The 60,948-nt window shown below is 45.5% G+C and overlaps 4 protein-coding genes and 3 long non-coding RNA genes across 13 annotated transcripts in view; 5 read left to right on the plus strand and 2 right to left on the minus strand.

Annotated features, from left to right (window-relative positions):
• nicn1 (nicolin 1) overlaps positions 1-3,155 on the plus strand; it is a 5,020-nt gene extending 1,865 nt beyond the window's left edge. For 2 of the 7 annotated variants that reach the window (XM_088388530.1, XM_088388534.1), the window contains exons 2-8: positions 1,063-1,212; positions 1,889-2,065; positions 2,166-2,279; positions 2,397-2,465; positions 2,616-2,759; positions 2,848-2,958; positions 3,029-3,155. In XM_088388530.1, coding sequence (XP_088244656.1) covers positions 1,063-1,212; positions 1,889-2,065; positions 2,166-2,279; positions 2,397-2,465; positions 2,616-2,759; positions 2,848-2,958; positions 3,029-3,070 — 807 coding nt within the window. In that variant the 3' untranslated portion in view covers positions 3,071-3,155. Of the gene's footprint in view, positions 1-1,059; positions 1,213-1,888; positions 2,066-2,165; positions 2,280-2,396; positions 2,537-2,615; positions 2,760-2,847; positions 2,959-3,028 lie in introns of all 7 variants that reach the window. The other 5 variants (XM_088388529.1, XM_088388532.1, XM_088388535.1 and 2 more) reach the window with 3 other exon arrangements.
• An 11,054-nt stretch (positions 3,156-14,209) lies between these two features.
• LOC148390286 (uncharacterized) lies at positions 14,210-18,058 on the plus strand. The gene is made up of 5 exons (XR_015861378.1): positions 14,210-14,974; positions 16,074-16,305; positions 16,572-16,713; positions 17,085-17,126; positions 17,741-18,058. It is a non-coding gene; the product is annotated as an uncharacterized LOC148390286 (long non-coding RNA).
• A 7,869-nt stretch (positions 18,059-25,927) lies between these two features.
• dynlrb1 (dynein, light chain, roadblock-type 1) lies at positions 25,928-27,486 on the plus strand. Its single transcript, XM_088390464.1, has 4 exons — positions 25,928-26,078; positions 26,879-26,954; positions 27,082-27,249; positions 27,315-27,486. The coding sequence occupies exons 1-4, from the start codon at positions 26,076-26,078 to the stop codon at positions 27,356-27,358; spliced, it is 291 nt and encodes a 96-aa protein (XP_088246590.1). The 5' UTR covers positions 25,928-26,075; the 3' UTR covers positions 27,359-27,486.
• Positions 27,487-27,982: 496 nt separating this feature from the next.
• Positions 27,983-30,064, minus strand: eif6 (eukaryotic translation initiation factor 6). The gene is made up of 7 exons (XM_088390463.1): positions 29,800-30,064; positions 29,449-29,574; positions 29,271-29,356; positions 29,018-29,193; positions 28,775-28,951; positions 28,525-28,709; positions 27,983-28,389 (listed from the first exon to the last, which is right to left on the minus strand). Exons 2-7 carry the CDS (start codon positions 29,553-29,555, stop codon positions 28,380-28,382), a joined length of 741 nt encoding a protein of 246 aa, XP_088246589.1. The 5' UTR covers positions 29,556-29,574; positions 29,800-30,064; the 3' UTR covers positions 27,983-28,379.
• Positions 30,065-38,853: 8,789 nt separating this feature from the next.
• On the plus strand, positions 38,854-42,756 carry LOC148390289 (uncharacterized). Its single transcript, XR_015861384.1, has 2 exons — positions 38,854-38,928; positions 40,533-42,756. It is a non-coding gene; the product is annotated as an uncharacterized LOC148390289 (long non-coding RNA).
• Positions 41,674-43,371, minus strand: LOC148390290 (uncharacterized). Its single transcript, XR_015861385.1, has 4 exons — positions 43,328-43,371; positions 42,518-42,708; positions 42,234-42,302; positions 41,674-42,121 (listed from the first exon to the last, which is right to left on the minus strand). It is a non-coding gene; the product is annotated as an uncharacterized LOC148390290 (long non-coding RNA).
• Positions 43,372-54,781: 11,410 nt separating this feature from the next.
• On the plus strand, positions 54,782-57,938 carry LOC148390291 (uncharacterized). Its single transcript, XM_088390723.1, has one exon. It carries the CDS (start codon positions 55,201-55,203, stop codon positions 57,334-57,336), a length of 2,136 nt encoding a protein of 711 aa, XP_088246849.1. The 5' UTR covers positions 54,782-55,200; the 3' UTR covers positions 57,337-57,938.
• The last annotated feature ends 3,010 nt before the right edge of the window (positions 57,939-60,948 follow it).

Consider the following 60,948-nt stretch of genomic DNA (forward strand, 5'->3'; position numbering starts at 1 on the left):
CTGATGCACAATGGAAAAGTGTTTAGTGGTCTGATGAGTCCACTTTTCAAATTGTTTTTGGAAACACTGGACGTCGTGTCCTCCAGACAAAAGAGGAAGCGGGCCATTCGGACTGTTATCAACGCAAAGTTCAGAAGCCAGCATCTGTGATGGTATGGGGGTGCATTAGTTCCCATGGCATAGGTGACTTACATTTCTGTGAAGGCAACATAAATGCTGAAAAGTACATACAGATTTTGGAGCAACATATGCTGCCATCCAAGCAACGTCTTTTTCACGGACGCCGCTGCTTATTTCAGCAAGATAATGCCAAGCCACATTCTGCACATGTTACAACAGCGTGGCTTCGAAGTAAAAGAGTCCAGGTTCTCCCCTGGCCCGCTTGCAGTACAGACCTGTCTACCATTGAAAATGTGTGGCGCATTATGAAGCGTAAAATAGGACAGCGAAGACCTCGTACTGTTGAACAAGTGAAGCGATTCATCAAGCAAAAATGGGAAGGAATTCCACATGAGAAGCTAAGAGAATTAGTCTCCTCTCTTCCAAAACGTTTGAGTGTTATTAAAAGGAAAGGCGATGTAACGAAGTGGTAAACATGCCCTTTCCCAACTTCTACTGCACGTGTTGCAGCCATGAAATTCTAAGTTAATTATTATTTGAAAAATAAAATAAAGTTCATGAGTTTGAGCATTAAGTATGTTGTCTTTGTAGTGTATTCAATTGAATATAGGTTGTAAAGGATTTTCAAGTCATTGTATTTTGGTTTTATTTACATTTTACACAATTTCCAACTTCAAATGATTTCGGTTTGTACAATGGAAGGTATTTACCAGGCCAAAAATGCTTACGGTGCTTACCCTCGTGAGGATAGAAAATGTTTTCTCCTTCTTGGCCAGCTCAAGCTTCGGTAGTGTGTATGCTGCGCACCAACATTTCAGGGAGTCCCACGAACGCAACGCCGCTTCCAAGTCTTTCCTCGATAAATGATGGAATCGCAACTTGAATGTCTCACCTTAATATCTGTGTGCTGGCCACTCTGAGAATGGTTGTGATTGTTAGCAGGCAAAGATGAGCGCCAGTGATGTCACAAGGGGCGTGGCCTGCGCACTGAAGCCGCCGGTGTTTCTTCACTTTGGAGGCAGCAAGATGCAGACGTCCTGCTCGGGCGTATGCGTAATCGACGCCAGTCTGCCCCCGGGGAAAACCGTCAACGTAGGTCTCCGATGACGAGGAGACTCGTGTCGTTGGACTGCTGTTGGCCTCTCACGCCTGAAGCTGGAAGCCATCTTGCAATGAGCTTGTTATTTTGCCGCTTGGGGGGAAAAAAAAAGTGTCCTTCTTTCGTTTGATGATGCAGTCGCCACTCACATCGCGATTTCACGACAGCTGTTGCTGTAACAAAGCGCTTGACACAAGACAATCCCCCAAAAATGCCCCTTTCTTCTGGTGCATATTAAATACGCTTACAGATATATTCAGCGAGCACATACGTCGTGTCGCTGCTGTCACTGATGACTTGGGTTGCAAGCCTGGAGTCGCGGAAAAAAGCCGACCAGTGGTGGTTCCGACTGCTGACTCGTAGCTGACGGGTTGACTTTTCACGGCGACTCCGCGTTCGGCTTGAGTTCGGTGATGCAGGCTGATGCCGTCATAGCACTCGGAGATTGGCATACCTCATGAGAGATGATTCAGGATTCACAATCAAAACCAGACCGAACAGAACGCAAAAAGGCCACCAGAGCCACAAATCAATGCATTGGGTAACGCAAGATGGCCACCGGTGGGGGTGAGCAATCGGTGTGACGCGTCCAGCTGCTTTGCAGACCTCCGTCATCAAAACATCCAATCGAGGCCGACGGGAAGGCTAACATGTCGACAATGTCGTCAGATCGAGACCATCACCTTTAAGAATTTCTATACGGCCCTGGTCAGCGTGAGGCTGCGGAAGTGGAGCCCCGGCCGGGGGGGGGGCGAGTGGTTCACGGCCCTCAGAGACCGCCCCCTCATGACCAACCCGCACGCGGAAAGCGGCGCACAGGACTACTGCAGCATCGACAGGACGCAGGTGAGCACGAGCGCCGTACTTGCACCATCTGGCGGCGTCAGTGATGCAACACTGGTGCCGCCCGCTGCTGTGACACTGCCGGTGCCGCCTTTGTCTTCAGATGCGAGTGGAGCCGGATGACGTGTCGTCCGTACGGCTGGTCCTCAAGCAGCCATCGTGCGCCTGGCTGACCTTTGGCGTGGAGGACATGCGCCTCTTCCCTCGCACCCAACCTGTACGTACTGGCCACCTCCATGTTTTGCTTGAGACTTTTGGGCTCAAACAGCACCAAAACGGCAGCTTCCTTGGTGTGCGTGCACGCACAGCTGAGAGGTTTGCCACGATGTTGCAGGAGCCCGTCAGCGAGCTCTCTGATTGGCTGTTGGCTCTGAACCAGGTTGAGCAACGGCCGCCTACGCAGGTACATCGGCCGGCACCGCATCCTTTGCACATTTGGGGGCACCTTGACTTTGGAGCACACCGGCGTGCGAGGTTTTTTGCTCATCAGTTGATCAGAGTGCAGTGATAGACTCGGAGTATGTTGAACCTGCTTTCTTGAATACGCGGGCAGCGCCAGCTTGTTGCTCATTGTGCCATGGACTCCATTGTACACATCGGGTTGGAAAATTCCCCTCCTCGCTCGTTTCAAGTCGATAAAATATGGAGCGAGGTGGCTTCATCTGGAGCAGGCCTTCCTGCCCGGCTGATAAGTCAAGTGAGTTCTTCCAAGCTTGTTTGTGGCTCCTAAGTCAGATGCCCACCGCCCTGCGCCGGCTGGATTTGAAAGATCGTGCACCCCGTAGGGCCTGCTGGATGCTGTGTCCGTGTCGTGCCGTCTGCAGCCGATGTGGGGCTTGAGTCAAGTCACCACGCTGAGCAGTCGGAGCCACGCCGCCCCCGTCGGACGCTTTGACGTACGCCCAACACACCGCACGTTGCGCAATTAGCTGATTCTTAATGGTTGCTGTGCTTTTTCTTTTGCAGGTGGACGGCAGTTATGATATAAATTTATTATCCCTGACCTAAAACACAATTTGGGATGTGGAGCTCATGTTTGATGTACTGGACATGTCCTTTTGCCCAATGGCAATAAAATACAAAGAAAACCAAATCTTGCCTTTTCTTAGCCAGAGCTGCACAGGAAATGCGCCCCAGCAAAATAAGAGTTTGGTGATGCTCTGCCGCCACCTCGGAGGATAAGACTTAGTCATCTCGAATAACTCCACGGCAGTTTGCGTTGTGGCTAAACGATAGGGGGGAAAATGCAGTTGTTGAATGTTGCCATATGTAACGCACCTAAAGAAATGTTGTCTCGTGAGAAAAAGATCATGTGACAAAAAAAGCAGGGTCAATCTATTCTTGGCGTATTAACCCAAATAACTCGTAAAGAAATTAATCTCTTAGTCTCACTATCAATCTGGAAAAGGTCACCTTGAGAATGGTCACATCGCATCACGTTGTAGCAGCAGCAATATTACCTCATATAATTTTGGAATGCTGTTTGAATTGCAAGCCATTTTTCCTATGTTGAAACCAGCCAACAATGTAAAATGATCTTATTGACAAGAGCTGTAATCCAGCCAGCAAAATGAGCTGGGGGGTATTCCACAAAGCAGGTTCAACATACTCTGAGTCTATCACTGAACTAGTGTTCCGTTCCAGAACAGCTGATCTGAGTTACTTAAATCAACTCTGAGTATGTCAACCTGGAATTACGCGCGTGCACAACCACTATAAAAAGCGATCATCAATGGAGCCCAGATACCACATGACAACTGAGGAAAAACAGATCACATTATTTTACCTCGATGGAGTTGGAGGTCCTTATGCAGGCCTTTGGCGAGTACAAACGTATTTTTCACCGCAAATCTACAGGACTGTCACAGAAAATTAGAATAATGTGATAAAGTTCATTATTTTCTGCAATGCAATTAAAAACAAAAATGTCATACATTCTGGAGTCATTACAAATCAACTGAAATATTGCAAGCCTTTTATTGTCTTAATATTGCTGATTATAGCATACAGCTTAAGAAAACTCAAATATCCTATCTCAAAATGTGAGAATATCATGAGAAATTATACTAGTAGGGTATTCAACTAATCACTTGAATCATCTAATTAACTCGAAACAGCTGCAAGGGTTTCCTGAGCCTAGAAAAACACTCAGCTTGGTTCAGTAAACTAAATCACAAGTATGGGGAAGACTGCTGATCTGACTGCTGTCCAGAGGACCATCATTGACACCCTCCATCAAGAAGGTAAGACACAAAAACAAATTTCTCAGAGCGAGCTGTTCACAGAGTGCAGTTTCAAAGCACATCCACAATAAGTCTGTTGGAAGGGGGAAATGTGGCAGGAAATGCTGCACAACCAAGAGAGATGACCGCAGCCTTAACAGCATTGTGAAGAAGAGTCGCTTCCAGAATTTGGGTGAGCTTCAAAGACAGTGGACTGAAGCTGGAGTCCAGGTATCAAAAGCCACTGTTCACAGACGTGTCCGGGAAATGGGCTACAATAGCTGTATTCCCATGGTCAAGCCACTTCTGAACTCAAGACAATGGAAGAAGCGTCTGACTTGGGCTATGGAGAAGAAGCACTGGACAGTTCCAGAGTGGTCCAAAGTCCTCTTTTCAGACGAAAGCAAATTTTGTATTTCATTTGGAAGTGAAGGCGGCAGAGTCTGGAGAAAGTTCTGGAGAGGAGCAAAATCCAAGTTGCTTGAAATCCAGTGTGCCCACAGTCAGCGATGGTTTGGGGAGCCATGTCAGCTGTAGGTGTTGGTCCACTGTGTTTCATCGAATCCAGAGTAAGTGCAGATTTTAGAGCACTACATTCTTCCATCTGCTGAAAAGCTCTATGGTAGGGGTCACCAACCTTTCTTAAACCGAGAGCTACTTCCTGGGTACTGATTAAGGCAAAGGGCTACCAGTTTGACACACACTTCTGAAATAGGCAATTTGCTCAATTTGGCTTCACTATGCGTTATTATCATTTCCAGTTCACATGTAAGTGTGATTTTAACAAGAATAGCAAAAATACAGCCAAACCTTGGTTTTTGACCACAATCCGTTCCAGAAGGCGGTTCGAGAAGCGAATCGGTCGAATTCCGACAATTTTTCCCATTACAAATGGAAAAATTTTGAATCAGTTTCAAGAAAAAAAATCCCGCCTTTTTTAAGCATTTTTTCATTTGCGCATATTTGTCCGGTCGCGCTACCGCAGGGCGCCGGGCACTCACTGTCGCATTGCTTTAAGAGCGTCTTTGTGTTTTAGGATGGCTTTACTGCTCCCACTTGCTTTCTTTGGAGGCATGATTAGAGGTTAATACAATCCTCAAAGTAACGAAAATGCGTAACAACGGAGTCAGTCGGCATCTGGGCCGTGCGGTCGGGTTTTCTTGGGTCCTCCCGGCTCATCTCGCGAGGTTCGACCTCCGAATTTTGTTCGACAACCGAAGCAAAAAAATCTCGAATTTTTTGTTTGAATTCCAATTTGTTCGAGAATCGGGACGTTTGAAAACCGAGGTTTGACTGTAAAATAAATAGATGGCGCTCACTGACAAGTGCCGCTATTTGAGCTAATTGTAGAATAGTTGTGCGGTCTTCACGGGCGACCTGATGCCCGCGGGCACCGTGTTGGTGACCCCTGCTCTATGGAGATGATGATTTCATTTTCCAGCATTATCTGGCACCTGCCCACAGTGCCAAAACCACCAGTAAATAGTGTACTGACCATGGCATTACTGTCCTTGATTTGCCTGCCAATTCCCCTGACCTGAACCCCATTAGGGAATTTGTGGGGTGTTGTGAAGAAGTAGCTGAAAGACACCACACCCAACAATGCAAATGAGCTAAAGGCCGCTATTGAAGCATCCTGGGCATCCATAACACCTCAGCAATGCCATAGGCTGATTGCCACCATGCCATGCCGCATTGGTTGCAGTAATCCGTGCAAAAGGATTCCCAACCAAGTACTGAGTCCATTCATGGACATTTTCAAATGTTTGATTTTGATTTGCTGTTATAAATCTTTTTTTTTTAACTTTGTCTGAGGAAATATTCTAATATTTTGAGATAGGATATTTAAATTTTCTTAAGATGTATGCCATAATCTGTCACGCCTTAGCCCCAGCTGTTCCACTAAGTGTCGGTTGTCTTGGTTTCTGTCTGTGTGCTCGCCCCTCCCTTCCTGTGTGCCCATGATGAGTTTGATTATTGGACCCCCCCTCCACCACCAGCTCTCGTCCGCGACGCCCGATCCAGCAATATTAAAATAATAAAAGGCTTGCAATATTTCAGTTGATTTGTAATGACTCTAGAATGTATGACATTTTTGTTTTTTTAATTACATTACAGAAAATAAAGAACCTTATCACAATATTCTAATTTTCTGAGACAGTCCTGTAAAACAAATAGGTGTTGTGCTCGATTTGGTTCACCCGTGAGATTTTGTTCTCCCTGCCGCGGGAGCGCGCACGCCTTGTTTAGAAAGCGAAAAACCGATGCCGTACGGTCGTACGGCGTCAGCACTATGTTGTGCTGGATTCTGTCCACAATTTAGGGAGCGCGTTATCTGCGCCTCACGGCAAAAGCCTTTGCCAATCACCTGTTATCCAATTTACTCACTGCGTGCTCGTTTGATTTCTTCAGATTTAGGAAAATGCAAAGACACTGAAGCAGAAATTAGACTTACACAGATTGGTTGAGTTCAATCACAATTTTTGTTCAAAAAAGCTCTGTTTTCAGGAAAGTACAATACAGCGCTGGGCCCTTCAAGAGCAGAAAGTCTCCATTCAGAAAAGGCAAAGTCCAAGGTTGTTAGATCAGCTTTATATTCAGTAGCACATTGTGGGCCGAGATTGATGGGTGATGAGTCTTCGGGGTGGGGCAAGTTCGAAGGAGAGTATGCTTCCATGGGAGTGGTGCTGGTTATGGGCGATTCGGTGTGTAGGTGGGGGGCTGTTGGTGTGTGTGTGTATGGAGGGGGGCTGTTGTCTTCCATCCCGTCTTTCGGCCTTGGCGATCATCTTTGGCCGAGTTCTCGGGTGGGGGCTGTTGTCTTCCCTCCCGTCTTTCGGCCTTGGCGATCATCTTTGGCCGAGTCTTTGGGCGGCTCCTTCTGGCACCTGCTGGTTTTATCTCCACGTGACCTTCCTGTGAACATTCTTCTCCAATCTTGGACATACACTGTCGTACCTCATTCTTATTCTTTTAATTTTGTCATTTTGTACGAAATTATGTTAGCTTTTGGCTGTGACATCATTAATCTATTGCTGTTCTTTTGATACATCATGTCTTTGCTTATTCTTAGTTTAATCATGCTTCCAACCGTATCTTTTCTTCGTTAGGCAAACTATTTCCCTCTGTGCAGAGCGTTCAGTAGTAATCAAAAACTGGCGTCTAGCATTAGTCAAAACATAAGATACAATCAAGTACTGAACGGTCAAGACGACTCTGGCCGTGTCTATGATTCAGAGAAAAAACATCAGGCATGCATTACACAGTTCCTTAAGGGTCATTAAGCTATTTAGGCAATATATCAAAAAACATTTGTTATTTCAAAGTGCTCAGAAATATATCAGATCCTAAAGTTATAAAAACCTTTCTCATCACCACTTATCAAAAATGCCTAGTTATGTCTTCTTTATTGATTTGGTGTGTAGGTATAATTATATGCTTAAAATGTTTCTTTTATTTATTTAATATGTGAATGTACTTGTCTGCTTATGTGCTTTATTCAATGAGGTTTGAGCATATCTGTTTTTGTAGCTAGGCAGGACTTTTTGTATTTTAACCCCATTTCCTGCAGTTGTTTTCAATAAAAACATGAAGAAATCACGTTTGCGTTAGTCAATTTTAATTTTTAGAAAGGATTATTCTCATTTGATGTCTTTACGTTCCTCCGCGGGGTGCATTCAAAGACCAGTCGTACAGACGGAACACTCAATCATTTCACGAAAAAGCAACGATGTAATTACGTGAGCTCTTTGCATAAACCTTGAAGTGAATTTTGAACGTTAGGCGTATCTGTATGTTGCACTAGATGATCCAATAGTAGCAGTAAGACTATCAAACTATATTTGCTGTACAGAGAAGCTTTAGTTTCAGTAGTGTATAAGTACTTCGTAGAAGATAGAAGGGCCAGTTGTCCGTGACCAGGGAGAATTCAGTTTCAGCAATGTGTGCAATCCTATAATAAGGTAAAGTGGCTGTTGTTGTCCATCACCAACAGCGCTGGTCAAGATCTCCTTTTTAGGACTGAAGTAAACTAGTAGATTGAAAACTACAGCTGTTACCCCAAGCCGTGACATCAGCTTCTTGTCAGGTATAAAAGCTACGGGCCTGACAAGAGGGGGGGGTTGGTTCGAGCAGGGGTCGTTCGTTGGTCCCAGGGCTCGCTCTAGCGCGGGTTCGCTCGCTCTCGCTCGCTCCCCCTTTTGGGGGGGGGGGGGGGGGGGGGGGGGGGGGGGGGGTGGGGGGGGGCTTTTTTACATCCATGCCTTGGGCCACTCAACTTTTTGGAAAGACTTCACTCTGACATCGGTTGAATAAAATCTTTTCCCAAACAGCCGTGGTCCCTGAAGTGCTCATTCGTCGGGAAACAGCCACCGATCACCGAGTGTTTTTTGAAGACCAGCGAAGCAGCAAAAACCATATACCACAACCTCAATGCAAAGAAACTCCTCTTTTTTGGTACTATTACATGCTACAAGGAGTATATATTACAAAGGAGACTTTATACTTAATAGTGATCATCATTCATCCATCCATCCATTTTATTACTCAGGTATTTTCAAAGCAAATTAATATTGTAGCATTTATTAATTTGCTTTAAAATGAATATAATTAAAAGCTACCACTATAGCAATGTCAAACGTGTTCATTTAAGAAAAAGCCACACACGCTTTGTGATCAAATCTTTCATAACGAGAATGATTTGAGTGAATTGATTTGAATGAACAATTGAGAATAAAATTCAGTTCTGAAGGCTCCGTTTGACCCAAGCAAAGTGACAGGTGGTGAGGAGGGGGGATACAAATTGTAACAGAAACTTTATAAAAAATGTCAACCCATGAGAATTTGTGCCCCCCTCCCATTTTGAGAACGGTGAGTCCTGGACATTGACTGGCTTTTTTTCTGTCTTCCTGGGGTTCTGTTCAGGTTGTGTGGCAAATTTGAACAGATTCCCTCATTTCTAGACCAAATTACAGGGGGGGAACACATCCTCATGGCGGCCCCGTGAGGAAATTCCCCCCAATTCTGAGAACGGTGAGTCCTGGACTCCAACTGGCTTTTTTTCTGTCTTCCTGGGGGTCTGTTCAGGTAGTGTGGCAAAGTTGAACAGGTTGCCTCATTTCTAGGCCAAATTACAGGGGGGGGGAACAGATCCTCATGCCTCGTGAGGAAATGTTCACCCCCTCATTTTGATAACGGTGAGTCCTGGACATCCTCATGGCAGCCCCGTGAGAATATGTCCGCTCCTTATTTAAAACGGTGTATGTTAGGGTTGATAGATTAGTTTGATCCTATGATTATGTTGGAATGTCACCTGTAATAATTAACCTCGCTTGTCCTGTCTTAACCAAAGTAGTAGAACAAAGTGCTAAGATATTTTGAACTGATTGACCAGCTGCAGAGGAAGCAATCAAAGTTGTTCTGTTTACACAACGTCGTAAAAGACCCCTGCTATGCTTTGACCAGAGGCCAGGGGCTCCAACCCCATCCTGTCCACTCTCACCTCCACTCTCACCTCCACTCTCACCCCCACCCTGTTTCTCTCAATAAAAATACTCTTGCAAGAGGCCTGGGTCAGACCTCATTCGATCATCGCTGTATGCACAGCGACGAATGACTCTCCACTTGCAAGTGCTTAAAAAGGGCATACACTGTTAAAAATGGCTGTGAAATCTACAGTTACTTACTGTATTAAACACAGTAACCTTACTGTGTATGATTATTACAGTAGAATGCTGTAATTGTTACGGTTACACCTCGTAAACATGACAAAATCACAGTAGGATAAGTATTACAGTGAAAAACAAAGTAGTCGAAGCATTACTGTAAAAAAATCACAATAGCCAGTATAGTACTGCAAATAGAAAAGTAAACTTACTGTAATTTTATTGTCAATGGCGACTGTTAAAAATGGCTGTGAAATCTATAGTCACTTACTGTATCAAACACAGTGACCTTATTGTGTATGATTTTTACATTAGCTTGCTGTAATTGTTACAGTTAAACTTCGTAAACATGACAAAAATCACAGTAGGATAAGTATTACAATGAAAAACACAGTAGTCGAAGCATTACTGTAAAAAAATCACAATAGCCGGTATAGTACTACTGTATTTTTATTGTCAATGTTTTTGATGAATGAACATTGAAAATTCCTATTTAAATTTTTATATATATATATATATATATATATATATATATATATATATATATATATATATATATATATATATATATATATATATGTATGTATGTATACATATATATGTATACAGATACATATTAGATATAAAATATCTCATAATAAAATCAATGATTATCATATAATTATCACATAATCATTATGAGTTTACATATTAGATATAAAATATCTCATAATAAAATCAATGATTATCATATAATTATCACATAATCATTATGAGTTTTAACTCATAATGACTTACCATGGCATTTTTTTATTCCCAACATTAAGTTTTTTCCCTTTTCTTTTTCACTGGCGGACACGGGCTGACATGGGGTGACGTGATTTATCCAATGAGGATCAAGAAAGATCAAGTCAAGTCAAGTCAAGTTTATTTGTATAGCCCTAAATCACAAAGAGTCTCAAAGGGCTTCACATAGCCAAAATTTGACAATTATTCTCAAAGCATCCCCTGATCATAAGCTCCCAAAAGGGCAAGGAAAAACTCAAAAAAACCCTGCCAGGGGAAAATGAGAAACCTTGAGAAGGGACCACAGATGGAAGGATCCCCCTTTCAGGATCACCAGGTTGTAATGGATGCAGCGAGGGCACAAGTAATACATAATATGAAAATCAATGAAAAAATGGATGTCGGAGGTGCCCTCGATTGTCCTGGCAGTGTTTTCAAGGAGGTTGAGCTGCAGTTTCTTCATCTTGAATTGGTCCCCGAGAATCCAGCTAGCCGCTATCAGCTTTTGCGCCACCTAACCCCCTCCCCAGCCAGGGAGGGGGTGGGCAGAGAGAACAACACAAACTCCGGCCAAATCGGCCACTCCAAGTTAGTTAAAGGCCATCTCATAGAAATGTGTCTTTAAACGTGTCTTAAATGTTTCTACTGAGGTAGTAGTTCTAATATCCATTGGTAGGGCATTCCAAAGCTCTGGAGCCCGAATAGAGAATGCTCTAGAACCTGCAGACATTTTCTTCTTAGATAATTTCTTTCTTCATTTTCTAATAAAATATCGAAGTCTACAATGTCAAAGGCAGCACTAAGATCGAGTAGTAACAATACAGATGACGTATTTGAATCCATAGCTATGAGGAGATCATTAGTCACTTTAGCAAGTGCTGTCTCTGTGGAATGATTAGCTCTAAAACCAGACTGAAAAGCGTCATATCGATTATTAGCGATCATGTTGTTGGGTTGACAACATTTATCTGAAATCAATCTCAGAGGCGATAGGTCTTTTTGGCTTAGCGTTTTCTTCTGCGCAGAAGGACGCACCCCAGACACACAGCAAGTGTGGCTGAGATCCGCGCTCTGCTCTGAGTTTAGCCGTGCCTTTTATTGAGAGAGAAACAAAGGGGCAAGTGTACATGATCGAGTAGGTTTCCAAACAGGAAGGACATAATTATTATCTCATTACCACAGAACGAAGGAGATACTCTTATGGTCGGAGCAGTATGGACGTCTCATGACCATTAGCTTAACAAAGGCAGTCTTTAGTGTGTCTGCTTCAGCTATCCCATGACCATCTCATGATCTGATCATGTCTAGCTAACTGTGGGGCTTATTGTATAGCGCGGCTAATGACTCCAGTCATTAGCCGGCCATATGCCCCCAAGTCATTTTCACGAGGCCAGATGGTCACATACTGCGGAGAATCTTGCACACAAAAGTAGTTACATAGAATCCAATGATAAAAAGTATATAATTTCCAACACATGTAATCAATAAGCTGCTGCGCTACTACTTTTTCAAGAAGTTTTGCTATGAATGGGAGGTTTGAAACTGGCCTATAATTACTGAGACAGTCCGGGTCAAGATTTGCTCGCTTAAGTAACGGTTTAATAATGGCGGTTTTAAAGGCTGTTGGCACTATCCCAGAGGAAACAGACAGATTGATTATATTTAAGACGGACGGTCCTAGAATTGGAAATAATTCTTTAAGTAGTTTGGCTGGAAGCGGGTCGAGTAAACATGTTGTTTGTTTAGCCGCACTAACCGATTTTGTAAGCATTTCAAGGGACACGCTTTTAAAATTTGAGAGGGTTATTGCATGATCCCCAGCGCTAGTAACCGGCGGAGCGATTGGAATGGTATTCTTGATCTCGTCCCTAATGGACTCAGTCTTTTGAGCAAAAAATTTCATAAACTCGTCAGCTGAGTGGAAGGAGCTATTGGGGGTCGGCCGGCGCAGAGTTAGCTTTGCCACTATATCAATTTAGGATTTAGGATATTTAGGATTGTTTTTATTGAGATTAATGACTTGCGAAAAATAACAAGTTTTTGCTAAGATAAGCGCATCTTTATATTTCAGGAGGCTGTCCTTCCATGCCTGATGGAAAACCTCAAGTTTGGTTAAATGCCATCTGCGCTCATGCTTTCTACATAATTGTTTAAGCGTACGTGTTTCATCTGTGAACCACGGAGTTGGCCATCTACGACGAGTTTTAAGACGTAGCGGCGCCACAGAGTCAATGGCTTTTAATAATGTTGCATTGAATTCATTTGTAAGATTATCAATAGAGCCGCTGTATGCGGGAAACATGGCGGTTGCCGGCGACAGTAACTCAGATAGCGCAGTTGCAGTCATGGAGTTAAAATTACGGCTGCTATAATTCTGATTGCTCTCTTGTCTTTGACAAGGAACTAAAATTTCAAATTTTATTAAGAAATGATCAGACAGTAGTGTATGGCAGTACTGCTATATTTGAGGTTGCTAGTCCCCGGGATAATACCAGATCTAAGGTATTTCCATTCTTATGCGTTGCTGCCTGTACGGCTTGCGTAAAACCAAACGTATCGATTAAAGTCTGAAATGCCGAAGTCAGTGGTTCTGACGGTGAATTCATGTGGATGTTGAAATCACCCATGATAACTATATTATCTGCATTTGTCACTAGATCAGCCACAAATTCTGAAAATTCATCCAGGAAGCCAGAGTAAGCCCCGGGTGGACGATAAATAACAGCAAGATAGAATGACGGTAAAGCAGTGGATCGCACAATGAGAACTTCAAATGTTTTAAATACGTGAATTGAGCGAGGCCTAAATCTAAGCTCAGAATTTGAGATGAGGGCGACACCCCCACCCTTTTTTCGAGGACGCGCCACATGCGAGCTCACAAAACTTTGAGGCGAGGCCTGGTTAAGTGGCAGCAGTTCATTAGGTTTTAACCAGGTCTCGCAAAGACCAAAAACGTTTAGATTATGTTCCATGATAAGGTCATTAACGAGAACTGCTTTCGTATGAAGCGATCTAATATTCATAAAACCGAGTTTAAGTGTAATCGGTCGATCAGGGTGCGTATCTATCGAAGGATTTTTAAATGGGATGCGAGTAAAATTGTGCCTAACATCACCTCTCAAAAGTTTATTTGCGCGGTGGGATGAAACGACTGTGGGAATTTGATGATGAATATTTGTTACACACGTGAAGTTATCTAAAACAGGCACCGTTTCATCAGCAAGACCGGTCGGGACGGAGTGCTTGAATTTGTCTACTACCCCAGTAGAAAGTGTGTTTATGTGTACTGCAGCACTATTTAAACTGTCGCGCTCTAGTCTACACGAGGAGCTATGTGTATGCTGAAAGTCTAGCCTAGCGCTAGTTAACTTTAACTTAACAGACTCCAAACCCATCCTCACAGGTGGTCTAATCACCTGTGCCCTGGCCTGCTCTAGAGTGACCTGTCATGAGTGGCTCAAACAGTAATCTATATTCCTAGAAAGAGTGAAGGCGCCTTCTCGGTTAGGGTGAAGGCCGTCCTTCCTCAGCAGGTCGGGGCGGCCCCAGAAGGAGGACCAGTTATCTATAAAATACAGTCCCTGCTTTTTACAGAACCCAGCCATCCATCGATTAAGGGAGACTAATCTACTAAACCTCTCATCAGTGCCTCTCCCAGGCAGGGGGCCAGAGACAAATACTCAATGCCGACTCATCTTTCTGGCAAGATCACAAGTCCTCGCTATGTTTTTCTTTATGATCTCTGATTGTCTCATCCTAACATCATTGGAGCCGACGTGTATCAATATGTCCGAGTAGCTAGCGTTGGTGGAACTACGCTGTTGACTAGGCCTATTGTGAGTCAGCTCCCTAAGATTAGCTTCTATGTCGGGTGCTCTGCCCCAGGAATACACATTACCGTGGCTGGATTTTTAAGCGTAATGGAGTCACCTATGACCGAAGTGCGAGGGCCAGTAGACCGAGATGACTTTGGACGGCTATGCGTCTTACCTGGCTCATCGCGATTAGCAGGCCGCTTGGGGCTAATGCTAACCGGGCTAGCGGGCTGACTACAGCCCGCGTCTATGTCCGCCGCAACTACTGTTATCGCACTATTCTGCTCTAACTGGCGGACACGTCCCTCTAGCAGGGACAACCTCTCTAAGAGAAGGGTGCAGTTGGTGCACGAAGCCGTACAAACCTCTTGGTCCGCTGCCATACTTTGTGTCCGAAGAGCGACGATCGATCGAGTGGCGTGAGTGCGCCGGCCGCCGGCGCACAAGGTCAATCAACGGTCTTTCTTCGAATGGCCAATCACGTCAAAGTAAACGGGACAAATCGCGATCACAGCGATTGCACCTCTGGCTCCCACAACAACATTTCTTACACAAGGCTTTGTTTTGTGCTGTGTGTTTTTTGTTGTGTTTCTATGTGTTTGCGTCGTCTGTGTTCATTTGTTTCAGTTTGGCAGCGAAAACGGCTCCGAGAGAGCGCTGTTTTTCTTTAACTGACCAGATTCTCTTTTTTTTTTAATTTACTGAAGCACTAGCAGCGACAGTACGACGGTCGTTACTGTGTCGTTATTATATATTTTTCTGCTACGCGCGGGAGAAGATTATTTTCCTGCCTGTTTTTTTTCTCCACCTTCTGCCTCCGTGTTGGTTTTCCTCCTGGCGGCTCTACCACCAAGCACACGTCGAGGCCTACTATCACTAAAAGTAATAAAATAAAATAGTAATACAAAAAAAGTTAATCAGTTTGCTTGCCATCAAAATGAATTACTCATGCAAGTACTGTAATTTCACCACAGCTTCAATCCCTGCATTTGTTCGTCATTTGAGGATTCACAGAAATTTAGCTAACTTCAGATTTCCATGTGGGGTAGCAGAATGCTTTGCCACTTTTGCTAAACCAGGACTTGAAAGGCAAATTGATGGAGTTGACTTGGCTTCCACTGTTGAAGGTTGTAGCTTTATGTCAGCTCGATCAACTCGTATACATTTCCAGCAAAAAAGACAACTTGTGGGGCAGGATGAGCCCATTTCTGGGTTGAACCACACCCACTTCCGGGTTAAGGCCCATTCAGAGTACGGATGTTGATAATCTAGTTGATTGAACAGATACAGATAATGGTGTACTCACTCATCCCTAGTAGCCAACTCGTTTGTCATTGCTGCTATTTCAGCTTGCTTGCTACACATGTGTCACTTTTTGTTCATCTTTCACCAACTCAGTTACTATATCTGCTCCTTTGATATGTTTTATGTACTGCTTGGAAGCTATGTATACTCCCTGCCCTGTTTTTACAGTCATTCATCTGAAGCAGATCATTTATAAAATGGATTGCTGTGAAATATGATTTTTGTAATGTCTGACTTTAAGGAGAGACAATCCTGACTGCAAAAAAGTGGATGCTGTCGATCGAGGGGAGGGTCATAATCCCACCTGCTGCTCACCTGGCTGACTTCACCACTGCCTTGGCCACTCTCTTCGCCTGTTACTATGTTTTCAACCTAGAGTATCAGGTGGAAGCCTGCACTCTCTTCGCCTGTTCCTATGTTTTCAACCTAGAGTATCAGGTGGAAGCCTGCACAACATTGGAGTTTATTCAGAGGTATTAACTGATGAAATTATATACCTAACTTTATTCCCACTGGCATTTTCTATATCTCTCTTCTATAAGTGTTATTCAGGCAGTATTATCATCCCTCAATAGTAAAATAAATGTAATGCAAGTATAAAATACTGCAATATTTTATTTATTTAATTAAAACAATTTATTTTTATCGATTCTTTTAATTAAAGTTGTGATTTGCTAATTGATTACTCGTTGACATGTACATAATGTCTCAACCTCTAACTCCTATACTCATTTCATAGGTTTTTGGTCAGAACTAATCCTGACTCCACCAAGTGCAGTGCCAAGGAGCAGATGAGCCGGAAGACTTCATACATGAACCCCCATGTGATCTCCTTCATCAGGGACTTCATGGAGTTCGATTGGCTAACTGACTAGGTACAGGTGAGGTTCAGATAATAACTTTTGCATAGAAAGTTCAAGATGGTTTATTTAAAGAAGTCATCTCAAATAGTTATGTTAACTCATGTGGTTGTTTTTTCCCCCATTCATTCTTAATGGCACATTCAACCTTTCACATTTACGTTGTTCCGGTTTGAATTTTTTTTTCTCCGATTTAATTTGCGACATATTCCAATCGATTTTTAACCGTCTCACGAGTAATCGTTACATCCCACTAATAATATAACTCCAACCTTGCTAATTGCATGAGTGTTCCTGCAGCCAGTGACACACTTCCTATCAGGAAGAAGTATCTTAACATGACACCGACATCACCATCATAATTCTTAATGTGTTTTCTTCTTTAATTTCAGGGCTCCTGTTTTGTCCAAGCCCAAGGAAGTTTTGTCTAAAAGGTTTGGTGATGTGTTTTATGTTCCTGTTCACCAAAAAATACATAATCCTGTTAACACATTTTTTGTCTGTAGTTAATTGAAATATTTTAGAATATGGGTGTTGGAATAATTTTAAGTGAAGCTTTGGCCTGCCAGACCTGGAGGCCTCGCCTTTACGAGTTTATCTTTCCTTTTATCTAGGTTCTTCCTTTTTAGTGATAGGGATGTCTTTTGATCCCTGTCAGCCATTTGTATCCTTCCTGTCCTTATGTTGTCTGTGTGTTTTGGTTCCCGTAAGAGGCCTTCACTAACAATGAGCAGGGCTTATTTGCATAGGTGACATGTTCTTTGTTTGATTCACAGGAACTTCATTCCTTTTCATTTAGATGTAGGTTTGGTTCATAGATTGTAGTTTATCAGAACTGTTTTTCTTTGTTAAGGGTTACATACAGTTAGAAGTAGTTGCATAAAAGTTATCCCATATTTACTCAATGTTTGTTTAAGGAACTGCATACCGGTTACCTCACGTTTGTTTAATGTGTGTTGAAGTGTTTAGGACAAGTTACTTATTATTATTATGTGTTAATTACCAAGTAGACAAAGTTAGCAAAGGTCTAGTTGCATTTGTTCCACAGCAAAGCGGCAATCAACGTGCTTCAGGGTATTTGACCACAGTCGAGAAGGAGTCAGCCAACTGTGAGGGAAGACGGCTGGGGACGGCCTCTGCGGGGGTTCAAGAGCCAACAACGAAGTGCTAATTCACACCACACTACATTCTTTTGCTAATCAGCGTTGCTACAGACACAATCCCCCCTCCCTTTAGTGTAGCAACGCCTCTGTAACCAGGGCAACCATAACATTAAAAAGAGGGGCACGTGGAGTAAGGACTCAGAACTGATGGAGGTTGTAACTGAGATTGCTTTCTCTATCGTTCTCCTCGCGAGTAAACCTGTTCTGGTTGTCTTCTCCTCTTCATTCCAGCAAGTGATTTAATGTCTAATCGTATTTAGACCCAACAATGGGTCATTCTATTAACGATTAATATTAAATCACTGATTCAGCATTTAAATTGTACAGTGAGAAACTTAATTTACAATGATTACCTACTGTTAATAGTACTGCATTGCCATATACAATACTGTTGTATGTATTGTATGTTACATTGTATGTTGTAATGACCGCTTCATTTGTTTGTACTGTAAATAAACCAGTAATGTAAACGCAACTGAAATCGCAGTATTTCATTGATATTCATTCTGCAGTTAAACAACTACTACTGTAAATGCAACTGACATCACAGTATTTAACTGTTATGTAGCATACAGTTAAACTACCTAATACTGTATATACAACCAAGACCACAGTATTTAACTGTTTTTTGTTTTACAGTAAATACACCAATACTGTAAAGTACGTCTACTGTAATATGTATTTACAGTAAGATACTGGTTAATTGCTGCCAGTTAATTACTGTAAAATGTTTTTACAGTAAGTTACTGGTTAATTGCTGCCAGTTAATTACTGTAAAATGCTTTTACAATACGTTACTGGTTAATTGCTGCCAGTTAATCACTGTAAAATGTTTTTACAATAAGTTGCTGGTTAATTGCTGCCAGTTAATTACTGTAAAGTTTACAGGAATGTTTTTACAGTGTACAGTGAGAAACTTAATTTACAATGATTACCTACTGTTAATAGTACTGCATTGCCATTTACAACACTGTTGTATGTATTGTATGTTACATTGTATGTTGTAATGACCGCTTCATTTGTTTTTACTGTAAATAAACCAGTAATGTAAACGCAACTGAAATCGCAGTATTTCATTGATATTCATTCTGCAGTTAAACAACTAATACTATAAATGCAACTGACATCACAGTATTTAACTGTTATGTAGCATACAGTTAAACTACCTAATACTGTATATACAACCAAGACCACAGTATTTAACTGTTTTTTGTTTTACAGTAAATACACCAATGCTGTAAAGTACATCTACTGTAATATGTATTTACAGTAAGGTACTGGTTAATTGCTGCCAGTTAATTACTGTAAAATGTTTTTACAGGAAGTTACTGGTTAATTGCTGCCAGTTAATTACTGTAAAATGTTTTTACAATAAGTTACTGGTTAATTGCTGCCAGTTAATCACTGTAAAATGTTTTTACAATAAGTTGCTGGTTAATTGCTGCCAGTTAATTACTGTAAAGTTTACAGGAATTTTTTTACAGTGTAAGAATTACCACAACAAATTTTACTCCAGACTATGATGCACTCGCAAAAAAGCGAAACCAACAATACTATTGATTTCTTTATTACTTAGATGCATTCTTTCACTGATTCTTCAAGATGATGTATTTGGTCAGAATGTTTGCCGTTGAATGTGATTTCGCCTCATTAGAAAAACATATTTCATAAATCTGACCTGCAGGCGCTGAAGTGATGGAAAATGTTATTCGTCATAACAGTGTCATATTTAATTAGAATCACTGATAGTAGTTTTTGGGTGAAATATTTTTTTAATGCTGTTAATAAATGCATTTGTTTTCAAAAAGTTTTTTTTAATATCCATGCTTTAGTATCTACTAAAAGTAAAAACTTATTATGCAATGACCTTTACATGTCATTTATAGTACTTGACACAAACACTACATCCATCTGCTCCTGGTTCGGCCCCCCGGTCAAAATTTAGAACCCAATTCGGCCCGCAAGTCAAAATGTTTGCCCACCCCTGCTCTAGCGTGTCCTGGGTCGTCCCCGGGGTCTCCTACCGATGGGACATGCCCGGAACACCTCCCTAGGGAGGCGTCCAGAAGGCATCCTGATGAGATGCCCGAGCCACCTCATGTGGCTCCTCTCAACGTGGAGGAGTAGTGACTCTACTCCGAGTCTCTCCTGGATGACCGAGCTTCTCACCCTATCGCTAAGGAAGAGCCCGGACATCCTGCAGAGAAAACTTTCGGGCGCTTGTTCTTTCGGTTACGACCCATAGCTCGTGACCATAGGTGAGGGTAGGAGCGTAAATCGACCGGTAAATTGAGAGCTTTGCCTTTTGGCTGAGCTCTCTCTTTACCACGACGGACCGGTACAGAGTCCGCATTACTGCCGACGCTGCACCGATCCGCCTGTCGATCTCGCGCTCCATCCTCCCCTCACTCGTGAACAAGACGCCAAAATACTTGAACTCCTCCACTTGGGGCAGGATCTCATCCCCGATCCGGAGAGGGCATTCCACCCTTTTCCGACCGAGGACCATGGACTCGGATTTGGAGGTGCTGACCCTCATCCTGACCGCTTCACACTTGGCTGCGAACCGCTCCAGTGAGAGCTGGAGATCACGGCCTGAAGAAGCCAACAGCACCACGTCGTCTGCAAAAAGCAGAGATGCGATGCTGAGGTCCCCAAACCAGACCCCTTCAATGCCTCGGCTGCGCCTCGAAATTCTGTCCATAAAAATTATGAACAGAATCGGTGACAAAGGGCAGCCTTGGCGGAGTCCAACCCTCACTGGGAACGAATCCGACTTACTGCCGGAAACGCGGACCAAACTCTGGCATCGGTGATACAGGGACCGAACCGCCCTTATCAGTTGGCTCAGCACCCCGTACTCCTGAAGCACCCTCCTCAGAACCTCCCGAGGGACACGGTTGAACGCCTTCTCCAAGTCCACAAAACACATGTGGACTGTTTGGGCGAACTCCCATGCACCCTCGAAGATCCTGCTGAGGGTGTAGAGCTGGTCTACTGTTCCACGGCCAGGACGAAAGCCACACTGCTCCTCCTGAATCCAAGGTTCGACCTCCCGACGGACCCTCCTCTCTAGCACCCCTGAATAGTCCTTACCAGGGAGGCTGAGGAGTGTGATGCCCCTGTAATTAGAACACATCCTCCGGTCCCCCTTCTTAAAGAGGGGAACCACCACTCCAGTCTGCTAATCCAGAGGCACTGTCCCCGATGTCCACGGAATGTTGTAGAGGCGTGTCAGCCATGACAGCCCCACAACATCCAGAGCCCTTAAGAACTCCGGGTGGATCTCATCCACCCCTGGGGCCTTGCCACCAAGGAGTTTTTTTAACTACCTCAGTGACTTCGACCCCAGAGATTGGAGAGTCCGCCTCAGAGTCTCCAGGCCCTGCTTCCACAATGGAAGGCATGTAGGTGGAATTGAGGAAGTATTCTCCCGACCGACTCATGACGTCCCGAGTCGAGGTCAGCAGCACACCATCCCCACTGTAAACAGTGTTGACGTTGCACTGCTTCCCCCTCCTGAGATGCCGGATGCTGGACTAGAATTTCCTCAAAGCCGTCCGGAAGTCATTCTCCATGGCCTCGCCAAACTCCTCCCACGCCCGGGTGTTTGCCTCAGCAACCGCCGAAGCCGCGTTCCGCTTGGCTATCCGGTACCTGTCAGCTGCCTCCAGAGTCCCGCAGGCCAAAATGGCCCCATAGGACTCCTTCAGCTTGACGGCATCCCTTACCGCCGGTGTACACTAGCAGGTTTGGGGAATGCCACCACGACAGGCACCAACGACTTTACGGCCACAGCTCCGGTCGGCCGCCTCAACAATGGAGGCGCGGAACATGGTCCACTCGGACTCAATGTCCCCCGCCTCCACCGGGACGTGGAAAAAGCTCTGCCGGAGGTGGGAGTTGAAGCTCTTTCTGACAGGGGATTTTGCCAGACGTTCCCAGCAAACCGTCACAGAGTGTTTGGGTCTGCCAGGTCGGACCGGCATCTTCCCCCACCATTGGAGCCAACCCACCACCAGGTGGTGATCAGTTGACAGCTCCGCCCCTCTCTTCGCCCGAGTGTCCAATACATGCGGCCGCAAATCCGATGAGACGACTACAAAGTCGATCATCGAACTGCAGCCTAGGGTGTCCTGGTGCCAAGTGCACACATGGACACCCTTATGCTTGAACGTGGTGTTCATTATAGAAAATCCGTGTCGAGCACAGAAGTCCAATAATAGAACGCCGCTCGGGTTCAGATCGGGGGGGCCGTCCCTCCCATTCACGCCCTTTCAGGTCTCACTGTCATTGCCCACGTGAGCATTGAAGTCACCCAGTAGAACGATGGAGTCCCCAGAAGGAGCGCTCTCCAGCACTTCCTCCAGGGACTCCAAGAAGGGTGGGTACTCTGAGCTGCCGTTTGGTGCATAGACAGAAACAACAGTCAGGACCCGTCCCCCCACCCGAAGGCGGAGGGAGGCTACCCTCTTGTTCACCGGGGTGAACCCCAATGTGCAGGCGCCCAGCTGGGGGGCAATAAGTATACCCACACCTGCTCGACGCCTCTCACCGTGGGCAACTCCAGGGTGGAAGAGAGTCCAGCCCCTCTCGAGAGGGCTTGTACCGAAACCCAAACTGTGTGTGGAGGCAAGTCCGACTATGTCTAGTCGGAACTTTTCTGCCTCGCACACCAGCTCGGGCTCCTTTCCAGCCAGAGAGGTGACATTCTATGTCCCGAGAGCCAGCTTCTGCAGCTGGGGATCAGACCGCCAAGGTCCCTGCCTTTGGCCGCCGCCCAGCTTACACTGCACCCGACCCGTATGGCCCCTCCCACAGGTGGTGAGCCCATGGGAAGGGGGACCCACGTTTCCTTTTCGGGCTGTGCCCAGCCGGGCCCCATGGGCGAAGGCCCGGCCACCAGACGCTCGCCTTCAAGCCCTGCCTCCAGGTCTGGCTCCAGAGCGGGGCCCCCGTGACCCGCGACCGGGCAAGGGAAAACAAAATCTCTTCATGGTTTTCTTCATAAGGGGCTTGTGTGAGCCGTGCTTTGTCTGGCCCCTCACCTAGGACCCATTTGCCATAAGTTACCCTACCAGGGGCATGAAGGCCCAGACAACATGGCTCCTAGGATCATAGGAGCACGCAAACCCCTCCACCACGATAAGGTGACGACTCACGGAGGGGTATTTTATATTTGATGGATTTAATTTTGTCGTATATTTTAGGTTATTTCATAGCCCCAATGACGGTCCTCTGAGGATGCCATCTGCTCTGCCCACCACTCAGCCCTCACCCACCTGGAGAGGAGGGACTCCTATGTGAGATTGCTGTTTGTGGACTTCAGTTCTGCATTCAACACCATTGTGCCACAACGACTCATCTGCAAACTCGACAAGCTGGGCCTCAGTACCTACCTCTGCAACTGGCTACTGGACTTCCTCTGTCAGAGGCCTCAGGTGGTACATGTTGGCGACAAAATCTCCGCCAGCATCACTCTGAGCACGGGGGCCCCCCAAGGCTGCGCACTCAGTCCGCTGCTCTTTACCCTGCTGACGCATGACTGCACTGCAACTTCCAGTAGCAACCGCGTGCTGAAATATGCCGACGACACGACTCTGGTGGGTCTCATCACCGGGGGCGACGAGACTCAATACAGGTCGGAGGTCGACCTTCTGGCCATTTGGTGCAGGGACAACAACCTCCTGTTGAACGTCAACAAGGCCAAGGACATTGTTGTTGACTTCCGGAAGGGTCACACCCAACACCTGCCACTGACCATCGACGGTGCTGTGGTGGAGAGAGTGAGCAGCACCAGATTCCTGGGGGTGCACATCAGTGAGGACCTCTCCGGGTCCACCAACACTGCATCACTGGCGAAGAAAGCTCAGCGCCGCCTGTACTTCCTGTGGAAACTCAGGCGAGCAAGTGCTCCTCCGGCCGTCATGACTACATTCTACCGACGTACCATTGAGAGCGTCCTCTCCAGTTGTATCGCTGTTTGGGGTGGTAGCTGCACTGAATACAACATGAAGGCCCTGCAGCGCATAGTGAACACGGCTGGTAAGATTATTGGTGCTTCACTACCCTCCCTGAAGGACATTTACACCTCCTATCTCACCCGCAAGGCGACCACGATTGAGAGTGATGTGTGTCACCCCGCTCACTCTTTGTTTGCTCTTCTGCCCTCTGGGAAGAGGTACAGCAGCCTGCGCTCCCGCACCAACAGCTTCATACTCCAGGCTGTTAGGATCCTGAACTCTCTCCCCCCTTCTGCATAGCGTCCTGTACTTTTGCACTATATTCTGACTGTCTGCTGTATGTGCACTTTTCCCATTTTTGCTCCTCTTATTTATGTTATTTGTTTATTTATTATTTATTTATCACTCTTATTTATTTATTGTTTGTGCCTTCTTGTTTTTATTTTTTGTGTTGTTTACTTGTATGTATATTGTGTACTATGTCTTGTCACCGTGGGATAGTGGGAACGTAATTTCGATCTCTTTGTGTGTCTTGGCATGTGAAGAAATTGACAATAAAGCAGACTTTGACTTTGACTTTTGACTTTACACCAGTGGTTCTTAACCTTATTGGAGGTACGGAAGCCCACCAGTTTCATATGTGCATTCACCGAACTCCTCTTTAGTGAAAAATAAAATTATTTTTTTTAAATTCAAGACATCGATGTTTTTTACTGGTGCACAAAATAAGCCGTGCATGAACATCCCCTTGTTCAAATAACAAAATCAACACAACGCATGAACTCACAACAAATTACATACTAGCAAATCAGAATTTACACAATAAATCAGGTTTGTCCGGACCTCCTCTGCCGAACCCCTGAGACCGACTCACTGAACCCCTAGGTTCGATCGAACCCAGGTTAAGAACCACTGTTTTACACGGATCCATGTTTATTTAAAACATGGTTGTTTTGGGTTTATATGATCATTGATCGATTTAATTTTGTCATCGGTTTTAGGTTATTCCACAGACCTAAAATCAGGTCACAGAAATAACCACACTTCACACCAGGGGTGTCCAAGTCCAGTCCTCGAGGGCCGCATTCCTCCATGTTTTCCAAGTTTCCCTCGTTAAACACACCTGATTCAATGATCAGGCTCCTGCACAGGTGTGTTTAACGAGGGAAACTTGGAAAACATGTAGGAATGCGGCCCTCGAGGACTGGACTTGGACACCCCTGCTTCACACGGATCAATGGTTGTTTAAAAAAAAGCAACACGACTTCTGTACATTATGTATACAATTACAGAATGGTTTTGGGTTTAATATTTCATATTTGATGATTTATTTTTGTCGTCGTCTATTTTAGGTCTATGTGTAGACCTAAAATAGACGTCTATCTTAGGTTATGCTATAGACCTAAAATAGACGTCTAAATTATGTGTAGACCTAAAATAGACGTCTAAATTAGGTCTACACATAGACCTAATATAGACGTCGATAAGGTCACAGAAATAACCACACTTCATCCGGATCAATGGTCATTTAAAACAAAGCAATGCAACCTCTGTTCATTATTTATACAACCTACAGCTGGTTTATAGTTTAATATTTCATATTTAATGGATTTAAATTTGTCATCTATTTTAGGTCTATATATAGACCTAATATAGACATCTATTTTACGTCTATATAAAGACCTAATTTAGACGTCTATTTTACGTCTATATATAGACCTAATTTAGACGTCTATTTTAGGTCTATAAAATAACCTAAAATAGACGTCTATATCAGGTTACAGAAATAACCAATTCACATGTACGAATCAATATCCTTGTTAAACACAAATCCAAACAGCTTCTTACAGTTGGTTCAGACTTAAAATTTCGAAATGTGATCATTTGATGTTTTTAATTTAGACGTCTATTTTAGGTCTATACCGAGACCAATTTTAGATGTCTAAATTAGGTCTCTACATAGACCAGACGTCTAATAGATGTGTATGGCTGACAGGGTTGTTACGTGTAACGTATTTGTTTCGGTAATGCAGTGTTTTTTTTTTGTTGCGTCAGTGACGTTATTATGTTTGCTCGACTGATGTGGAAACAATGAACACGAGACGTGCTCCATTTCTGGCCACTAGGGGGGACACGTTGCCGTACAAGACTGCGAAAGAAGAAAAAAGAAGACGAAGAAGTTCAACCCGAAAATTAGTCATCCGTTCGTCCAATTGTCACTCGAATCTTGTGGACCCTTTGCAGCTAAACCCTCGAAATGGTGAGAAATGATGATTCTGCTCTCTTGCATTTCATGCTTTGAGTTGGTGTTTGTATGTTGATGCCACCAGGACCGTGAATGTACTGCGCCGCGAGGGACGTGTTTTGTTTGTTGCGGCTCGGGCGTCGTCACGTTAGCCTGCGTTTCCTTCTCTTTGTACGCCTCAAATGCTCGTTGCTTGTATCGTGGATGCTACCGGCAGGCTGCTGAACACCGGCACATACGAAGTGGCCCGTTTGAAGCGGCAAAGCGGAGGCACGTCACGTGACTTTGTTCCGCATCGTTAGTTGGCAACGTCGGAGAGGCACACTTGCCTGTCTTGTGTGCCGAAATCGTGAGTTCGATTCACGTGTCCGTGCGCACGCGCGCGTGAGTGTGTAAGAGACACGCACACACATAAAAAAATTGGCAACGTCATGTGAACGGACTGACGTCACAATATTTCACCGGGAGCGGTATTCGAGATCAAGTGGGTCGGCGATTTCGACGTATTTTTGTGTGTGTGTGTGTGTGTGTGTGGGGGGGGGGTCGCCTGTGGTCGCCTGTGGTCGCCTGTGGTCGCCTGTGGTCAGGTTAGTCGATAAAATTTAATAAGTCTGTTTCAGTAAGTACGGCTCAAGTATGGCCAAGCACCCATACTAATTTGGACAGAAGAAACTGCCACGGCGGAAGCTAAAGGCCAAAGGTGGCATAGGAAAAACGCGATGCAGCAGGAGGGCTAACCGAAATGTTGACATAGGAAAGAAAAGTAACGCGGCTGAAATGTTGTTTGGACTCAGTGTTCACTTGTTGTTGTACAGGCTGAAGTGGAGGAGACCCTCAAGAGAATTTTGGGCCAGAAAGGAGTTCAGGGCCTCATCATTGTCAACTCGGACGGTGAGACAAAAACAACCATGTGACCGCGTTTTCCTAAATCACGAGGACAAGATCTCTTGATTGGGGAAAACGCTGTCGCCACGAGAATAGCATAGCGTACCATAGCATGCCAGTGTGTTTGCGCCAGGGATTCCCATACGCTCCACGCTGGACAACACCAGCACGGTACACTACGCTGGCCTGATCCACCAGCTGGTCCTGAAGGCGCGCAGCACTATCCGTGACATCGACCCCCTCAACGACCTCACCTTTCTGCGACTGCGATCCAAGAAGAACGAGATCATGATTGCGCCAGGTGGGTCTGCGATTTCGCACCTGACGCCGCCAACGCTCACGCGCCTCCCACTTTGTTTTGTGCAGATAAGGACTACTTCATGATCGTCATTCAGAACCCGTCAGACTGAAGACGGACGACCGCGTTCCTATCTTTAGCATCCCAAAGAAAATACTGTGAACTTTCTTTGGTTGGCTTTTCTTTGGTTGCCACCTTGTCGTCAGCGTCAATGTTTTCAATAAATGTTGGTCAAAAATACTGAGCCTCTCATTGGCCAACAATTCCGAGCATGTCCCCCACGTACGTATCGTTCACCAGCGACTGAAACGCCTTGTTAGGTTTCCGTACTGTTGCTCAATGCTAAGGCAGGCTTGACAAAAGGACCTGGATATGACTGGATATGACTCGTGTCTTTAACCCCGCCGCCTTCCCATGCTCCTGTCTCCTGTTTAGGCCAGGGGTGGGCAATTCTGGTCCTGGTTTTTTTTTCTATGTCACCCTGTTGCAACACACTTGATTCAAATGGTCAGATAATTAGCAAGGTCTGCAGAAGCTGGATAATAATCCTGATCATTTGAATCAGGTGTGTTGCAACAGGCAGACCTATAAAATATGCAGGAAACCAGCCCTCGAGGACCGGAATTGCCCACCCCTGGTTTAGGCTTTTAAAATTGTTCAAGTCTGCAAAGCAAAAGATAAAAAGTGGCCTGTTTTGCGATGGAGTTATGCATTAATAATTTTTCTTCAAACACAGTTGAAAAGTTGCATTTTTATTGCCATCAACTTTGAAGCTGACTCTAACAGCCTTGGAGGACGTCGGCACTGTCATTGGGAAAGAGAAAGGAAAGTGACAATCTGCCCGTCTGTGCCTTTGTTTGAGTGAGCTCAAACATAATGCGTTTCTTAAGCGTATAACTGAAGGCCGTGATGTCATGACAGCATGTGAGCTCCTTGCCGACGGGTCTTGACGTGCCCGCCAAATGTTGCGCAGCCAACCGGAGCAATCGTGGTCGAATGGGGCGGGCGAATGGGGCAGACGGGCCGGCCCCTTGCAGTGAGATGAGGCCACCATCTTGTTCAAGTGTCCCTTGATGACACGCCCCCAAGACCCCCCAAAGTCCAAAATGTGACGTGGCATGTGACTGCTGCTCTTACGCCATGCTGAAAACGCACACAAAGTTGAAGTCGTTGAAGTGCACGCGTGTGATAAAGGTTGTGTGTTTAATAGTGTTGAGAGCGGCGGCGCGGGCAACTTTGGCTCGTGCAGGTAGCATGAGAACGAGGAGCGTGCGCGACCTGTCAATGAGCGAGTCCCTCATGGCGGCGGTGATGGCGGAGGGCCGCACGTTGTCGCCCAGCCCAAAGACGCTCTCAATCACGGACATCTCGGTGCTGGTGGTGTCCAGTCCGCAGAACGCCGACCAGTCGTTGACCACCATTCCCGCCGCAATCACCTCGCTGCCCCGGTTCACCGTGCCTGTCTGTGTTGCAAAGGCGCATGTCAGAGGCTGCTAATTTCAAGCGACCGTGAGCGGCCGGCACGCACCACCAGGGGGACCTGCAGAAGCGAGGACAGCTCATCCTGGTCCTCGATGGAGGTCTTGGGATGCACCAGGCCGCCCCGGTTGCTGAAAGCGCAGTAGGAGCCCACCAAAACCTGATCGGCCACAGTATGGCGGAACACCTCCACCTTCAGGGTGTCGCACAGAACCTCCTCTGTCTCCTGGGGGGAAGGAGGGAGCCTGTCAGCCTGTGCAGTCAAGGCGTGCGTGCATGAATGAAGTCTGACCCTGTCCAGATCCGGATGGACGAGCGCCACGTAGTCGTTACATGAGATGACGTTGCCAAGCGCCGAAAGGCGCTCTTCCACTCTCTGGATGCTGACCGAGGCAGGAAGACAGTTGCGGATGTGCTGCAGTTCCTGGTCTGTCGTGTTGTTAGGGACCAGCAGGCCGTGACGGTTCCCTGGAGACGCCGACGTACCCCGTCATATCTCCAGCCGGCGGAGTGACGGAATACCGCAGGAGAAGCCCGCGACTCACCCACACACATGCGTCCGATAATGCGGCATCCCGCGATAGAAGCGTGGACCACCGGGATACTCTCGGATAACTCGCCTTCGAACACGCTGAGGAAGGAGACAAAGCGCATCGGTGACGTCACTCGGTCAGGCCAACAACCAGCCCCACGGAAACGCGGCGACGTCACCGATGCGCACACCTGTAAAAGTTTTCCGCTCCGCCGATAGCCACCAGGCAGTACGTGTTGGTGAGTTTGGCGAAGCAGCCGATTTCGTTGTTCTTCTCGAAGGATGCTCGAACGGCCATCGCGTTGCAAAGAGCTTGACTGACACACACACACAAAGCGACTATTTAGCGGACGTCGCAAAGAGCCTGTCTAACACACACGAACACAATCCGACTATTTAGCGGAAGCCGATGTTAGCACGCCAACTAGCAAGCTAGCTCACGAATGGATTTGTTGAACGCAGGGACGTCACGCATTAACTAAAACGGGCGCGCGGGTTCCTGGCAGCCGTGTCGTGTCATGAAACTGTAACAAGAGAAGTACCTGCGGGACAAAATTGGTCTCTCAAATTTTCGTACAACGTGCGCGTGTTTTCCGTGGTCTCGCGTGCTCACTTCCGCTCCGCTTGTACGTGATGGCGTCACTACGCTGACCCCTCTACGTCATGACGTAAACGCCTCAGTCCGTGGATCTTAGTGATGTACCATTCCATTTCTTTTAAGTGATCTTGTTGAGTTTGCAGCTTCGTAGTCCATTTCCCTTGAGACACAACACGACACGATGGTGGCGTTTGGTATTTCCTTCTGTATTGTTCGTCACACACTCTCATTCCACCTGCGCTTTTTGGCGCGCTTCCTTATATACACTTCCTACTTTCTGTTGCCGCAAACAAGGTAAAATCCAACGTACAGTGTCCACAGTGCATAAGAGAAAACGTCGCTGCAGTAAACACAAAATACGGCATAAGGCACAGAACTAATAATAATAATGATAATAATTATATATATATAAAATTATATATAATAATTATTATTATGATTATAATTATATATATATATATATATATATATATATATATATATATATATATATATATATATATATATATATATATATATATATATATATATATATATATATATATATATAATAATTATATATATATATAATATATATATATATATAAATAAATAGGGCGGCTGGGTAGCACGTCCGCCTCACAGTTAGGAGGGTAGGGGTTCGATTCCAACTCCGGCCCTCCCACTGTGGGGCTTGCATGTTCTCCCCGTGTCCGCGTGGGTTTTCTCCGGGCACTCCGGTTTGCTCCCACATCCCCAAAACATGCTTTGTAGGCCAATTGAGCACTCCAAATTATACCTAGGTGTGAGTGCGAGTGGTTGTTCGTCTCTGTGTGCCCCGCCTACTGCCCGATGACGGCTGGGATAGGTTCCAGCACATCCCTGTGAGCCATAGACGTCTATTAGATGTCTGGTCTCATATAGACCTAATTTAGACATCTAAAATTTGTTACAGTAGAGACCTCAAATAGACGTCTAAATTAAAAACAGTAAATATGATCATATTTCAAAATTTTAAGTCGCACGCCCGCGACCCCTGTGGGGACAAAGCGGTACATATATGATAATAATATAACGAGCACAAATAACTCAACACCCCCCTTGTTCTCATCATCCCAAAACCTTTTCACTGAATGCTTCCTCAGTTTCCAAAAACAACTTTTGAATTTGTTAATTCTAATTATACAACAGGTTTTGTTAATATGTCAGCAATCATGTTTTCTGATGAACAGTACACAATATCAATCTTTCCACAGTTAAGTGCTTCATGAATGAAGTGGAACTTAACATCAATGTGTTTTGATCTCTGTCCATTCACCGGGTTTTTACTCAAAGCAATGGCTCCTTGATTGACCCCATAAATCTGCAATTGTATGTCACATTGACCATGCCATTTAACAATTGGGTTAAGTATATGCTTTCTTGAGTGGTAGTCGCTAAAGCAATGTATTTGGCTTCACAAGTCGAAAGAGCCACTGTCGGCTGTTTCTTTGATTTCCAGGATATTGCAGGTACATGTTTGGCCATGCCAAAACAGTAGCCTGTTGTGCTGCGTCTATCTTCAACTGACAATGCCCAATCGGTGTCACTGAAAGCAACTAGATGTAATCCTTCATCATTTTTCTTGAAAATTAATTCATCATCCATTGTACCTTTTAAGTATCTTAAAACATGTTTGGCAGCCACTAGGTTGTTAGCTTTTGGTTTAGCCAATGTTTGTGACAATTTTCTCACAATCCAGCTGATATCTGGTCTTGTGCAAGTCATGGCATAATTTAGGCTGCCTACAATTTCCCGGTACTCTTTAGGATTGTCAACCTCTTTTTCGTCCCTTTCTTCATCCAAGACTAGTTTTGCTTCACACGGTGTGTACCTTGGTTTACACTCTGACATTCCAAATCTTTCAAGCATCTTTAGAATATATATTTTCTGGCTCATTCTGATTTTCTCATCCTCTTGTTCAAACTGGATGCCCAGGAAATTTGATATTTTTCCTAGATCTTTCCTAGAATTTCATGGTGTCTTTGAATCGATTGAGTACAAGAGTGTTGCTTGCTGCAATGATTCGGTCGTCCACCCAAATGATGACAATGACCAGATCATTTTCCACCTGTTTTTGATATACACAGTGATCTGATAGATTTCTCACAAAATTGTCTTGTTCTAAGTTGTCATTCAGAAGTTTATATCAGTTTCTCCCAGACTGTTTGAGACCATAGAGGGATTTCTTCAGCTTATACACTAACTTTGTTCCTTTTTGTGTCTCTTCAAAACCCTCTGGTTGCTCCAAGAAAACTTCTTCCTCTATTGGCGCATGTAAATATGCTGTCTTTAAATCCATTTGATGAGCAATGAGTTCGTTTTGAACAACTATTTGCTTCAACGCCCGTATTGACGTGATGTTTGCTGTTGGAGCAAACGTCTCGTGATAGTCTATGCCTTCTGTTTGATTGTAACCTTTGGCTACATATCTAGCTTTCTATACTTTTCCTCTTTCAGCATTTTCTTTGAAGGCATATACCCATTTTCCCCCTATTGTGCTTCTACCTTTGGGTAAAGAGACCAGTTCAAATGTTTCATTTTCTTGGAGTGATTGGATTTCTTCTTTCATTGCTTGCATCCAGTTGGTTGCCACATCAGACCTCAGGACTTCACTGTAGGTCTGGGGAATTCCACATATGGCTCTGTAACAATAATCAATGTTGGTATTGACTATATTGTTATCTCGGCTGTGTGTTACATAATCGGCTAAGTATTTTGGAGTCTTCCTTTCCCTTCTTGGATAGCGGTGATGGTCAGTGTCTACATCAGTCTGGTTCTCGTGTTGCACTTCTGCCTCATTATGCTGTGATGCATCTGTGTTCATCCATCTCTTGTTCTCAATCATGTCACCATTATCCTCACTATGTGATGTCTCCTTACCAACCCTAGTTTCAGTGGTTCTACTCCTGTTGTCTATGGTTTCCGAATCATAGTCGTCATCTGTTTATATTTGACTGTCAACGCTGATGTTTTTGATGAATTTCACTAGCCTGTGTTTTGATATTAGAGTCAAATTTCTCTGTCTCCTCAAAGCTTCACAGTTTACTCTTAAACTGGGAAAACGTTAAGTCGTCGCTGCTTTGCGTTGTGTGAATAATGAAAGGCTTGTATGACTCCGGTAGTCCCTTCAAAATCATAGCTATTATCAGTACATCACTTATTATCTTTCTTGCATTTCTCAGTGATGTTACTTTTTTTTCAGCACGAATGATATATTCAGTGATAGTTTCTTCCGGCTCTTTCTTTAGGGAAGTCAGGTCTTTGTACAGGGCGATAATTCTGGGCTTACCCTGACTCGCGTAATGGCCATGGAGTATTACCAGGGACAAGCTTGTGTCATCGAGGAACTGAATTAGCTCCATGTAGCACTGTTCATTCTTCCCTGGGTCCGGTGCAGTGGTGGATAGTATAGTGTCTTTCAATCCAAGCATTCTTAAGTGGCCGAGGAATTTTACCTCCCAAAGTTCCTAGTTGTTTTCGTCTCCGTCGAAAACTAACCGCAGCCACCTCCCCGCTTGGTTGCCGCGTCTGTGCCCATAACCTGTTGCATTTGCAGCTTCGTAGTCCATTTCCCTTGAGACACAACACGACACGATGGTGGCGTTTGGTATTTCCTTCTTTATTGTTCCTCACACACTCTCATTCCATCTGCGCCTTTTGGCGCGCTTATACACTTCCTACTTTACGTTGCCGCAAACAAGGTAAAATCCAACGTAAAGTGTCCACAGTACATAAGAGAAAACATCACTGCAGTAAACACAAAATACGGCATAAGACAGAAAAAATAATTCAATGACATATATAATAGGGCGGCTCGGTGACGCGCTGGGTAGCACATCCGCCTCACAATTAGAAGGGTGTGGGTTCGATTCCACCTCCGGCCCTCCCAGTGTGGAGTTTGCATGTTCTCCCTGTGTCCGCGTGGGTTTTCTCCGGGTACTCCGGTTTGCTCCCACATCCCAAAACCATTCTTGGTAGGCCAATTGAGCACTCCAAATTGTCCCTAGGTGTGAATGCACGTGCAAATGATTGTTCGTCTCTGTGTGCCCCGCCTACTGCCCGATGACGGCTGGGATAGGTTCCAGCACATCCCTGTGAGCCATAGACGTCTATTAGATGTCTGGTCTCATATAGACCTAATTTAGACATCTAAAATTTGTTACAGTAGAGACCTCAAATAGACGTCTAAATTAAAAACAGTAAATATGATCATATTTCAAAATTTTAAAGTCTGAACCAGCTGTAAGTTGTATAAATAATGTACAGAAGTTGTTTGGATTTGTGTTTAACAAGCATATTGATCCGTACATGTGAATTGGTTATTTCTGTAACCTGATATAGGCGTCTATTTTAGGTTATTTTATCAAAGTCAAAGTCAAAGTCAGCTTTATTGTCAATTTCTCCACATGCCAAAGACACACAAAGAAACCGAAATTTCGTTCCCCCCTATCCCACGGTGACAAGACATGGCTCACAACAGACAAACAGTAAACAAGTATAACAAAAGCGTGCTGAATAAATAATGAATAAATAACACAACAATAAATAAATAAATAATTAATTAAGAGGAGCGTAAAAACGCGTACAGCAGACATTCCCGAAAATAGCGCAACAGTGCCGCACGCTACGCAGAAGGGGGTAGCGAGTTCAGGGCCCTAACAGCCTGGAGAAAGAAGCTGTTGGCGAGTCTGGTGGTGCGGGAGCGCAGGCTCCTGTACCTCTTCCCAGAGGGCAGAAGGTCAAACAAGGAGTGAGCCGGGTGACTCACATCTCTGGCAATCGAGGTTGCCTTGCGGGCGAGATGGGAGGTGTAAATGTCCTTCAGGGAGGGAAGCGAAGCACCAATAATCTTACCAGCCGTATTCACTATGCGCTGCAGGGCCTTCAAGTTCTGTTCAGTGCAGTTACCACCCCAGACAGCGATGCAACTGGTGAGGACGCTCTCAATGGTGCCACGGTAGAATGTAGACAGGACTGCCTGAGGAGCACATGCACGCCTGAGCTTCCGCAGGAAATACAGGCGGCGCTGAGCTTTCTTTGCCAGTGACGAGGTGTTCGCGGACCAGGAGAGGTCCTCACTGATGTGCACCCCCAGGAACTTGGTGCAGCTCACCCTCTCCACCACAGCACCGTCGATGATCAGCGGCAGGTGTGTTGTGTGACCCTTCCGGAAGTCCACAATGATTTCCTTGGTCTTACTGACGTTCAGCAGGAGGTTGTTGTCCCTGCACCACGTGGTCAGAAGGTCAACTTCCGACCTGTACCGAGTCTCGTCGCCCTTCGTGATGAGACCCACCAGAGTCGTGTCGTCAGCAAACTTCACTATGCGGTTGTCGCTGTAGGTCGCAGTGCAGTCATGCGTCAGCAGGGTGAAGAGCAATGGACTGAGCACGCAGCCCTGGGGGGCCCCCGTGCTCAGCGTGATGCTGGCGGAGATTTTGTCGCCAACACGCACCACCTGAGGCCTCTGACAGAGGAAGTCCAGTATCCAGTTGCAGATGAGGCCCAGCTCGTCGAGTTTGGAGATGAGTCGCTGCGGCACAATGGTGTTGAAGGCAGAGCTGAAGTCCACAAACAGCAACCTCACATATGAGTCCTTTCTCTCCAGGTGGGTGAGGGCCGAGTGGAGGGCAGAGCAGATGGCATCCTCAGAGGACCGCTTGGCACGGTACGCAAACTGGAAAGGGTCAATGGTGGGGGGGAGAACGGACTTGATGTGCTCCAAGACCAGCCGCTCAAAGCACTTCATGATGATGGGCGTCAGTGCCACAGGGCGGTAGTCATTGAAGCAGGACGGTGCAGGTTTCTTCGGCACAGGAACGATGGTGGCAGCCTTGAAACACGAGGGGACGATGGCCTGCTGCAGGGAAACGTTAAAGATGTCTGTGAAGACACCCGACAGCTCCCCAGCGCAGTCCTTCAGCGCTCGACCCGGGATGTTGTCAGGGCCCGCCGCCTTACGGGTGTCAATAGCGGCAAGCGCCCTCCTCACACCGTCGGCAGAGAGGCGCAGGGGCTGCTCGTGTGGGGGGGGAGTGGTCTTCAGCGGGCAAGTGCTGTTCTGGGCGTCGAAGCGAGCAAAGAAGCGGTTCAGATCGTTCAGCAGGCGGACGTCGCCCTCACAGCTCCTCGGCGCGGGCTTGTAGTCTGTGATGGCCTGAATGCCCCGCCAAAGGCTACGTGCGTCCTTGCTGTCCTTGAAATGGGTGGAGACCTTGCACGAGAACGCCTTCTTCGCTTCTTTGATGCCTCGGGACAGGTCGGCCCTCGCTGTCCTCAAGCCAGCCTCATCCCCTGCTCTGAAAGCCTTGTCCCTGGCCCTCAACAGTCTGCGGACAGCCCCCGTCAGCCACGGCTTCCAGTTCGCGCGAGTGACGACGGATTTCGAGCAAGTCACATCATCGATGCACTTCGTGATGTAAGAGGTAACAGAGTCAGTATATTCCTCTATGTCCGTCCAATCGTTGTAGGTGGCTGCCTGCTTAAACAAGTCCCAGACAGTGGTGTCGAAGCAGTCACAAAGTGCATCGGAGGCACCCTCAGGCCACACTCGAACCTGCCTCCGAACCGGCCTGGATGCCTTTACCAATTGTCTGTATGCGGGCAAAAGCAAAACGGTGAGATGGTCAGAAAGCCCCAGATGGGGGAGGGGGGTGGCTTTGAAGGCTCCCTTTTGCGCCGAGTAGACCAGGTCCAGGAAGCTGTCTCCACGTGTCGGAAAAGGAACATGCTGGTGAAGCCTCGGGAAAACAGACTTCAGGTTGGCATGATTGAAGTCTCCAGCGAAGATGGTGAAACCGTCAGGGTGCGCCGTCTGCTGTTCACTGACGGCCTGGTACAGTTCGCCAAGCGCCGCGGTCCTGTCTCCTTCGATGTTGGAAGGCGGGATGTATACCGCGACTAGCAGAATCGCGGTAAATTCCCTCGGCAGATAAAAAGGACGGCACTTAATGATCACAAACTCCACAAGCGGCGAGCAGTGCTTACATACCATCACAGAGTCCCGGCACCATTCTTCTCGGATGTAGACGCATATTCCACCTCCTCGCGACTTTCCCCCTCGTACAATGGCACGGTCCGCCCGATAGCACGCTAGCCGCTTCAGATGCACCGCAGAGTCCGGAACGTTGTCACTCAACCAGGTCTCGGTGAACACGAGCACACAGCAGTTCCGCACCGTCCGGTTCGTAGACCTCAGCAGGCGAACGTAATCCATTTTGTTGTCCAGCGATCGAACATTCGCCAGAAGAATGGAGGGCACCGCCGGTCGCGCTGGGTTGGCCGCCAGCCTGGCCCGGACGCCTCCGCGCTTGCCCCTCTTCTGCTTCCTCGCACACCGTTTCCGACGACTCCCAACCGGGGGAGGAATAGCGGGTGAGGTCGGCGACGGATCAGGACGTAGCAGTCCGAGCGCCTTTAATGTCGACGCTTCAAAGTCCAGAACGCCGCAAAACCCACTTCTGCCGATGTCAAGCAGAACCTGCCTGCTGTACTTGTAGCACGGACGAGACGAACACACAAGACTGTCGGACGAACACTCATTAGACGAACAAATCACCGTACTGACGGGACAGAGAGTGGCCGCTGCGTGTGCACGCGCCGCCATCTTTATAGACGTCTAAATTACGTCTATATATATAGACCTAAAATAGACGTCTAAATTAAGCTATTTTAGGTTAAATTGTAGACGTCTAAACTACATCTATATACTATAGACCAAAATAGACGTCTAAATTAGGTTATTTTATAGACGTCTAAATTACGTCTATATATGACCTAAAATAGACATCTATATACGGTCTGTCTATAGACCTAATTTAGACGTCTATATTAGGTCTACACATAGACTTAATTTAGACGTCTATGTTAGGTCTATAGAATAACCTAAAATAGATATCTATTTTAGGTCTACACATAGACCTAAAATAGACAACAAAATTAAATGCATCAGATATGAAATATCAAACCCAAAACCAATCTGAAATTTGAATTGAATTGAATTAAATTGGATTGAATTCATTCCTTTCAAACAGGCAAACCACACATAACCAATCAAATGAAGACAAATACACTCAAAAGCACAAGCAAGGTGAAAGTCATTCAAACTATGACTCTGTACAAACAACAGATACTGTGGTGAATTCTCTTCGATGTTCTGCCGGTCTCCAAGATCAAACGGTGGATAGGTGGCTGGCTCAGGGAAGGAAAACTTCAGTGACACACGGCTGATTGGGGAAAGATTTTATTCAACCGATGTCAGAGAGAAGTGTCTCGCGCCCTAGCCAAGATGTCGAGTCCCTTTGTCTACTCTCGCCCTAAAACTTATACCCCCGCGCTTCTCTTCACTCGGGTGCGCGCACACGGGGCTGTTGGATGATCTATGACCCCCCAATCAGCCTCCCCAACTCTACACAGTGTATATCTTATCAGTTGTTAATGGAAACCAGATGTGTCTGGTGCCAATGAGTCTACATTCCTGGACCAAGCCCCAAACAATCCCGCACGAACCTGACCCGAACATGACCCGGTCACACTTAGGCTTACTAGTGAGATATACATTGCATGATACCAGAATAAAAATTTACCACAATACAAAAAGAAAAAAATCCACTGCACAAAATAGGCAGAGCCTACTTGTTGGAAAAGGAATGGGAAGTTGTATAAATTTATAGATTTAATATTCAATATTAATGTTGTACAGAAGTTGTGATGCTCTGTTTTAAACAACCATTGCCGTGTGAAGTGTGGTTATTTCGGTAACTTATTAGGGCTATGGAATAACCTAAAATAGACGTCAAAATTAAATCCATCAAATATGATCATATTTCAAAATATAAAACTCTGAACCAGCTGTAAATTGTATAAATAATGTACATAATTTTGAACAATCATTATTCATTTTAACCATACGTCTACTTGTAAATCAGTGGTTCCCAAAGTGGGCGGTACCGCCCCCCTGGGTCCGAAGTTGAAGGGGGCGGTAGGGGGGCGGCAGTCCGAAGTCTATGTAGTCACTACATAGACAGCATAGACTACAAAAGCAAAAACTCAGGTTTGTAATTTCAAGCTTGTAATGTTCAGAATTTTATCTTATAATAAAAACCGCATTCTGGCGGTCAAAATCATCTTGAGTTCAAGTCAACATGAAATTGGGGACTCGCCAGAACGCGCCGTGTTGTGTTGTGTTGAGCTGGTTAGGGTGGTGCATTCACTGATATATATTGTTACGAATGTACATATATGACTTTGTACCTGTGTGTGCATGTGTGTGTGCATATATGCGTGTTCGCGCGTGTGTCATTGTGTGGGTGGCGAGGGTGGCGTGCCTTAGATCACGTCCGCCACCATTTTCTGTGAGTAAATGGAAGAAAATGAATACGTGAGAGGGTAAACTTGCTTTTCATACCTTCAATGTTGTCATTTTTGTCTTTAAGTAGGCCTATTTATGAAATGCGATAAAATGCTGTATTCACATGGTTTAAATAGCGCTAGGAATTCACTGGGGAGCCAAGGGGGTGAAGTGTAATTTGGAATTCCCTCTATTCCTGTAGGTGGCCTTAGAATGTCCACCTGGCGTCAGTGATACGATTCCCAGCCCAATCTGCAATGTAGATTTTCTGACTATGTTGGGGATTGAATTAAATACATTATATAATGTACGCCCAAAAAATAGCTCATCAAGTGGATCAGAGTAAAATAATTATTATAATATTTACTTATGATAATATTTATTAAATAATTACCCTGCGAGCATTTTTACGTCTAATAGACGTCTATATGCTAAGCAGACGTCTCGGCTAAAACACGTCTAAAACAAGTCTAAAAGTGTAACAAATATAGACGTCTATGCCATAGACCAGGGGTGTCCAAACTTTTTTCAAGGAGGGCCAGATTTGATAAAGTGAAGGGGCCCGGGGGCCAGTACTTTTTTCAGACATTTTTTAACTACAGAAATTTCATGCAAATACATATTGTTATGAAATAAATTTCATTGTCCCAATTGTCTTTATTTTTTAAATGACAAAATAACCAAATATAAGCCACTCAGGCAGATGTGAACAACTTTAAAAACACAAATTCTGCCTTTCATTCATATCTGAAGAGTCAGATAACATTGAACAAACTGTATGAAATAATTTAATTTACAAGAGTTTAAAATTATTTTTGCCTCATGAACATTTTAAACAGGAGTTATAGGTAATGCAAAGTTGTCTATTATTATTAAAACTTAAAACAAGTGAATTTTACTCTTGTCATTTACAATATTTTTCAGAAAGTAATAGTTTGTGTCACGTCTACAGGTTCATAACTTCAGCAGTATTAACATGGCCACTTCATAATATTTAATATTAAGTAATTTTTACTTTTGATTTACTTTTGACTCACAGCCCCACGTGATGAATCGCTGTTGTGATGCCAGTTCAGCTTGGAGCTGCTTCACTTTATCAGCGCGGTCACTCCCTGTTAGCTTGTCGTAGGTGTTAGCATGTTTAGTCTGATGGTGTCTCTTTAGGTTGAAATCCTTAAACAAGGCAACAGTCTCTTTACGAATTAGACAAACACAATTGCCTTGATTTTCAGTGAAGAAGTATTGTAATTCCCATTTCTCTTGAAAGCGACGGCCCTCAATGTCAACTTTCCTTGTTTTCTTTGCAGTCGCCATGGCAGAAATGAGCGGAGAGGGCTGGTGCTGCCACCTTTTGGTAATAGGAGGAATTACAGTTTCAAGTTTTATGATTTTTTTTCAGTTTGACAGTGCAGGCGGGCTATGAATAATACATTATAAGCTGTGGGCCGTATGAAATATGACCGGTGGCCGGATTTGGCCCGCGGGCCGGACTTTGGACATGCCTGCCATAGACATCTATAGAATAGTCGTCTGTTAGACACCTTTTAGATGTCTTTTAGACGTCTATTAGACATCTATTAGACGTCTATATGTGAAAGTTTTTTTAGACGTTTATTGAGTAGACGTTCGAATAATGGCTAATAGCGAGTGATCATTTGAACATCTAGACGTCTATTCAACATTGAGGTTCTCTTCAATACATTTAACCTGTGATCCTTACCTTTGTGTAGTTCCAGGATGTTTTGAAAATGCATTTGATTAGTAATGGTCCAGGGTGTGAAAATTTACATTTTTTCATACAGAAATAGGTTTCAGTAACAGTCATACTTATGTTACCTGCAGATATAAATACACCTTTTGATGTTAAAGTTAACCAAAACGATAATTAAACCTAAATAAAAACATTTTTTCAAACATTATCCAACCAACAGAAATATGAATGTGCAATGTATTTAAATCATATGTTTAAAAATGAATAAAATACACATACAGTATTAAAAAATGGGGGCTATTTAATAGAACAAAACTACTACGTAACAATATAAATATATACATATTTTATGTCGGACATATCAAACAAAACAACCAGCTCGGCGAAACACAACAATATAAACATCCCTCTCTTGTGAGCTTTTGATAGCGTCCTTTGCTACTCAGCGCTGGAGCCCGTTTTAATTTTAAAGCCATTGCGATCCTTGTTTCATCATCATGGCCTCTGTGCGTGTCGCCAACAGCTTCTACAAAGATGAACTCGATGTATATCAGCCATCACCCATTGTAGACCTTGGGATTACTCTGTAAAAGAAATATGAATATGGGGGGGGATAAAAACCACGACCACCTGTAAAAGAGTTTTTCCTTGATGCATCTCATGTCAGTCGCACATTTCGAACATGAAGCAATCGCACAGGAACGAGCAGACAGTTTTTAATTTCTTTTATTTACCAGCGCTATCAGAACAGTCTACCTGAGGGCCCTCTGCACGAGTCACACGAGCACGCATATTGAACGTTGTCATTATCATTTGTGGAGAGTCGACAACAGAAAAGAAATGTCAACATTGAGCGTGGCAGGGTTGATAGATTAGTTTGATCCTATGCTTATGTGGGAATGTAACCTGTAATAAATTACCTAGCTAGATTAGTTTGATCCTATGCTTATGTTGGAATGTAACCTGTAATAAATAACCTAGCTTGTCCTGTCTTCAGAGGTCAGGGGCTTCAACCCCATCCTGTCCACTCTCACCTCCACTCTCACCCCCACTCTGTTCCTCTCAATAAAACTGCTCTTGCAAGAGGCCTGAGTCAGACCTCATTCGATCATCGCAGTATGCACAGCGACGAATGACTTTCCACTTGCAGGTGTTTAAAAGGGCATACTGTCTCCCGTGTGGTTCCTGCAAAGATAAGTTACAGTGAGAACCACTCTAACAGAGCGCAGCCACCACATCGTAAGCCTTCACTGTTGTCTTATTTTAATCTACAGTACAGATGTCAAACTAATCATACCTTTCCATGGTCTTGGAATCATACAGGTCTTCAAATCAGCGGCCTCCTAACACAAGACTGCTTTGCAATCTGTATACAAGGAATTATGAACAGTGTCTCAGAAGAGTGGAATTAAGAGTAGACAAAATTGAATTGAGGACTTTTTTTCTTGTAAATCAAGCAAAAAAGTAACTGAAAAGTCAGTAACTTTGACACTACAGCAATTAAACCAAACAGAACCCTACAGTTTCCATTTGTAAGCTATCAAGAGGGGGGGAGGGGGGACATCCAAAATTTTGACTAACCAATTCTAAACTTAAACATGCTGTCATTCAGTCTTGCATCCTGTTTGTCATCTATTTCCTTGGACATCATGTCGAAGGTCTCCAGATCAGTCATGGGCACCGTCCACTCTCCGTGTCACATTCTGAACGAGAGTTTAGGCTCCTCAGCCCAGGGATTGCCAGAAGGGGCTCCACGATGACCTTCAGAAACTCTGAGAATAAAGAGAAATGGAAATAAAATACTGACTTAAATTACTGCAGCTATGACCTCTTTTTAAATGACTAATGCCTACAAAAATAATCCTCTTACTTTTCCCTGTCATGGGCGTTTCACACTCACTTCCTACCTGTTGAACAATGAAGCAAATGTTAGCTGCAAGATTCAAATGAACCATTCTCCAATGATAAACTTTGCCCTGTTTGAAAAAAAAAAAAATGGTGGCATTCTGTCTGTGCCTTTGAATGTGGTGCAAATTAATTTGACTGTTGTACATATCCAATCACATTATTTTAAAATAGTACTGATAAAATTGCTTGTTCTACAAGTTGTTATCCAAATGATGAAAATGTACAGGGTAAACCTAGGTTTTATTTTGCACTTTGAAATCCGCCATGCTTTCCGGAGTGTGAAAGTCAAGGCAATGATAAGTCATAAATGCAAGTTCCATATTGAAGATTGCAATTACAACATACACTTTTTGCATAGGCGCGACAGTAGCTAAGAATACATAAGTATATTCAAACCACCAATAACAGATCAATTTCCAAAGATAATGCAAGGCAGTTGTAATTACTTCTACAATCAAGAATAAATCAAAAATCAATCTGTACCTTGTGGAGTCCAGTCAGTTTTTAATACAGATGCTCCTCTTATCTCCATTGCTTGGAGTCTGAAAAAGGGAAAGGGAAAAAGATGTCTGATTTGACAATTCACCCATTAACCGCTGTTAATAACACAACACAATTTTAACTTGTGAAGTGATTTGCCTTAGAGTTCCAAGGCCTGTTGAGCACAAAACAAAGTTAGGTGCACATTTTAATGACATCAGAAGATAAACACCTACTTTTTCACGTGCCACTCCTTGAGCTAAATCTGGTGTCACAAATCACTACATGGGTACAAAAGGGAAATTACATCTTTGTCATGCCATCATCTCAAAGCTCATCCAGAGCGAATGGTTTTGTACCCTACAAAATCTATTAGGAAAAAAATACGTCTATTTTAGGTCTATGTGTAGACCTAAAATAGATGTTTATTTTAGGTTATTCGATAGACCTAATATAGACATCTAAATTAGGTCTATGTGTAGAATCCTGCACAGCGGCCCTGTGAGAATTTGTGCCCCCCTCCTACTTTGAGAACGGTTAGTCCTGGACATCGATTGGCCTCTTTTCTGTCTTCCTGGGGGTCTATTCAGGTAGTGTGGCAAATTTAAACAAGTTGCCTCCTTCCCAGCCCAAGTTACAGGGGGTGAACAAATCCTCACAGCGGCCCCGTGAGCATTTGTGCCCGCCTCTCACTTTGAGAACGGTGACTCCTGGACATCGACTGACTTCGTCGCTGTCTTTCTGGGGGTCTGTTCAGGTAGTGTGGCAAATTTGAACAGGTTGCCTCCTTCCTAGCCCAAATTACAGGGGGGAACAATTTCTCACAGCGGTTCTGTCAGAATCCATAAGTACCCCCCCCCCCCCATTTAAAACGGTGTATATGTGTGTGTGTTTAATTAATGAGGTGCACTACGATTTACATGTTTGAAAAGGTAAACCAATACATATTTTAGGAGAGAGTTTTATTACAAATGTTCCTTTTAACTGTTGTATGGCTGAGTACTCATAGTGAAGAAATTATTGAATACATTGTGCAGTACTAAGTTAATAATAACGGAGAAGAAAAAATAAATAAATGATTTTTGCAGTGATAACTTTACAATATTGGATAGTAAATAATCCGCAACACCGAATCTGGTAAACAAAGAAAAAAGCAAGATTTTACAATGCCGCAATGTTTCATACATTTTAAAATATTACACGTTAGGAAGTTAAAAACATCAAAATATGTACTGTTTGTAACATAGAACAACAGAAAATAATTTACAATAAATGTGCGCACTTACATGGTGCGGTTAAATGGGTGCTTCGGTGACAACTTTGAATTCAAGACAATCTTGTTTGACCAAAAGTAGGACAACGAAATTATTTATTTGTTTATCTATTTCATTATGTATTTACTATCCATTATTGTAACGGTATCACTGCACAAGTCATTTATTTATTTTTTTCTTCTCCGTTATTATTAAGTTAGTACTGCACAATGCTTTCTGTCGCGCGCGCCGGTGTCATCCAGCCGCGCCCCCAATCACCAGGATCACTGTCACCTGTCGCGGGCTCATTGGGAGCGCTATATTAGCGCGGCCAGCGCGACAATCCTTGTCACTTTGTCCCGTAATTTTTCTGTGCACACCGGTCCTTGTAAGATTGACTCCCCGTTTCTTTGGATTAGGTTCTGTCCCTGTCTGTCCAGTGCCACCTTGTCAGTCTGCAGTTGCTCTCCTTGGAGATCACCCGTCCGCCACGTCCAGTCACCGCCAGTGCGAAGTCCAGCCGCCAGCCCCTTCCCCTGGCTTGCCATCCGGCTATCCAAACCCGACGAGCGCAGCCTCGCCTGTTCGCCGCTTCAGCCCTCCACCGTTCCCCTCTCCCTCCACAATAAAGTCTGCTTCACTTTGCATTTGGCTGTACTGTCCGAGCTCTCACACATGCAATAATTTCTTCACTATGAGTACTCAGCCATACAACAGTTAAAAGGAACATTTGTAATAAAACCCTCTCCTAAAATATGTATTGGTTTAGCTTTTCAAATCGTGTAAATCGAAGTGTGTAATTAAACACACACACATATACACCGTTTTAAATGGGGTGGGTACTTATGTATTCTCACAGGGCCGCTGTGAATCTGTCCCCCCCCTGTAATTGGGCTAGGAAGGAGGCAACCTGTTCAAATTTGCCACACTACCTGAACAGACCCCCAGGAAGACAGAAAAGAAGCCAGTCGATGTCCAGGACTCACTGTTCTCAAAGTGGGAGGGGGACACAAATTCTCACAGGGTTGCTGTGAGGATATGTTCCCCCCGTGTAACTTGGGCTGGGAAGGAGGCAACCTGTTCAAATTTGCCATACTACCTGAACAGACCCCAAGAAAGACAGAAAAGAAGCCAGTCCATGTCCAGGACTCACCGTTCTCAAAGTGGGAGGGGGGCACAAATTCTCACAGGGCCGCTGTGAGGATTTGTTCCCTCCCTGTAACTTGGGCTGGGAAGGAGACAACCTGTTCAAATTTGCCACACTACCTGAACAGATCCCCAGGAAAACGGAGAAAGAGTCAGTTGATGTCCAGGACTCAACATTCTCAAAATGGGAGGGGGGCACAAATTCTCACGGGTTGACATTTTTATAAAGTTCCTGTTACAATTTTTATCCCCCCTCCCCACCACCTGTCATTTTGCTTGGGACAAAAGGAGCCTTCAGAACTGAAATTCTGTCTCAATCATTCATTCAAATCAATTCACTCAAATCATTCTCATTATGACTTTATATTGCTGTAGTGTCAGCATTTAATTATCATGCACTATATGCTATATGCATTATAATGTCATTTTAATGCAAAATAATAAATGCAACAATATTAAGTTGCTTTGAAAATACCTGAATAATAAAAATGATAAATGATGGTCACAATTAAGTATAAGGTCTCCTTTTTAATATATACTCCTTGTAGCATGTAGTGCTCCCCAAAAAGTGGAGCTCCTTTGCATCGAGGTTTATGCAAAGAGCTCACGTTATTATATCGGTGCTTTTTGGTGAAGTAATTGAGTGTTCCCGTCTGTACGATTGGTCTTTGAACGCACCTCGCATCAACGGCAGAACGCGAATGAACTTAAAAGAAATACAAGGAAATAAACCCTTTCTAAATATGAATATTGACTGACGCAACGGGTGTTCATGTTTTTATTGAAAACAACCCAGTGCTGTCGCCGTACGGCATCGGTTTTTCGCTTTCCACCCTTTCTAAACAAGGAGTGCGCGCTCCCGCGGCAGGGGAAACAAATCTTCACGGGGGAACCGAACCTACTTTGGCACAACAACTGTTAAGGCAAGGCTCTCGGTCGTGAACGGAAAATTGCATCACTCACTCGTTCGTGAACGGGAAATTGCTTCCCTGACTTTTTTCCCCCACCAGTTACACCTACTCAACGCCATGTGCGAGAATTGAGGTACCTGCACACAAGACAGGCGAGTGTACCGTTAAGCCAGGGGTGCCCATTTTCAGCTCGCGAGCTACTTATGAAATGACCAAGTCACAAAGATCTACAGACTAAAAAAAAAAAATAATTTTATATATATGTTGCCTCAACAAGCTCCATCCGTGCGCGTTCCTGTCCAGACGGCTGACGCCAGCCGAACAGAACTATGACGTGGGAGATCGTGAACTGTTGGTGGTAAAACTGGCTTTAGAGGAATAGAGACATTGGTTGGAGGGAGCACAGCAGCCTTTTCTGGTCTGGACAGACAATAAAAACTTACAATACATTAAGACGGCCAAGAGATTGAATTCTCGCCAAGCCCGCCGGTCGCTCTTTTTCAACCGATTTAACTTTACTCTGTCTTACAGACCGGGATCCAAGAACACCAAGCCTGACGCGCTCTCCCGTGTCTACAGCCCAGGTTCGGAAGTCAAGAAGCCGGAACCCATTCTGCCTCCTCGTTGCATGGTAAGAGCAGTGACCTGGACTATCGAAGGCCTGGTGCAGCAGGCCAATGGCAACAAACCACCTCCGAGTGGATGCCCTGAAAACAGACTGTTCGTTCCCGAACAATTACGGTCCCAAGTTGTCCATTGGGCTCACACCTCCAGACTCTCCTGTCATCCGGGCATGCGCAGAACCCTGTTTGTCGTCCAGCAGCGATTCTGGTGGCCCTCCATGGGGGCAGACGTTAGGGAATACGTCTCAGCCTGTTCCGTCTGCGCCCAGAATAAGAACTCCCACGGCGCCCGTATGGGCCTGCTGCACCCCCTCCCCATTCCATCGCGTCCGTGGGCCGAGATCTCCATGGACTTCGTCACAGGGCTACCAGCTTCAAACGGGCGAACAACCATACTCACTGTTGTAGACAGATTCTCGAAGATGGCTCACTTTATTGCTCTGCCCAAGTTGCCGTCCGCTAAACGAACGGCAACAGTAGTGATGGACCACATATTCAAGATTCATGGTTTCCCAAAGGACATTGTTTCAGATAGGGGTCCCCAATTCATATCCAGGTTTTGGAAAGAATTTTGCAGGCTCATAGGGGCAACCGTGAGTCTCACATCGGGCTATCATCCAGAGGCGAACGGTCAAACGGAACGCATCAACCAGCAGTTGGAGACGGGCCTCCGCTGCCTTGTTTCCCAAAACCCCTCCACGTGGAGCAAGAACCTCACCTGGGTGGAGTATGCCCATAATTCCCTGCCCACCACGGCTACAGGTATGTCGCCGTTCATGTGCGTGTTTGGTTACCAGCCCCCAGTCTTCCCTGACAGTGAGCCGGAGGTGACGGTGACCTCAGCCCACGCCTTGGTGCGCCGATGTCGTCGTATCTGGTCGGCGGCGCGGGCCACGCTGATCCGCCAGGGGGACCGTGTCAAGCGGATGGCTGACCGAAGGCGACGTCCGGCGCCTGTGTACCGGCGGGGTCAACGTGTTTGGCTGTCCGCCAAGGATCTTCCCAACCGGGGGGACTCCAGGAAGCTGGCACCTTGCTTTGTGGGTCCATTCCCCATCTCCAAGGTCGTGAACCCGGCCGCGGTGCGTCTCCGCTTGCCCAGGTCCCTTGCAGTCCACCCCACCTTTTACGTCGGGAAGATCAAGCCGGCTGTGGACAGTCCGTTGGTGCCAGATCCTGCGCCGCCCCCGCGGACGGTAGGGGGTGGGACTGCCTACACGGTGAAGGAACTGTTGGACGTGCGCAGAAGGGGCCGGGGCTGGCAGTACCTGGTGGACTGGGAGGGTTATGGGCCTGAGGAGCGGCAATGGGTGCCGCCTAGTTTTATTTTGGACCCAGGGCTATTTGAGGACTTTTATGCAGCTCACCCTGAGGCTCCTGGGCCGTCTGGGATCCGGCCCTAGGGGGGGGTTATATCATGCGGTCATGTTAATTTTCCGGATTTCTGTCTTGTCTGTGTCGTGACTTCACTTCCTGTTTAATTTTGTCATCCCTTCCGTTTCAGTTCGTGGTTCCTTCCTCTACGTTTCTGTTGTCTTGTATTCCCTGATCCCGATTGTGTGCACCTGTGTGGTTGACACTAATTGTCAGCACCTGTGTCCCAGCCCGTTTGTGTGTATTTAGTCCGTGTCTTCCCCTTGTCTTGTGCCAGTGTGTCTTGCCTCGTCCCGACCACCAGCGATTCCTTGCCGTACGACTACCTAGTAAGATTCCTCCTTTCTGTCTCGCCACAGAGCGACGCCTTTTGTTAGTGCCTTTTTCCCCATAGCCCTTTTTGTCTCGCCCGAGTGCGACGCTTTTTGTTTGGACTTTTGCCAAGTGTTTTTCCCTCACAAGAGGCGCTTTGAGTTGTCTTTTTGGTCATCCTTCTGTTGGAATAAATCCGTGAAAAGAAAGACTCTGCATCCGAGTCCTCCGCCGTGTTCCCTGCCTGACAGCTTCTTCCCCCAGGCTGTCGCTCTGATGAACTCACACCACTCTTAGAGTCTCAGAGTCATTACTGTGCAATAACATCCTAATTTCCACACCTTTTTTGTCTACACTGTTTGTACTATGTGTCCTCTCTGCATCCATTGCAGCCTGGTCATCCTAGAAGAGGGACCCTCCCATCTGTGGTCTCTTCTCAAGGTTTCTCATTTCCCCTAGCTGGAGTTTTGAGTTTTTCCTTGCCCTCTTGGGAGTTTAAGATCAGTTTAAGATCAGGGGATGTTTGAGAATATCTTTCATTTTTCACATGTCCTGAGTGTTGTTGTTAGTCACCTAAATGTTGAACAGAGGCTGTGATTTACCGAAGTCAAATTCCTTGTTTGGCACGCTCAAACATGGCGAATAAAAAACTCTTGAATCTTGAATCTTTCTTAAATTTAAGAGAAAAAACAGGGATCTGACAATTGGAGGGAACTCATGAGCGTTAGTGTTGTGTTGTTAGCGCCGTTGTTTGCACACGCGTCAAGTGCGAAAAACCCCCAAAAACATTTTAATGTCACGCGATCGACCAGTAGTGGCTAGGCGATCGACCGGTCGATCGCCATCGACGTATTGGGAACCCCTGCGTTAAGCCATCAGCGACAGTCATACCCCTGACTAGTGTTGGCTCGTGAGTGAACGATTCGTTCAAAAAGAACGGATATATTCAGTGAACGAATCACTTCCGAAACTGATTTGTTCATTTTTCCGTTCATATAACTTCAACCGGTAGGTGTCGATAATGCCCATTGAAGCTTCTGCCACCTCGCCGTAAAACAAAACGAAGAAGAAAATGACGTAACTTCCCGTTCACGAACGAGTCGTGAATTGCATTTCCCGTTCACCAACGAACGAATCTGTGAGTGAACGAATCACTCAGTGAGTGAATCACTCACTGAGTGATTCGCATTTCCAGTTCGCCGCGAGAACGGCTGTTCAGTGAGGGAACGAATCCTGGATTTCCCGTTCGCGAACGAGTCACTGAGTGAACTGCCTTCCTGTGCATCAACGGATCAGTCAGTGAATATGTTGCGTCTCCTGGCGTGAACTATGTAAGCCAGAATGTAGATTTACGATTTACTTATAGTAGGTTTTAAATAACGTGTATGCATGTATATGCCTAAATATTATCCAATATATAGACTGCAGTTTCGCATTAGATTGCTGGTTTGAGATGACTTTTATTATTATTATTATTATTATTATTATTATTATTATTATTAACATTTATGTTATAACTTGGCTGCTGTTTTATTCTTTGTTTTTATATTCACCAATCAAAACATAAAAATCAGACATTTGGTTCACTGCTTTATATGACAACATGTATATGTGTTTTACGTTGTTATGTGAGTTGGTGTCCCCAAAATTAACAAATGTTGTCATAACGTTTTTTTTCAACCTTTTATTCAAACATAAAACACATTCGATATATTAACACCATCAACTACAAGCCAACAAATACAAAATTAAAACATCAATGTTGGCATAAATTGTGTCGGCTGGCAATGGCATAGCGGCAATGCTGTCACTCACTCGTGAATCTTCGCGAACGACCAATCAACAGCGCCAGCGAGCGTTAGATGGAGGAGGGACTTTACGAGTCAGTGACGTAATTTCCCGTTCACGAACGAGTCAGTGACGCAACTTCCCGTTCACGACCGGGTGAGAGACCGTTGCCAACGGATCAGTGTGTAAAAAAAGTCCCAATTATCGTCACACACATCTGGGTGTGGTGAAATGTGTCCTCTGCATTTAACCCATCCCCGTGTGATTTTGATCCATCCCCTGGGGGAGAGGGGAGCAGTGAGCAGCAGCGGTGCCGCGCTCGGGAATCATTTGGTGATGTAACCCCCCAATTCCAATGCTGAGTGCCAAGCAGGGAGGAAATGGGTCCCATTTTTATAGACTTTGGTATGACCCGGCCGGGGTTTGAACCCACAACCGTCCAGTCTCAGGTCGGACACTCTACTACTAGGCCACTGAGCTGTAAAGTGAAATGTGCTTTCGGGAGTTTGCAAACATATTTTTTAAGGTTGTGTTAAACTTATAATCATATTAATATCTAGTATTGGAGTGCTCGTGTGGATTGGTGGGTGGCGAAGAATGTGCAGGCAAACTGCATGAACTTGTTTTCTTCGAAGTGTTGTGGAATAGGCCCAGATAGGGAGTACCGGACGAGAACACCTCAAGGTCGGTGAGAAACGAGAACAACAGCACGTCTATGTGGCCGGGCTTCGCGGGGAAAACCCAACCGCCTGACCTCAGCAACACCTGGACGGGGAGGAGATGGCCATCGACCAATCATCTCACAATGTTTTGCATGCTTTAATATTCATATTGTGTTTCTTCAAAACTGGGCAACCCGGAAGAGTGTGTCGTCTTGTGGTGGTCACAAAAACGCACGAGCTTTAGTGTGAGGGACCCGGGACCCAGACCTGTATTAGAGCGCTTTGTCAGGAATAAACAATTGGTAAATTTGGTCTGATTGATCTACTGGTCTTCTCTTTGACAGAACGAACTCGCAAAATTGTTAGGTGCGCCAGTGTGTGGATTAGGACATAGCAATTTATGTGTTAAGTGTTGATCGCAATTTGGAGTGAGATCAATAACTAAAATCCGTAGCCTAACAGCTGGTAGGTAATGTAGGTGTTATAGAAATAAATGTGTTAATTACCCGAGCCAATTATTATAATAATTTGGGGGGGGGGGGTGTAGTTGTATTGTTTGATGTGTTTCCACTGGATGTTGTAAAAAAAGAAAAAGCCGAATCAGTGTGTGTGTGGGGGGGGAATTCGTTGAACGATGTTTGAACGAATCTTTTGAGTGAACTGATTCTAAACACTCAGTTCACCTGAAGTGTAATTTGGAATTCCCTCTCTATTCCTGTAGGTGGCCTTAGAATGTCCACCTGGCGTCAGTGACACGATTCTATTCTATATTTGCTGGTCAGGGAGAATTCAGTTTCAGCAATGTGTGCAATCCTATAATAAGGTAAAGTGGCTGTTGTCGTCTATCACCAACAGCGCTGGTCAAGATCTCCTTTTTAGGACTGAAGTAAACTAGTAGATTGAAAACCGCAGCTGGTGCACAAAGCCATGACATCAGCTCCTTGCCAGGTATAAAAGATACGGGCCTGACAGGGGTTGGGGGGCTTTTTTACATCCATGCCTGGGGCCACTCAACTTTTTGGAAAGACTTCACTCTGACATCGGTCGAATAAAATCTTTTCCCAATCAGCCGTGGGTCTCTGAAGTGCTCATTTGTCGGGAAACAGCCACCGATCACCGAGTGTTTTTTGGAGACCGGCGAAGCAGCAAAAACCATATACCACATTTTTGGCGTCACGAACAGGATTCGTGTTCTCCAGGGGACCGTCCCGTCCGCTCTCTCCGCGAGCATCCAGCGGCCGGCCGATGACCTGTATTGAGGTGAGTTGCTTGCACTCAAAGTCACCGCAGCATGCTCGCTCTTGGAAAGGGGGGGAGGGAGCGTTGTCCCCCACACGGAGGGCAGTTAAACGGATCTGATGGGGCCACGACGGGCTCCAGGGAAAGTTGTCTCTCCTAGTCAAAAGCCGTCATAATGCGACTTTTGAAGGGGGAGTGGCCCCAAATAGAGACAGCGAAAGAAAAGTAAAATAAAAACAGAAAAAATAAAAATAAAAAACAATAAATAAAAAGGGGAACAGTAACAAAACGTTTTGGGGATTGCACGAGTGAATGGCATGTCTTGTGAGAATGATAAACGAGAAGAAATAAACGCCCCAGGGAGGGCGAATGTGAAACAGGACAGGTTGTCGAGAACAACGCTGGTCGGCTGTCACAAGAAGAAAATAGTAGGAAGTCCCATAAAACGTGGACGTGGAAATTAGTCGTGTCAATGGTCCGGCGGAGGATCGAAATTTTAGCTGTGTGATTGTGGCGGAAACACAGGTACGATTGAACTATGTTGTGACAAGAGATAGATCACGCCACCTAGCTCCCAGACGGAAAATTCCTGGGGCAAGCCGGGACACTGCAAGCGCCAAGTGCGATTGTCGAGATGTTCAGTGGCCGTGCTAGTCTCTGCCAAAGTCCAACGAAAAAGGGAGGTTGCGTTGACCGCGTTTGGCCAATAGGAACGAGCGCAACCTTAGCATCCGTACTGTGAGAGTGAATGGAAGAAGATATCCGGCCAGGTCAGGGACCTGTGGGCCGAAGGGAATGATGCGCGCGAAGCCACGTCGTTTGGGCACTGATCGAATTAGAGGTGTATGTGAGTTATAAGGCTTGTCAATTTAAATGCTGGTGTAAGAGGCCCCCAGGTAAAACTTAAGAGGACTGGCGGTTTTTGAATATTGATTAAGCTGATACGATCTGCTTGCGGTTCGATTCCTCTATGGGGACGTATTATAATAGCATACACGTCTGTCAAAGTTTGATAAATTTGAGCCTGTACAGACCGCGTTTGGGAAATAGGTTCTTGTCGGCTCTTGTGTGTGTAGATATCCCATTGTGTGAAGGGTAAAACGTGGCAAAGAGGCCTCTTGAAGTGCAAGGATTCGTATACCATGATGGAAAAGTAATTTGTGTGCACACTTAATCAAATTCTGCAGAAAAAAAAGGGGAAAATATAAAGCGCTATTAGAAACGAAACGAAACGAAAGTTAAGTAAGACGTGCGTATTTGTCACCAAACTGCATAGCTGCAGTTGGCAAGCAGCAAAACGTGGAATGGATTCGAATCCTGCTCTGTCTCCTATGTTTGTGCGTGAGCGTTTATCGCTCAATGACGTCTGTTTGTGATTGTCTGCGCGTGCGGAGACGTGTGAGATCCTATGTGTGTGTGTGTGTACCCATGGGTGTGTGTATGTGAGCGTGCGTGTGTGCGCGTGTACGCGATCGTGAGTAAGTGTGTGTGTTTGCTCTTGAGTGCGTGTGGGTGAGCGTGCTTGTAGAGGCAGCAAAAAGCTAAGAGGACAGTGACTTCTCGGTGCTCTGGGGCGCGTGCCCGCCTGCGGTGCCCGCTCGGGGAGGGGAATCTGGCTTCGGGGGCGGGGCAGGGAGTGGCCAACCTGTACCTGCCCACTGTGTTTTAAGGCTAGGCACTCCCCGTGTGGGTGACGTGGGGGCGGGGCGCGGGGCCGGAGTTATGCCCATTTTGGGGCCTACCTTGCTGGTAGCGAGAACATGTGACAGGATGATGGAGGACGTCATGCTGAAGGAGCAAAAGAATGCATGACCAACAGTGGAGGTCCTGAGGTAACTGCAACCCAGGAGAATTAATGTGCCACAGCTGTCTAACAAGAAACAAGAAGCACGGGAATGCTACCTAATACGACACTAATATAGATGTGCATGTATGCATCTCAAGAAAGAGTGTGGTCCCTCATAAATAATGAGGGACCCTACTAGGGTCAGCTGGCGCCCCCTAGACCCTCTGGGAGCAATGAGAAATTGGAGTTGAAGAAAAGCCCAACTTGTTAATTTAAATTAAAGACAGAATAATAAAATTAAAAACCAATTATTGATATTGCTCTCTGGGGCTCTCCTCAATACTTCTGATTTTCTGTTTACATAAAAAACCTGAGACGGCGGATACATCCGTTTCTCCAGGAGGACAAAGAGACACAGACTGAACTTCCAAGTCGTCTGGAGAAGAGCTTTGTGGAGCGTCGCATTCAAATTCTTAAGGCCAGTGTGATTTTGTCCACAAACTCTCGCATTTCACTCTAACCTGAGAACAGGGATTGCATAGCAGACTGACTACAGACTGATCATCATAAACTTGTGAACAATTGTTTTTCAAACAAGGTGTCATCTCCAACATAAGTTGAGTGCGGGTACAGAAATAGCGCGGACGGAATACATCGGATCAAATATCAATTGAGACAGCCGGTCTTAAGGGGTCCATCTGAGGTTGGCAAAATCGTATGTCCATTGTTTAATTGATATTGTTACCTGCAATCAAACCAAATAAAAAAAAAAAAAAAAAAAAATGGGAGAAAGGAACTATGCTAGTCCAATGATGACTACCCCCATCGAGGTAGTGCTGAGAAACTACCCGCTTATTAAGGGGGTTAAAGAAATATCCAAAAGAAGGAATAAGAGATGGCCTGACATCGAGAGGCCTTGGCCGGTGGAAGGGACTTATAACAGGGAAGTAGTTGAGACTATACGTGTACTAGTATCAGCATACAAGGCAGGACATAAAAAAGGAAAAAGAGGAGAAAAGAGGAAGGAAAAAAGAGAATGGGAATTGGGATTGTTAAAAATATTTGACGAAGAGGGACTCAAATTGAACCGAGAGTTCCAACAGAGAAAAGAGAAAATTAAAGCTGAAGTGCAGAAAAATATGGAAGAAGCTAAGACACGAATGGAAAAAGCAAACATGCCTTTTTCACATGTGTCCCCTGTTAAGAATCCCCCACCGTATGATGTGAGTGAAGACCGTGGAAATGTCTATCCACAACTTCCGATAATCAACCAGGAAGGAAGTTATCAGCTGGAGACAGAGGATAAGGACATTGTCGAAACAGGAAGAGCAAAGACCACCATCATCATGCACCCTAGCCCTACCCGCAAAAGAAATAGAACACGATTTGCGAAGCATGACACTTTTGACTACACCAGAAAGGAGCTGCAGTATGACAGCCAGAGTGATGCTGAAGGAGCAGCGGGGGGCTATGACCCCACAATCAAAAGCATTTTGAAAAAAGCGGAGGAAAAAGGACGCACTCCGGGGAAAAAATTAGAACAAGAAAATATGTATTTTAGTAGTACCGACAGTGGAAGCGACAGTAGTGATGATGACGGGGGAGACAAGGATCCTACGCCTACCTCATGCTCCACCCCCACGGCCATGGAGGATTGGAGAAGAACCGCCTTAATGAGCATTAAGAACCGGAAAAAGCAATGCCTGAAGGAATTGGACTGGAGTGTGGAACCAAAGGAGCAAGAGGAGCTGGAGGAACAATTGCAAAGGTTGGAGGTCGCTGAACGCAAGCTGAAGAAAGAAGCGTCCAAAATACCAGCGTCCCTTTTGAGCCAGGGGCAAAGATCAAGGCGGGCAAATACAATCCTACCAGTTTTGGTGAGAGGGCAACAGCTGGAATACAAACCATGGCAGAATTCCGACATGTCAGCCATCCTTGAGAAGCTGCCCACCATTCAAGACGGAGCACACCCTTGGATATCCAAATTGGAGGAGTGCATGGTGGGAACCCAATTCGCGGTAGGAGACATTAAGAGGCTTCTGGCTAACGTGGTGGGAGTCCATACCATGAAAGACATTTTGGGAAAAGCAGGGTTACATCGCTTTGCTACAACATCAGCAAATGACTCTGACCTGTTTGCAGCAGTCCGAGGCCAGATGTGGGGAGCACTGAAGGCAGCATACCCGACCAATGCAAACCCTGATAATATTGTGCTCGAACCCCTGGGACTGACAGAGAACGCACGCTCATACGTGGCAAGAGCATATCAGACTTGGAGACACATCACAGGAAATGATCCAGATACAACCCAAATGGAAAAATCTATCTTGCGGGATAAGATCCAAATGGGCCTGCCCGTGCAAGTGAGGAGCAAACTGGCTGAAGTGGTGGGACTGGGAAGCATGACGACTAATGTCTACACTGATCACATCGCTCATCAAGTTGATTGGTTCCGCAAGAAGGAGATGGCTCAAAAGGAGCAGGACCAAGAAGTGGTGAGGAGGCTGAACCAAGTGCAGCTCGTGGACAATAAAAAGGAAAAGAAGCAGACAGTCGTGGTGCAAGCTCCACCGCAACAAATCATTCTACAGCCCACGTCCCCGCATGGCCTAACTCCGCAGGCAGCCATGGCGGTGCCCTTCAGCCCAGCCCCTCAATGGGGAAACAGACCGGCCCATCTCTGGGGAGCCACGGCCCGTGGAGACAAAGGACGGGCAGGAAGGCCTAATCTCCCGGGGGGCCTACAACAGAGACCTAATGCGTGCTATAATTGCGGACGACCAGGCCACATATCTCGCCAGTGTGATAGGCCCTATAACAACTCCTCTGGAGGTGGCTTCAGAGGGGGAATCAAACCACGAGGCCAAAGGCCTCAGGGCCCGGTAAACCCCTTTGGGGGACCGGAGCCTGGATTTTAGGGGTGCCCAGAGTGCCCTAAGGGGGGATGTCAGCTGGTAGTGTCAGGTCCGGAACAGGAGCCAACAATAACAGTGAAAGTAAATGATCAGCCTTTGACAGCTATGGTTGACAGCGGAGCGGCTTTCACTTGTATCCGGCCCGAAGACGCTACACATCTCCCCATGTCCGGTCATTTTGTGCGGACAATAGGGTTCGAGGGTATTAAACAGCTGATCCCTTCCACAAGACCAGTAAAGCTCTGCTGGCAAGACCACACAATAAAAATTCCAGTCCTGGTGTCAAACCGTACACCTATTGCCCTCCTCGGCAGAGATGCCCTGTGTGGATTGAACTGTACCATAAAGTGTTCTCCCGATGGATGTGAGGTTGAAATACCATACAAAACGTGCCACAAGGTGATGATACAGGCAAGGTCCGGGAAGTCAACGCCCACTGTATTTTGGGTGGGAGATGTCAGCGACAACCTGTTGGAACCGTACAAGAAGTGGGAGAAGTGTATCCGCTCCAATAGACCAGGAGCAAGGACCCCAGAGTACCCATTCCACTGCACGCTACAATATCACAAAGTCCTAACACAGGCACAGGCAGAAGAGTGGTTGCGTCAACAACCTCAAGAAGTGCAATTGAATGGCACTTGCACTATCCTGGGACCACAGGGAGTGGCCATGAAAATCCAGAGAAACGGATTCATTGACAAGGAATTTAAAGTCAAGAATAGCATCCCACATGTGACTTTGTTGATAGCAGAAGACTGGGAGCAGCAACATGTAGGAGAAATGATGGCGGCGGCGGAAACACTCAAGTTTTCCCCGCTGGCAGGAAACAATGCTCTTTGGGTGAGTGTTGATAAACGTTTCATGAAAATCATGGTTTCAGCGCATGGACATGGACAGCTCCAAACGGTGCAGCTGTCGCACGACTCCATCCTCAGTATGACGACAGATCTACTTAAAGAAGACATGCTACGACAGGTACCCGACTACCTGTGGTCTCGCCATAGTACGGATATTGGACTTGTAAAATCAGCACAACCGGTAACAGTGGATCTTCGGCCAGGCTGCAGACCCCCATGGAAAACACAGTACCCCCTGAAGGAGGAAGCAGTGCGGGGGATTGAAACACAGATCGAAGGATTGCTCGTGGCAAATGTGTTGAGGCTAACGTAGACCCCTCTTAGTAATACGCCAATACTGCCCTTGAAAAAGCCTGACAACACCCACCGGCTAGTACATGACCTTCGAGCCGTGAACGAAGTGGTGATTGACAATGTAGCCGATGTGCCAGATCCGCACACCCTGCTGGCACAGATTCCGCCGGACGCGGAATGCTTCTCAGTGGTGGACCTTTGTAGCGCCTTTTTCAGTGTCCCACTCAGTAGCTAATCACAAGGACTGTTCGGGTTCACGTTCAAAGGACAGTTTTATCAAATCAGAGACTTCCTATGGGTTACAAACATAGCCCTCATGTGTTTAACAAAGAGTTAAAGGATGATCTCGAAGGGCTCGAAAGACAGGTGCAGAGCACTGTTATTCAATATGTGGACGACATTATTGTCTGTGCATCGGATGTCGAGACGTGCCACAAAGACTCGATCAAACTGTTGCAAATTTTGGCAGAAAATGGTCATAAAGTGTCTCAAAAGAAATTACAATACTGTCAAAAACAGGTTGACTATTTGGGCCAGAAAATATCGTATGGACAGAGACGTATCTCAGATGGCCATTTGGAGGCGATACGAACGGCTCCAAAACCCAGAACTGTCCGGCAAATGTTAACCTTTCTGGGAATTGCGGGATATTCGGCCTCTTGGGTCGAAGAATACGCCAAATTGGTAGGGCTGTTAAGAGCCATGATCAAAGACACAGGCAATAATGATCTCCACGCCACGCTGGATTGGACACAGGATGGCCATGTGGCGTTTGAAACAATCAAAGCAAGATTGCAAGAGGCTCCGGCATTGGCTTTACCAGATTACTCCAAAAAGTTTGTGTTATTCGCGTCAACCTCGGCGGGGGGTAGGTTTGCATGTGCAATTCTTTGTCAGCCTACAGGCACGGGGTCTGGACCCCAACCTGTGGCCTATTATTCGACATCCTACTCCGAGGTGGAGATGGGCCTGCCGCCATGCTATAGAGCTGTGGTCGGAGTCTATTTGATGTATGACAAAGCCTCTTCTATCACCATGGGCTATCCTGTGACAATTCTTACTCACCATAGTCTTCGGACTCTGTTGAACCATGGCAAGTACACCTTGACAGAGCCCCGGCTCCGGGACTATTACAGGCTTTTGGAGCAAGAGGATGTCACTCTAGCAAGGTGTACTACTGTAAACCCAGCTGAGTTTTTGCCAACTTCAGAGGATGGGGACCCCCACGATTGTTTGTATGAGTCAGAAAAATACTCTAGACTGCGGTCTGATTTGCAAGCCATCCCCCTGAGAGAGGCGGATCTCGAACTTTGGACAGACGGCTCTTGTTATCGAGTCGGAGAAAATTTATGCACTGGCTATGCGGTCATGCAAGCGCAGGAACCTGAGTTTGTAACGATCAAAGCCGAAGTGGTGCCACAACCGGCCTCGGCCCAACTTGCTGAACTGGTGGGGTTAACAGAAGCATGTCTGCTCGCAGAAGGGAAAAGAGTGACAATCTATACAGATTCGGCATATGCGCATAGCGTGTGCCACCTGTTTGGTGCTGTGTGGAGGAATCGGGGGTTCAAGAAGACTGACGGTTCCCCCATCCAGCATCATGCTTAGATATTGAAGCTGCTGGTGGCCATGATGAAACCTAGAGAAATAGCCATTGCAAAATGTGCTGCCCACAAGTCCGATGCGTCCAGAGTCACGCAGGGAAATAGAGTGGCGGACGAAGCAGCCAGGGCTGTCACGAAAGGCAGCCAGAAAGGGAAAGTTTTGTTGGTTACGCATGAGGTCGACCTCGAAGACAGGGTCACACTCAGAGATGTAATCTTAATGCAGGCAGCCGTTAACCCGATGGATAAACACCTTTGGGAGCAAAGGGGGGCGAGTCAAGACCCTACTGGACTGTGGAGAAATCACGAGGGTCTGGTAGTGGCGCCGCCAGATTTGCTGGGACTGTTAATCCAGGAGGCACATGGGTTGGCCCATGTGTCAAGGGGGGAGGTAAAGAGAAAAATAACCGCAGAATACGGGTTTTGGGCGCCATATTTGCTCGAACAAATCGACCAGGTAATTGGAAAATGTGCAATCTGTTTGAAAAACAATGTGAGAAGAGGGGTAGCCACCCCCACGGGTTATATCCCGACTCCTAATGGCCCCATGAGAGAACTAGTGGTGGATTTTGTCGACATGATACAACCTGTCGAAGGGAAAAGATACATGTTGGTGGTCGTAGACCGGTTTTCAAGATGGCCGGAGGCCTGTCCAACTAAACGGAAAGATGCCAAGTTTCTGTGCCGCGAAGTTATCAGCAGATGGGGTCTGCCGGATAGGATTTCTTCAGATAACGGGAGAGAGTTTGTGGATAAAACGGTCAAAATCATAATGCAAAAATTGGGAATTAAACAGCGGCTCGGAGCAGTGTATCATCCACAAAGCCAAGACATTTGTGAAAAAATGAACGGCGTCATAA

This window comes from Syngnathus floridae, chromosome 11 (assembly GCF_059516105.1).
Source record: "Syngnathus floridae isolate MCC-2025c chromosome 11, RoL_Sflo_1.0, whole genome shotgun sequence".
Lineage (NCBI taxonomy): Eukaryota > Metazoa > Chordata > Actinopteri > Syngnathiformes > Syngnathidae > Syngnathus > Syngnathus floridae.

What these genes read in the sequence shown, in the direction of transcription:
- dynlrb1 (XM_088390464.1), top strand. An exon ending in CATCATTGTCAACTCGGACG is followed by an intron (nt 26,955 to 27,081) that starts GTGAGACAAAAA and finishes TGTTTGCGCCAG; the next exon opens with GGATTCCCATACGCTCCACG. An exon ending in CGAGATCATGATTGCGCCAG is followed by an intron (nt 27,250 to 27,314) that starts GTGGGTCTGCGA and finishes TGTTTTGTGCAG; the next exon opens with ATAAGGACTACTTCATGATC.
- eif6 (XM_088390463.1), bottom strand. Translation starts at nt 29,555, where the DNA reads ATGGCCGTTCGAGCATCCTTCGAGAAGAACAACGAAATCGGCTGCTTC. An exon ending in GGAGCGGAAAACTTTTACAG is followed by an intron (nt 29,357 to 29,448) that starts GTGTGCGCATCG and finishes CTCCTTCCTCAG; the next exon opens with CGTGTTCGAAGGCGAGTTAT. An exon ending in TATCGGACGCATGTGTGTGG is followed by an intron (nt 29,194 to 29,270) that starts GTGAGTCGCGGG and finishes CGGCGTCTCCAG; the next exon opens with GGAACCGTCACGGCCTGCTG.
- LOC148390291 (XM_088390723.1), top strand. Translation starts at nt 55,201, where the DNA reads ATGGGAGAAAGGAACTATGCTAGTCCAATGATGACTACCCCCATCGAG.